The 72,089-nt window shown below is 40.8% G+C and overlaps 3 protein-coding genes and 2 non-coding genes across 6 annotated transcripts in view; 2 read left to right on the forward strand and 3 right to left on the reverse strand.

Moving 5' to 3' along the window:
* Nucleotides 1-13,464: 13,464 nt before the first annotated feature.
* Nucleotides 13,465-13,536, reverse strand: TRNAG-UCC (transfer RNA glycine (anticodon UCC)). The gene has a single exon. It is a non-coding gene; the product is annotated as a tRNA-Gly (tRNA).
* Nucleotides 13,537-21,263: 7,727 nt separating this feature from the next.
* LOC148843524 (signal recognition particle RNA) lies at nucleotides 21,264-21,571 on the forward strand. The gene has a single exon (XR_016103999.1).
* A 22,288-nt stretch (nucleotides 21,572-43,859) lies between these two features.
* On the forward strand, nucleotides 43,860-44,573 carry LOC148843525 (uncharacterized). The gene has a single exon (XM_088959426.1). It carries the CDS (start codon nucleotides 43,860-43,862, stop codon nucleotides 44,571-44,573), a length of 714 nt encoding a protein of 237 aa, XP_088815552.1.
* Nucleotides 44,574-59,906: 15,333 nt separating this feature from the next.
* On the reverse strand, nucleotides 59,907-60,328 carry LOC148843526 (major pollen allergen Ole e 10-like). Its single transcript, XM_088959427.1, has 2 exons — nucleotides 60,025-60,328; nucleotides 59,907-59,941 (listed from the first exon to the last, which is right to left on the reverse strand). The coding sequence occupies exons 1-2, from the start codon at nucleotides 60,326-60,328 to the stop codon at nucleotides 59,907-59,909; spliced, it is 339 nt and encodes a 112-aa protein (XP_088815553.1).
* A 9,004-nt stretch (nucleotides 60,329-69,332) lies between these two features.
* LOC148843527 (thiamine-repressible mitochondrial transport protein THI74-like) overlaps nucleotides 69,333-72,089 on the reverse strand; it is an 8,992-nt gene continuing 6,235 nt past the window's right edge. For both annotated transcript variants that reach the window (XM_088958518.1, XM_088958520.1), the window contains 3 exons: nucleotides 70,019-70,136; nucleotides 69,780-69,915; nucleotides 69,333-69,689 (listed from right to left, as the gene is read on the reverse strand). In XM_088958518.1, coding sequence (XP_088814644.1) covers nucleotides 69,633-69,689; nucleotides 69,780-69,915; nucleotides 70,019-70,136 — 311 coding nt within the window. In that variant the 3' untranslated portion in view covers nucleotides 69,333-69,632. The remainder of the gene's footprint in view (nucleotides 69,690-69,779; nucleotides 69,916-70,018; nucleotides 70,137-72,089) is intronic.

The following is a 72,089-nucleotide window of genomic DNA, read 5'->3' on the forward strand; positions in this document are numbered from 1 at the left end:
GATAGGATAGGGTCTTAATCTTATCAACTCAGAGAGTCCAGATCTGAATGTGATTCAGATCTAGAAACATCCTAATAGGATTAGGAGAAAGCTAATCTAATCTGCAGATAAGATAAGAGTTTATCCTTATCACTAGAAGAGAAGGCTAATCCAAATATGATTTGGATAAGCAGCTCCTAATGGGATTAGGAGCTGATCTTTTAAGTTAACAAAAGGAAGGAGGGGGCGGCAGCCTTGAACATACATACATCAGATCCTCTTTAGTGCTGAAATCAAGAAGAGAGAATTCTACACCCTGCGAATACTCTCTTGCCGCCTCCCTGTTCTTGCCGCCCTATTTGCCAGTTCGATCTCCATTTGTGGGAGAAGTCAAGATTGGATCTTGACATTAGTTCTTTGAGAAATGATTGAAAAGGAAGCTGAGCTCTCATACCATTCTACTGATTCTTGCGAAGGACAGAGTTCTTGGGGAAGAACACTGCTGATTCTACTCCATCCTGCACTGCGCCATCTTCAGTGGGAGCAGTCTTTGGATCCTTCCTTGGGCGTGAACACCTTCGTTGGGAGATATTACTTCTCCATATCAGGTATAATTCTCTCCTCTTCCTTTTGATTCAGATCTGGTTCAGTTTAAGGTTCAAGAATGATCCTTGAAAATATGATTTTCTAAATAGGGAATGTGATTCCCAGTTGAAGGGAGAGAAAAATTTTTGAAATTCGCCCCCTTATTCCGCAATCTTTGGGTGTCCATGGGATGGATCTCTCATCCCTTCAGTGGTTTCAGAGCCAGGGTTCAAATCTTGAACAATTCTGTTTCAGATCTGAACCTGCGCAATTAGGGAGAAGGCGTTCTACCCAATTTGCGCAGATATGGTTTTTGGGAAATTTGTTCCCAAAATAGATGGGAAAATAATCTGAAATTAATTTTAAATAAATCTTTTATTATTTAGAATTGTTCTTTATAATTTTCTTGATTTATGGGCTGTTCGTACAAGAGGAGATCGAATTCTTGGTTTGCGCAGGGAACCTGCGATTTTGCAGTTCTTGAATTATTTTTGGGTCTGTAAATAATTTTTTTTTATTTTCTAGGCTCAATGTATAGGTATTCGATCTAATGTAATTATTAATACAAATAAGATTTCTATTTATATTTATTTTGGATCGAAGATGGCGGCGCAGAAAAAGAGATTTTGCAGAGAAGGAGATTTCGCAGATGAGAGAAACGCTATCTGCGATTTGCAGTTTATGAAACTGCATTCTGCGATCTAACCTTTGTTTTGCAGGAAAGATTGTGCGAACAGCCCTGATTGACTGATTCTTGTTTTTTCTTTTATCAGTATTTAATTTCAGATTATTTTCTTGAACTAAGGATTTAATTAAAAATCAAGCCCTAGACCCATTCGAACCGAGATTGGTTCAAACTGTTTGGACCAATTCTAGGGTTTAATCAAGGCTGAAAGTCAGCCCTAATTTCCCACTAATGGGCATAAGGATTGATATTTAATTAAATGGTTAATTTGGCCCAGCCTGTAAAGGCCCAGTTTTAAATAGTTAAAACTACAAAAGCCCATTTTAAAGGATAAAACTATATGGGCCAAACTGGGTAACCCTAATTCAGCCCATATACCTAGATAATATTAATAGTTAATATTATGGAATTTTAATGGGCTTCCAACGGGCCTTACAGATAATTAATTGATTGGATCAATTTATCCCTGCATGAGATGTATGGATGTGTGATGTGCTGCGTACATGGGCCGAAAGTACTTGGCCCATGCTCACTTGACAGTGGCTCTTGCGGACACCATGGCTGAATGCACATCATTGCCATGGTGTCCTTTTTGGTCATTGGATGACTTCCCTCAGTGGTGGGCCCCACACCTCATCAAGATGTTATGTGCGAAACCCTAGTTGATTCAAGGCCCACCGAAATCTGGCTTTATGAAAGTCAGTGGGAGCCACTTTGGTTTGCCCTAAATCAAACTAGGGCATAATTTTGTTCCCTCCAGCTAATATGAGTGCATGTGATAGGAAGATTCATATGATGAACTCTCTAAAGGCCTTCCATCATTAGCATGAGGATGGGTCCTTCAGTAATGAGGAAACGCACCAGAAAATGGCCTATCCATTTGCTGTTGGACTTGTCTGAGTGTTTCATAAGATGATAGGGGCATCATAGACCGATGTGGGAGGGGCTTCACCAGAAAATGGGAACTCTCTCACGGTACCTTGGCGTTCACGAATATGATGGGTAAGCACTCACTGGACAGAAAGGTTTACCTGAAAACGGCTATGAACCTTGTCTGATAGCGGCAGTTCGATCAGATTGAACTTGCCAAAGACATATTGGACAGTCTCAGGAAAATGTATGAAGAGTAGAATCGTTCTACTCGACAAAAGGTCTTGAAACAGTTCATGACCGCACAAATGTCCAAGGGTCAACAAGTTCACGACTATTGTCTTCGGATGACGGGATACATCAACGAACTGGAGGCTCTTGGATCCGGGCTGGACCTTGCAACCCAGATAGATGCTATCCTTAACTCTTTGCCTCCTTCCTTTAATCCGTTCATCATGAACTAGAACATGAACAAGCTGAATGTCAACTTACAAGAGCTCAGCAATATGTTACAAAGAGTTGAAGAACTGATTAGAAAGGATGAGCCTGTAGCCATGCTTGTTGAAGCTGGCAAGACAGGCAAGAGAAAGAGGAAGGCAAAGAAGCCTCAGAAGAAAGCCACTAAGAGCAAGAAGCAGAAGAAAGACAAAGCATCGGATGCCTGTCACTTCTGCAAGAAGACCGGCCACTGGAAAAGGAACTGTCCTGCCTACCTGGAATCCAAGAAAGGTAACTTCGAAACTTGTGTTATAGAAACCAATTTGTTGGTAGCTTTTGCGTCTTGGTGTATTGACTCCGGGGCTTCAACTCATGCTTGTAACTCACTGCAGGGGTTCAAGGTAAGCAGAAGGCTGAGTGAAGGAGAAGTCACACTCTACTTGGGGACTACTGCAACTGTTGTAGCCGTGGCCATAGGAACCGTGGAGTTAATTTTTAGAGAAGGAACAATTGTACTGAAAGACTGTCTTTATGTGCAAAATTTAAGGAGAAATTTGATTTCTGTTTCAAAACTGTGTGCAGATGGTTATTCTGACTTCTTTAGTAATACGATTACTATTAAAAGAAACAACAGATTCATCACATACGGGGAACCTTGATTAAACCTCCTAATGGGATTAGGAGAAAGCTAATCTAATCTCCAGATAAGATAAGGTTTTATCCTTATCACTAGAAGAGAAGACTGATCCAGATATGATTTGGATAAGTAACTCCTAATGAGATTAGGAGCTGATCTTTTAAGTTAACAAAAAGAACGAGGGGGCGGTAGCCTTTAGGAGATATACATCAGATCCTCTTTAGTGCTGAAATCAAGAAGAGAGAATTCTGCACCCTGCGAATACTCTCTTGCCGCCTCCCTATTCTTGCCGCCCTGTTTGCCAGTTCGATCTCCAGTCATGGGAGAAGTCAAGATTGGATCTTGACATCAGTTCTTTGAGAAAGGATTGAAAAGGAATCTGTGCTCACGTACCATTCTACCGATTCTTACGAAGGACAGAGTTATTGGGGAAGAACACTACTGATTCTACTCCATCCTGCACTGCGCCATCTTCAGTGGGAGCAGTCTTTGGATCCTTCCTTGGGTGTGAACACCTTCGTTGGGAGATATTACTTCTCCGTATTAGGTATAATTCTCTCCTATTCCTTTTGGTTCAGATCTGGTTTAGTTTAAGGTTCAAGAATGATCCTTGAAAATATGATTTTCTAAATAGGGAATGTGATTCCCAGTTGAAGGGAGAGAAAAATTTTTGAAATTCACCCCCCTTATTCCGCAATCTTTGGGCGTCCACGGGATGGATCTCTCATCCCTTCAGTTCATTCCCTTACCGTTAACTTTCCGTCACACTCAGTCGCATAACATCACATGACCAATATGTTTTTTTCTAAACTTCTGAAAATACCCTTTCGAATCTCTCTCTCCTTACCTCCTTCTCCACATAGCAGACTATTCTATCAGAGATTAACTGAAAAATCTTAGATCTGGTACATAGGCTACATGATCCTTTGGCAGTCAGATCCGGTCCAAATATCATATCTGAGTATCTCTTAAACTCCATGTCATTTCCCTCAACAGTGCTTAGCTCCTCTAGGACCATTATAGACATAGGCACTACCATCACTTGCTTGCCACCATTGGCGGCTCTCCGATCAGCTCTCTGACAAGCAATGTCAGATTGTCCTTCAGTTACCAGCGTTGGTTTGTGGTGCCCAGGATTGTAGTTATAGAGAGGATAGATCTAGTATGTTTAGTTTTTGTCGGGAATGATGGCCAGGCAAAGCAGCCATAGTTGAAAAAACAATAGCAATAGAAATTAGAACCAGCGGCAACAGCACCGACCTTGCTCTCTCTCCCTTGCTCCTCACCACCACCGACCTCATTCCCACCATTTTCCCATTTGTCATGTATTGGAAACATTGGATTCCAAGACCGGCAAGCAACACTCACAGAAGTGAAGGGGAATGCCTCAAGAATTCACTCCACATAGATTTCTCTGAACTAGCCATCCCTGCTGCCTGTCGTATATCTAACAGCTTTCATTCTGCCTCATTCTCATTTTCATTTGTTTTTAGCAAGATCGCTCTTGCTTCTTCAACGGTGGTGTTTTCATTTGTTTCAATAAACCAACAAATACGAAAAATAGACAAATGGGTTCTCTTAGTGTGTCTCCCTGTGTGATGGTTTGAGTTCCAACATCAACTATTACTTCCTCGTCACTGTGAATGAGTGATGAAGGCATCATTAATATTTCTTTTGAAGGGAATTTTCATCCTGAATTGATATTTAATTTAAGAGGGGGGTGCGGCCAGGATGATGGATCTAAGTGGGAAAGGGCTTATGGAATGAGGTGACAACTTCAGGGATGGAGACAAAACGGTGGTGTGTTAAGACATTCTTTTGGTGAAAGAGGAGGAGACTGGGAAGTGGGTGGGAACTGTTAGCGATAGAGAGCGGCATTCTTTCAGTGGAAGAGGAGGAGACGGGGAACTATGAGTGGTGGAAACGATTCAGGCTTTGTCGCTAGACAGGACCCCCGTATACCATCCCATCTCTAGAAAAAAAAAAGATAAAACCCAGAAACAGGAAACTAGATCTGTTTTTGAAACACTCATCAGGCGCCCTCACAGGACGGGACCCCTGTATACAATCCAATCTCTAGAAAAGTAAAAAGACAAAACCCAGAAAAAAGAAACTAGGTCTACTCCCAAACCCTCATCTAGACTCTCATAAGCTCCCCAACAGTGACAACTTTCTTTGACTTAGGTGGATCCATCCCCTACAATGACAAAGAATGGAGATTGGGAATTGCAATAGTCATCTTGAGGAAGGGAAAATTCAAACCGTCTCCGAAACATCATCAGAATTCCTCATCAATTGGGTTTTCACGAAATGGCATTCAGAAGGTTGCTTAAAAGAGCTTGAGAGCGGTTGGAAAATTTAAAAAAAAATTTCCAAATTGAACCTAGAGATAGAAGGGTGGATCGGATTTAGCTTATTGTGCCTGATAATTAAGGTGGCATTTCATAACACTTCTTAGACCTTCGAAGTTTGAAAATGTTACTTTTCAGACGCCATATGTGTTTGTGTTTAAGTCTGAAAGTATGATCCTAAATGTATTTTCAGATCAGAAATTCTAAGACCATGGACCAACACTTCACACACTTAGACACTTTTTAGACCTAGCGCAAAGTCCAAAATGCCCATGAATAATTTTGAAATGACAAGGCATGCCCCTGTTTTAAACCCCAAATTAACTCATTTGAGTTCTTCCTCTTGAACGATATCGGGACTTGCCACACTGCACTTTGAATCCAAGGTTTCACAAAGTAGAAAATCATCTACGGTATCTGATTTTCTTGCCATTCTGCACTTTCAATTCTTCAATCCAATTTCACACTCCCTCATTTCTAACGTTTTTCGTTCCTTTAGTTCCGGTTTTCAAATATAGGGCACAAAATCAGTTGGTTCAATCTCTGCTGCCATGAATATCTTTCAACTTATAGGAGATAGACACATTTGTTTAGTATCCTAGTGCTGCTTTTCAAAATCTACTCCCCCAAATCATGTTCAAGTGGTGCAAATTTCTCCATTTGGACTAGAGAAAATTTTTCCCAAAGTGAAATCCCTTAATGTTTTCTAGTATTTTTGTTAAGTTGATTTAGGCAGTAGAGATGTATTCTTATTCTTCCTATATCTTAGTTGTTGCAATTAGGGATTTTTCTTAAGACGTAGGGCTGTACGCGCTGGTGTTCTTGGCTTGGTACATGGATCTCTTCACAACTTCATGCTCAAGAACAGAAGTGACGGATATTCTGTTATGGACACATCACCTGACAGCACATTGCGGCGCAGTCATAGGCAGCGGCACGCATAGCAGGCCGCGTAGCAGCACGCACCGCCTGGCAGAGCCGCACAGCAGCACGTACCACTTGGCAGCGCACATCACGCACAGCCCGGCAGCGCCGCACAGTAGCACGTACCGCCTGACAGCGTGCAACACGCACCACGGATTAATGAAATGGCATTGAATTCTCGATCAAGAGAAGAGCTTAGGAGAGTTAGGGTGATCTCTTGGACAAATCACCCCCTAGTTTGCCACAATAGGCTCAGCACGCAAAGGAAAGGGCAAGGGAAGGCTAGGAGTTTTCCCCGTGGACTGCCCCGTGACGAGATCCTACGTGCAGGCCCATAACATTTTGGTATCAGAGCCTAGCATCATGGGTAACCTGGAGCAATTATCATCCAAGGCCCATGAACTTGAATACCGACTCGTGGAAAATCACGTAGAAGTAAGAGAGGTCAAGGAGGATGTCAGGGAACTTCGGCGCCTGCTAGAGTTATACTTCGCCACCAGAGAAACGAGTCCTAAAGAGGTGACCACCAACCACAGCCGCCGCCTAGAACGAGCCGAAGGCTCCGACAAACGACAAGACACCACCCAGCTGCAACAGTCATACCCAAATACCGTCATCTGGAGTTTCCGTCCGAAAGTGGTAGCAGTGACCCACTGGAATGGCAGTACCGCTGTGAGCAATTCTTCCGTAATCTGCGCACGGAGGAGAAAGACAAGGTCAGCCTGGCCGCATTTCACCTAACCGAAGAAGCGGAGCTCTGGTTCTACCAAGTAGAGCAGGAAAAACCAGGTCTTAGTTGGGAGCAGTTCAAGTCGTACTGCCTCCTTCGATTTGGACCCCCATTAACAAGCAACCCTTGGGGGAACTCATTAACCTCAAGCAGACAGGGACCGTTGCAGAATATCAGCGGCAGTTTCAGACCCTTCTCGCTAGAGCCTCTTCAGTACGCCCAGACCAGCAGGTGGATATGTTCACATCTGGCCTATCCAAACCTCTACGAATTGACATAGAGATGCAGAGCCTGCCTAACCTGGTCACAATAATGAATTTTGCCCGAGCCTTCAAGTGCAAACTGCAGATTAGTAGAGGGCCGTCCAACATGGGATGCCCAGCAACGAATTGGACAAACCCAAAGCCTACTGGAGGAAGATCTTCGCTGACAGCCAACAATGAACCACAACCTTTCACCAGTAACCCTCTCCGATCTGCAACCAGCATAGGGAGCAACACGACGACACCTCCCATCAGATGCCTATCTAGAGCCGAGATGGCAGAATGCCGAGCCAAGGGCCAATGCTTCAACTATGACGAATTGTACGCTATCGGCCACCGCTGCAAGTGGTTGTTCTGCCTCCTGGTAGATGAACTGGAGGAGGAAGAAGAGGAGCAGACAACTCTAAGACCCGAGATCTCCCTTCACGCCATCACCGGAAAACAAAACTCTCAAACCATGCAGCTGCAGGCCCAAGTAGCAGGAAAATAGGTACGGGTTTTGGTGGACTCAGGGAGTACACATAATTTCATCAACAAGCAGGCGGCACTCCAACAGAAACTACCGGTGGAAGACAGACCACAGCTTCAGGTAGCCGTAGAAAATGGGGAGAGAGTTCACAGCCCAAGGATCTGCCGAAACATCCAAATACAGGTGGATTTTGAACCATTCCTCGCTGATCTGTTTGTATTGCCCCTAGATGAGTTTGATATAGTATTGGGAGTTAAGTGGCTCATCACCCTCGGCCATAACCTATGGGACTTCAATGCCTTGACCATGACGTTTAACCTACATGGAAAACAAGTCACCTGGAAAGGGACCAAGATGAGAGCTAAAAGACCACAAGTACATACTCTCCATGGCAATGCCTTGCACACTACCGAGATGGAGAAACATCTGGCCGATTTTCCAAACGTGTTCTCTGAACCCAAGGGCCTTCCCCCTATCTGATTGTGTGACCATCGAATACCAAGCTGCTCCCCATTCGGTCGTACCGCTACCCACACCTTCAGAAGGATGAGATAGAGAACCAGTGTATAGAAATGTTGAAGTAGGGTATTATCCGCCCAAGCTGCTCCCCATTCTTTCGTCAGTCTTGCTGGTGCCAAAACAAGATTGCACCTGGAGGTTTTGTGTAAACTATCGGGAGCTCAACAATAGGACTGCCAAGGACAAGTTTCCGATCCCTGTGGTGGATGAACTGCTAGATGAGCTCCATGGGTCTCAATATTTCTCTAAGCTGGACCTCAGGTCAGGCTACTTACAGGTTCGAATGGCCCCAGAAGATGTGAAGAAAACAGCCTTCCGAACGCATCACAGCCACTTTGAATTCTTGGTAATGCCTTTTGGTCTCACAAATGCTCTATCCACATTTCAGGCCTTGATGAACGAGGTATTTAGATCCCATCTCCGCAAGTTCATCCTAGTATTTTTTGACGACATCCTGATTTACAGTGCATCGTGGGTGGAGCACGTTCGTCACCTATGAACAGTTCTGGAGTTGCTTCGCCAATTTAAGCTCTTCCTAAAATGAACCAAGTGTTCCTTCAGAGAACAACAAGTCCTTTATCTAGGACATATAATCAACAGGGAAGGAGTCTCGGTAGATGACTCCAAGATTCTGGCCATTCGGGAGTGGCCCAAGCCTCAGTCCACTAGGTCTCTCCATGGGTTCTTAGGTCTCACGGGATACTACCGCAAGTTTGTAAGAGACTACGGACTCCTGGCTGCCCCATTAACCAAGTTGTTGAAGAAGAATGTGTTGCAGTGGGATGAAGCAGCGGATGCCGCCTTCACAAACTTAAGAGAGGCACTCTCCTCTACCCCCGTGCTGCAGCTACCAAACTTTAATCAGGAGTTTACGGTTGAGTGTGATGCTTCTGGCATAGGCATCGATGCAGTGCTGCAGCAGTAAGAGCACCCCATAGCCTTTTTTAGCCGTAAGTTTGCAAACCAGCACCTAAAGCTACCTGCCTATGAGCGTGAATTAATTGGGCTCGCCAAGGCTGTCCAACACTGGAGGCCATATTTGTGGGGCAGACCTTTCGTCGTGCAGACCATTACTGCTTCAAGTACCTTCTAGAGCAGCGGCTTACTACTCCACCCCAGCAGCATTGGGCAAGTAAATTGCTAGGGATTGACTTCCATGTAGACCACAAGGCAGGGGCTTCATACCGTGCTGCCGATGCACTATCTAGGTGTGATGAAGACACGGTCCACCTTTGCGCGATCTCCCAGCCCCGCGTTACCCTATTGGAGAACCTAAGGAGCGTACTGCCCCAATCACCAACTTGGAGGGATCGGGTGCAAGAATTACAAGCAGGGACAACCAGCCTGAACTGGTCCATCCATGAGGGACTTGTGCTATACAAAAGGAGGGTATATCTCTCGACAGATTGCCCATTGATTCCATCCATCATCGCCAGCATCAATAACGCCACCCACGAAGGGGTTCAAAAGACATTGCACCGCGTCCGCGCCGATTTTCATTGGTATGATATGCGCTGCTCGGTTAGGGATTTCATCTAGAACTGCTCTACATGTCAACAACAAAAATGGGAGAATTTACACCCGGCTGGCCTCCTACAGCCTCTCTCACTTCCAACACAGATTTGGGCCAATATCTCCATGGACTTCATTGAAGGCTTGCCTAAAGTCAGAGGGAAATCAGTCTTATTCGTGGTGGTGGACCGCTTCTCCAAGTATGTCCATTTCATCCCGTTTTCCCACCCATACAGTGTAGTCTCTGTGGCCCACGCCTTTTTCACACACATCTTCCGCCTACATGGGCTGCCAGAGTCCATCATCAGTGACAGAGACTCAGTCTTCACTAGCACCTTTTGGAAGGAGCTGTTCCGATTACAAGGCACGACCCTGGCTTTCTCATCCGCCTACCACCCACAAATGGACGGACAAACGGAGGTTGTCAACCAGACCATAGAGATGTACCTCTGTTGTTTCGTAGGGGACCTACCACGACGCTGGGTGGATTGTCTTCCTTGGGCTGAATATTGCTACAACACATCCTACCACTCCTCCCTTGGCATGACCCCCTTCCGGTTTGTGTATGGCCGAGACCCTCCCCATCTTTTATCTTACGAACTAGGGTCCACATGGTTGGAAGAAGTAGATCGCAATCTCCAAGACCGCGACGCCCTCCTGGCCAAAGTCTCCCCACGCTTGCAGTAGGCACAGGCGTGTATGAAGCAAACCTACGATCAGTTCATTTGGCTGAAGCTCCAACCGTACTGCCAGCTCTCCCTCAGGCAGCATGGCCCCCCCAAGCTGGTCCCCAGATTTTATGGGCCCTTCATGGTTTTCCGGCAGGTCGGGAAGGTTGCCTATCAACTTGAGCTACCAGAGCACAGTAGAATCCATGACGTCTTCCATGGGTCCCTACTGAAGCCTTTTATAGGGACTCTCCCTAAGCACGTGCCTTCTCTATCCCCTCTAAAGGATGGCAGACCCATCCTCCACCCTCGAGCTCTCATCCGGTCACGCATCAATCAGGGTACCTTCGAGGTTCTCGTAGAATGGGAAGGACTACCCTTAGCAGAGGCCACCTGGATTCCCTGGACCGACCTTCACAATGCCTACCCAGCTCTCGAGCTTGAGGACAAGCTCGTTGTCCAGGAGGGGTGTGATGTTATGGACACCTCGCCTGACAGCACATTGCGGCACAGTCACAAGCAGTGGCACGCATAACAGCACCTACTGCCGGCAATGCGCAGTACACACCGCTCGGCAGCAGCAGGTGCCACACAGCAGCAACACTGTGAGATGTGCACGCCACCCAACAGTAGTAGTAGAGCAGGACCCACATGATAGCTCATCAGGGTGGGTCCACACTTATCTCTTCTTACCAACTTGCCGCCAGCTACTCTATCTTATCTTATCTTAAATAGGCGTTGTGTTACCATTAGGAGTAGGTAATTAGGAGTTTGAGTTCAAGTTGGAGTTTGAGTTTAACTAGGAATTCCCTTCTATAATCTCCTATTTAAGGAGCCAAGAATTAATGAAAAGGCATTGAATTTTCAATTAAGAGAAGAGCTTAGGAGAGTTACGGTGATCTCTTGGACAAATCGCCCCCTAGTTCACCACAATAGGGTCAGCACGCAAAGGGAAGGGCAAGGGAAGGCTAGGAGTTTTCCTCGTGGACCGCCCCGTGATGAGATCCTACGCGTGGGCCCATAACAAATTCAGAATCGACTTGATTTTACTATTTGGTTTTTTCGATTTAGATTTCACATGCTATATTTTCTGTGTTGTCTCTCTTTGGGAAAAAAGATTGATGAACAATGGTGATGGGAAAATCTGGGAAGTAGAAAATCTAGATTGGCAGATTGTGGAACATACTACTAAGTAAGAAGGAAGGCAGTGAAGTAAATTTCTGTAGTCAGCAACTAATAGATGAAGCCTCTACGGTGGGATCAAATTTTCCACCAACAAAAGTCAAAGAATTGATTAATTATAACGTCATAACCTTCTACAACACTTAAGAGCAATGTTTTAAAAACAAATTCGGATCCACCATTCTGGTCACCAGTTTTTGAATCGACAGTTCGACTATCCGATCTGATTGAATGGCCCGTTCTGATAAAAATAATTAAAAAATAAAAAATGGCCTAAAACTGTTGAATGAATTGAATGGTCCTAAGCCGGGTTTGAGGTAAAATGGAACCGATTGCCTAAATGATTTCCAAGCCAAACGGTCCGACCATCTAAGGAAACAGTGGCTATGACAACAACATCAATATTTATCTTAATTATATCCGTTGGAGGAGGTTTATACCACGAATGATGCCCTGTAGGAATAGAGGATTGAGGAACACTATAGGAAAATGGGGCTATAACTATGGTACTTTAGCTGCGGTAAAAAAAGTGTAGCTAAAACATGCGATATAACCACAGACAATTTGATGTCCGTAGCCAAAAGTTAAGCTTTAGCTACGAACAAATTGTTCAAGGTTGAAGTTATTCTGTACGTGGCTAAAAGATATTTATAGCCACGGTTATAATGTATCTGTGGTTATAAGTTACAAAAATAGAAGTTGAGCTTCAGCTATGGACAATTTGTCCGTGGCAAAAAGTTGAGCTTTAGTTACGTGTAATTTGTCCGTGGTTAAAAGTTATTATGTCCGTGGATAAAAGATATTAATAGCCACCGTTATAATGTATCCATAGCTATAAGTTGCAAAAGCAAAAGTTGAGCTTTAACTACGGACACTTTGTCCGTGGTTAAAAGTTATTCTGTCCGTGGCTAAAATATATTTAAAGCCACGGTTATAATGTGTTCGTGGCTATAAGTTACGAAAGCAGAAGTTGAGCTATAGCTACGGACAATTTGTCCATGGTTAAAAGTTATTCTGTCCGTGGTTAAAGAGCAATTTATCACTATAGCCACGAAGAACTTTAATTTCATGGCTATAGTTATGAAATTAATCATCTTTAGCTACAATCATTTTATTCCTAGCTCATTAATAATAATCATATAATATTAATTTTAAATATTTACAATTTATTAATTAATTTTTTACAGTAAATTAACAATTAAGAATTTATTAAACTAAATCAAAATAATTAAAATTATTAGCTCATTACTATTGCATAACAATAATAATTAATGATTTCCCTTTAATAATAATTAAACTAGAAAATAAATTAATAATAATTTCATAAGTATATTAATAAAAAGAAAATAATTTCTAAAACACAAATAAATAAGTAACAATTCTTATTTGATTAATTAAAACTAATCATCAGAAATTAATTTAGTTATTTAAGTAAATTAATAATTATCATAAAATAAGAAACTAAAAATGAAAACCACTAATAGTAAATTAATTAATTACCCATGAATGAAAAAAATATTGATAATTAAACTACAAACGTTTGCCGAGAGTCGAACCCGGGTCTACAAATTAATGAAAAAAAATATTGCTAATTAAATTACCCATGAATGAGAAAGCATTAATTATCTACAAACTAAAGAATAACATCAGAAAGCGTTTTCCGGGAGTCGAACCCGGGTCTATTGCTTGGAAGGCAATTATCCTAACCGTTGGACTACAAACGCTTTGTTGATTTGATGAACTAGTCACACATAATCCTGAATTTTGGAATTCTAACCAATTCTTATAAACTAGGTTATAGGTTCTGCCTTAGAACCAAATAAAACCCATGGAATTCTGACCAATTCTTATAAGGTAGGTTATAGGTTCTACCTTTAAACCGAATCCATGCGTACCCTTAATCTCAAGTCTCTACTACAAATATGGATGTCTTTATGGTATTTACTTCTATTTTTTTAATTAGTAGTCATTAAATAAAAAATTTGATAACTATAAAAATAAAAATTATTTTAATATATAATACTAGGAGTCTAGAACAAGTGTACCACCATGGCCACCGATGGAATATTATTTCAGGTGGTTGGGTCTTAGTGGTAGAATCTTGGGTGACTGGTGGGATTACCCAGAAAAATAGTTTGGGTTATAGGATACCACTTCAATGGTGCGGGTTATAAAAGTCATCTTGCCTATAACAAATTTTTATTATTTTCACAAAGTCTGGGATTTAGGAGTGGTCATCAGTTAAGTTCTTTACGAGCAAATCGAATTCGATTCAGTTTCAACTGAGCTTCGAACCAAACTCAAATAGCTACATACATACATATATACATATAATAATAATAATAATAATAATAATAATAATAATAATAATAATAACAATAATAATAATAATTGATGAAGGGTGATTTGGCCTAACCTAGTAAACAGAGGACACGTGGACGCGACCTGTCAATTAGACTGTGAGTCAGCACTTACCGCTATCTTAGCACCACTTTCCACCTCGATGGGCCAAGCCACCTCGGGCGTCTCAGGCACCTCGGCAATGACCAAGGTATGGGTAGCTCGGGATTGCCTAACTCACTGAGGTTACACATCAGACTTTTAGAATCATGCTAGCTATCTCTGAGCTCATCAGGATCATGCCGCACAACCATAGGAATTATCCACATCATGCCTGGATTAGATGGACACGATAGGCCTTATTGGCTAGCACACTATCCATTAGCTTGGGTCATTTGGCACTTAGAGTGGAGGGCACTGCGTCAAGCTGGCTTCACAGAGCAACGTAAACCTCCCGCTCCTAAAAGTGGAAGGACAACGAGCCAGTGCTTCCTTGTCCCAATAACTTCCCTAAGAGTCAAGCCCAATCGGACAAACACCTTTTGCTTTCTTTTTTTTACTGTAAGTCTGTAACAACTACTGGATTCATTCAAGGGAAGATATTATGTTCTTTGCTTCTTGGGTTTCATTCTCTCTCTAGATCTTTGATTGGTTTTTATGGAATCTTGTGGATCAATTTTAATTTCCCTTTTCCTTCTCAATTTTCTTAGCTACTTCTATAGTTCTATGCGTCCATGAACCACTAAGGAAGGCGTACGACTGAATAGTTTTTTAATTGTCCATGGTGTCCTTCCATTCTTTGGAATTTGTCTAAAACATAATACAATAACTCTTAAAAGACCAAAAGGAAAAGAAAACAAATGGAAAAACTTGTTCATTAAAATTGGGTAGGAGAGAAATACAAGCAGATTGAACTTTCCTTGCAGAATGTTGCTCTACTATTTTTACTACGGATTTTCAAGTTTTCTTCAGCTTTCCAGGCAAGAATCACTGGGTTTGGTTGTTTCATCATATGATATATGATATTATGGAAACCTACAAATGGAAACATTTTGCCTTTCAGTGTTTGAATTTAAAAGTGATCAAAATGGAGGAAATCTTAATTTGCTGAAGGTATGTGATGATATCATTATCTAGCCATGACCACCCAATTGGACACCATTTCAGGTGATTGCATCTTAGTTGTAGAACCTTGGTTCATTAGTGGGGAGGCCTGGAAGAATAACATTCGGTTATGCTCGCACCCATTGTATCAGATTGACCCAGATGATAAAGTTATATCTTGCCACATTGGACATTGAGATCAATGTCTAATATTCTGCATATATTCCCACTTAAATTGCTTTGGATTGACAGTTTAAAATAAAGTTCATTCCCTTACCGTCATCATGCTCAGTCACATAGCATCATGTGACCAATATTTTTTTTTTCAAAACTTCTGAAAATACCCTTTCGATCTCTCTCTCTCCTCACCTCTTTCCCCACATGGTGGACTGCTCTAACAGAGATTAACTGAAAAATCTTAGATCTGGTACATAGGCTCCATGCTCCTTCGGTGGTCAGATCCAGTCCAAATCTCAATCTGAGAATCTCTTAAACTCCACGTCATCTCCCTAAACTGTGCTTTGCTCCTCTAGGACCATTATAGACACTGGCACTATCATCACTTGCTTGCCACCATTAGCGGCTCTTCGATCAACTCTCTGACAAGCAATGTCAGATAATCCTTCAGTTACCAATGTTGGCTTGGGGGTGCCCAGGATTGTTGTTGCAAAGAGCATAGCTCTAGTATGTTTATCTTTTGTTGGGAACGACGACCCAAGGAAAGAAGCCATAGTAAAAAAAAAAAAACAACAATAGAAATTAGAACCAATGGCACCGACCTTGCTCTCTCTCCCTCCCTCTCCCTCTCTCTCCCTTGCTCCTCATTCCAACTATTTGCCCATTTGTAATCTATTGGAAACATTGGGTTCCAAGACCGGCAAGCAACACTCACTAAAGTGAAGGAGATGGCCTCAAGAATTCACTCCACATAGATTTCTCTGAATTAGCCATCCCTACTGCCTGTATTATATCTAACAGCCTTCATTCTGCCTCATTCTCATTTTCATTTGTTTTTAGCAAGATCACTCTTGCTTCTTCAATGGAAGTGCTCTCTTTTGTTTTTGTAAACCAACAAATACAAAAAACCAACAAGTGGCTCCTCATAGTGTGTCTTCCTGTGTGATGGTTCGATTCCAACATGAACTGTTACTTCCTCATCAGTGTGAATGAGTGATGAAGAATTCATTATTAATTTGTTTTGAAGGGAATTTTCATCCTCAATTGAAATTTGATTTAAGGGGGTGGTGCGGCTAGGAGGATGGATCTAAGTGGGAAAGTGTTGATGGAATGAGGTGACAACTTCAGGGATGGAGATACAACGGTGGTGTGTTAAGACATTCTTTTGGTGAAAGAGGTGGAGGAGACTGGGAATTGTGAGCGATGGAGAGAGGCGTTCTTTTAGTGGAAGAGGAGATAGGGAACTATGAGCAGTGGAGAGAGGGTACCATTTCTCTTATACAGGTGTCGGTCTCCAAAGAAGACCCTGAGAAGATGGTCCAAGTCAGATCCCTCCTAGAAGATCATCTTTGGGATGACCTCGTACAACAAGTGAAGGACAAGGTCATCACCCACCGCTTGAAAACTGACCCGCACTACCGACCCATTAGGAAGAAGAAGAGAAGCTTCACCTCAGAACGGTGGCAGGCAATCAACGAAGAAGTCTAGAAGCTATTCGATGCCGGCATCATTTGAGAAGTCAAATACCTGGACTGGCTGGCGAGCATGGTAATGGTGAAGAAGGCCAACAGAAAGTGGAGGATATGTATTGATTTCGCTGACTTGAACAAAGTCTATCCCAAAGATTGCTTCCACTACCGAGGATCGACCAACTCATCGACGTAATGGCGGGGCATGAACTCTTGAGCTTCATGGTTGCATTCTCAAACTACAACCAAATCCCGATGCATCCAGATGACCAGGAGAAGACAACCTTCATCACTGACCGAGGACTTTACTACTATAAAGTGATGCCCTTCAGTCTCAAGAACATTGATGCTACTTATCAGTGGCTCATGAACCACGTTTTTAAAGATCAGCTCGGCTACAACGTGGAGGTGTACGTGAACGACAAGCTGGTAAAGACCAAAAAGGCTGAAAACCACCTTGCCAATCTCAAAGAAGTCTTTGGCACCCTCAAGAAGTATCGAATGAAGCTGAACCTAACAAAGTATGCCTTCAGGGTCGACTTTGACAAATTCTTGGGGTTCGTGGTCATGCAACGAGGAATCGAAGACAACCCTGAGAAGATCAAGGCCATCCTCGATATGCAATCACCTCGGACATAGAAAGAAGTGCAATGCCTCACCGGATGAGTGGTCGCCCTCAACAAGTTCATGTCAAAATCCGCAGACCAATGCCTACCCATCTTCAAGTCCCTAAAAAAGATTATGGATTTCAAGTGGACTGGGAAATGAAAATGGTCCATCTAGGAACTAAAGAGGTATCTGAGTTTGCCACCTCTACTCACAAAGTTGAGCCCCAGAGATTTGCTACTACTCTATCTCTCGGCTGGAGAGGTGGTCAAGTTGGTACTAGTAAAGGAGAAAGGCTGGACATAAAGGCCGATCTACTACACCAGCAAGTTCCTCAATGGCACAAAATCCTAGTACAAGAATCTAGAGAAGGTCGCCCTAGCCCTAGTCACCTCAGCAAGAAAGCTTAGGCCCAACTTCCAAGCCCACAACGTCTGAGTGCTTACCGACCAGTCTCTCAAACAAGTTCTACAAAGGTTGGAAGCATCTGACCACATAGTCAAATGGAGCATAAAACTAAGCGAGTTTGACATCAAAGCCCAAGCCTTGGCCGATTTCCTGGCTGAGTGCACCTTCTTAGAACAAGGTCCAGTTGCACCACCATCGGTTTGGAATCAAAATGTGGACAGCTCATCCAACCAACAAGGTAGCAGAGCTAGACTTATCATCCTCAGCCTAGACAACACCATATTAGAGCATGCCCTCAAGTTTGAATTCATGGCATCCAACAATGAAACTGAGTACAAAGCTCTAATTACTGGACTTTGGCTCTCCCTAGACCTTGGTGCCGGACGAGTCAAAGCCTTTAGTGATTCCCAATTGGTTGTCAACCAGATCTATAACCAATTTGAGGAAAAGACACCAACCATGATGAGCTACCTACAAAGGGTGCAAGAACTCATCCAGTGGCTTGAACATTTCATCGTCCAACAGGTCCCTCGAGTTGAGAATGTACAATTTGACGCACTCTCAAAGCTCACTAGCTCACCATAGGCAAACCTCAACCTAACGGTCCAGATAGATACAGTAGCTCAGCCAAGCATCTCAGCAACAACCTTCCTCATTCTCCCTGTTTAGCAAGGCCAATCCTAAATGGAGCCCATAACACAATACATTTGGGATGGCATGCTACCGAAAGACTGAATTGAGGCCAAGAGGCTCGTACACAGGTCGGCCGGTACTGCCTCATCCAGGAACAACTCTACCACCAGTAACACACTCTCCCCTACCTAAGGTGTCTCCTCCCTTCTAAGGCCGACTATGTCCATAGGAAGATACACGAAGGTATCTATGAAGACCACCTCAGTGCTCGAACCCTGTCTCATAAGGCACTTCAACAAGGCTACTTCTGGTCGATCATGAAGCAAAACCAGTCCGACTCGTCAGAAAATGCAACTTTTGTCAAAGGCGCTCCAACCTTCATTAGCCAGTAGTTCCTCTGAAGACGATCATGAGTCTGTGGCCCTTCGCTTAGTGGGGAATGGACATCCTTGGACCTTTCCCTACCAAAGTCGGGAAAAAGAAATTCCTTCCTGTCATAATGGACTACTTCACCAAGTGGGTGGATGCCAAAGCCCTGGCACACATCACTGCACAGAATGCCTGAAACATCTTTTGGCAGAGCATTGTTTGTAGGTTCGGCATTCCTCGAATCCTCATCACTAACAATGACACTCAATTCACTGATCGTAAGTTCAAAGCCTTCTACACCGACCTAAAGATGGAACCTTCCAGTCGAGTAATCTGTGTTTCCTGCAGAAGTGTTTTTTAATTCCTGTGAGATCACCGAGAGACCTTGAAGGGTGGTGATGAACGCATGAAGGCTCGGGGCACACATAGACTCTCTTTTTGATCTCTTTGCTGGTTCTCTGCCTCAGCTTCCATGGAAGATTATGGCCTCTCCTGTGAAACTGAAGGTTCTGATCTCTCTGAAAACCCTTGTTGCAGATCTCGCGCACAAATCTGTTGGTTGCCAATAGAGTTTTAGGGGATAAAGCAATCACTTCAGCATCTAGGTCTGAAACAATAAAATAAAAGACACATATAGGGAGATTAATTAGAATCAGCTGCAAGAAATCCAACACAATAAAAACGAAAATGAAGAACAAGGAGGGACATTTACCTGGGTTTCTAGGGAGATTTCTCTTCCTCTTGATCTTCTGTTGTTGCGGCTGCTGAGAAATGACAGAGAACATAGGTTTCAAGCTACTTAAGTCCTGAACTCTAGTACCAGAAGAGACACTAGCTTCCTCGGACAAGGAGGTTGAATTGGACATGGTTGCAGGCAACATGCCTGTGAATAAAACTCCAAGCAAAGTGAGATCTCTTTCTCTATACTGGATTTCTTTCAACACTTTGCCCTTATTGCTTGACGGTTGATCGACTACTTTACAAATGAATGAAACAACAGGAAAAAAAAAGAAAAAATAACAATGAAATAGAAACCCCCAGCTTGGAATACAGCCTAAATGAAGCACAGGTGGCTGTGATATCTAGACACAGAAACGCATTAGTGGCAAAAGAAAATCTCTTGATTCAGATTTTTTTTTTTTTAATTTAGTCTTAATTTTATATTTCCTGCATCTCCAAGTCTGACGTAAAGCTTGAGTGTCAAGCATGGGCCATGGTGGCGGTTACGGTGGCGAACTGAGAACATCACCCCACCGGTAGGCTATGGTGGTGGCTAGCGGCGAGCCCTTTCGGTTCTGTTTCATTTTGTTGAGAAAGAAGGTGATGAACAGTGTATTTTATTTCAAAAGTTGGAATTTAAAATTCGGGTACTAAATTGGCAATCTTCCTAAAGTATAAGGTATCTATTAGGAATTTTCCCTTTTTTCAATTATTATCCATTAAATAAAAATTTTGATAACTATAAAAATAAAAATTGTTTCAATATATAATACTGTGAGTCTAGAACTAGTGTACCACCATGGCCACCAACGGAATACCATTTCAAGTGGTTGGATCTTAGTGGTAGAATCTTGGCTCACGAGTGGGATGACTCGAAAAAATAGTTTGGGTTATGGGACACCACTTCAATGCTCCGGGTTATAAAAGGAATCTTGCCTATAACAATTTTTTATTATTTTTACTATGTCTTGGAGTTAGGGGTGGCCACGAATCGAGCTCTTTACGAGCAATTCAAGCTCGACTCAGTTTCAACTGAGCTTCGAACCGAATTCGAATAGCTACACAATAATAATAATAATAATAGTAATAACATTAAAGAAAATAATATATATGATAAAAATATGATATATAATATTTTTATTTTTATATATAATAATAACTAATTATTATAGATTTAATTTTTAAATATCAAATAAAAATATTTTTTATATATAACTTTTTTTATTTCGATAGAACATTTTTCTCAAATCAAGCTTGAGCCGAAGCAATCTTAATCTTAGGAACTTTTGACATGAGACGACCTCGAGCTCAAGGTTCTAGCTATTCAAGCTCGGCTCAGCTCGAATCCACCCCTGCTTGGAGTTAATAATTAGTTTACTGCCAAATGGACATTAAGATCAACAAGAATTTGAAATTATTAGTATTTCCCATCCCACCTCAATTGCTTTGTAACTTGGATAAATAGCTTTAAAGTTGAATAACCCCTCCAAACAAGAACCTTTAACTTCCACAATATTCATAGATTGAGAACTTGAGATGAACACCACGTGTATGGCAAAAGTCCCATATTGGTAAAGCATAAGAAGTTCTTGTTCCTTATTAGATCCATCAGTCCATTAGATGTTGCCGAGCTTGGTAGCACAAGCTTGTAACTCAATCGAGGGCACCAAGGTGATTGAACGTTGGTCCGATTCTTACAAGCAGGTGCAGTCGGAGCTAATTTGCTGGCACGCCCATTCCAAGTAGGGTGTTGAACCATGTGACTTGAACAAAAGCTTGGGTCATATGGCTCTTAGAGTGGAGGGCACCGCATCAGGCTGGCTTCACAGAGCAGCGAAAACCTCCCGCTCCTATCAGTGGAAGGACAACGAGCTAGTGCATCCCTGTCCCAACAATTGCCCTAAGAGTTGAGCCTAATCGGACAATCACCTTTTGCTTTCTTTTTTTTACTGTAAGTCTGTAACAACTACTGGATTCATTCAAGGGAAGAGATTTGGGTTTTTATGGAATCTTGTAGATCAATTTTAATTTCCCTTTTCTTTCTCAATGGTGCGGGTTATAAAAGTCATCTTGCCTATAACAAATTTTTATTATTTTCACAAAGTCTGGGATTTAGGAGTGGCCATGAGTCGAGCTCTTTACGAGCAATTCAAATTTGATTCAATTTCAACCGAGCTTCGAACCAAACTCAAATAGCTACATACATACATACATATATACAAATAATAATAATAATAATAATAAAATAATAATAATAATAACAATAATAATAATAATTGATGATGGGTGATTTGGCCTAACCTAGTAAACAGAGGACACGTGGACGCGACCTGTCAATTAGACTATGAGTCAGCACTTACCGCTATCTTAGCACCACTTTCCACCTCGGTGGGCCAAGCCACCTCAGGCGTCTCAGGCACCTCGGCAATGACCAAGGTATGGGTAGCTCGGGATTGCCTAACTCACCGAGGTAACACATCAGACTTCTAGAATCATGCCAGCTATCTCCGAGCTCATCAGGATCATGCCGCACAACCATAGGAGTTATCCACATCACGCCCAGATTAGATGGACATGATAAGCCTTACTGGCTAGCACACTATCCAATAGCTTGGGTCGTATGGCACTTAGAGTGGAGGGCACCGCATCAGGCTGGCTTCACAGAGCGACGAAAACCTCCCGCTCCTACAATTGGAAGGACAACGAGCCAGTGCTTCCCTATCCCAATAACTGCCCTAAGAGTCAAGCCCAATCGGACAAACACCTTTGGCTTTCTTTTTTTTACTGTAAGTCTATAACAACTACTGGATTCATTCAAGGGAAGAGATTATGTTCTTTGCTTCTTGGGTTTCATTCTCTCTCTAGATCTTTGATGGGTTTTTATGGAATCTTGTGGATCAATTTTAATTTCCCTTTTCCTTCTGAATTTTCTTTGCTACTTCTATAGTTCTATGCGTCCATGAACCACTAAGGAAGGCACATGGCTGAATAGTTTTTTTAATATCCATGGTGTCCTTCCATTCTTTGGAATTTGTCTAAAACATAATACAATAACTCATAAAAGACCAAAAGGAAGAGAAAACAAATGGAAAAATTTGTTCATTAAAATTGGGTAGGAGAGAAATACAAGCAGATCGAACTTTCCTTGCAGAATGTTGCTCTACTATTTTCACTACTACTTTTCAAGTTTTCTTCAGCTTTCCTGGCAAGAATCACTAGTTTTGGTTGTTTCATCATATGATATATGATATTATGGAAACCTACAAATGGAAACATTTTGCCTTTCAGTGTTTGAATTTAAAAGTGATCAAAATGAAGGAAATCTTAATTTGCTAAAGGTATGTGATGATATCATTATTGTTAGACAGTTTTGTATGCCCTTAGCTTCAATCAAAATTGATGTACTTTATGAGTTTATTGTAAATGAATAAAAGTGCATATTTGATTCATGTTCCCTTGGTATGTTTCTGTGTAATACCCTTAAACTGGACACTTATTGAGACTCATGTTAGTTTAGAATGTTTACAGCCAGTGGGTCGGTCTGGGGAGACCTATCCTGACAAGTCTGATACTGTGGTGCCACAAAGTCGGTTCGGGTGGCTTGTCTCAGCTACCGGGGTGAGACCCTAGGCACATACAGTGTGGGATTAATTGAATCTTTGAACTGGACCAGATTTCTAGTATTGCCCTGGACCTTGGAGATTGATGGGCAAAACTGGAAAGTTACACCCGACCCCTAGACTCGATTATGATACTGCACTAGGTGTCGGATCGGGATGTCTTTGAATTACCAATCAGTGAGATCCTTAGCGGGGGTCAAAACCTGGGTATGTTGAGACAATCTGAGAATTCATCTGAGTGGGTGATCATAGTGACAGGATCAGCCCCTTTGTCGGACAAAGGTAATGATCGGGGATGCACTCTCACTGTTGGAAACCAAGACTGCCGGCAGTCGATTTCAACCGTTGAGATTTGTTTTGCAAAGTATATTTTATATGAGATATAAAAGTATATATATTATGGTTTCTAAAATGTTTGCAAAAAGGTTTTAATTCCCGGGATCCATATAAGTGGAGAGTGCAACACTGTTCCTTGCAACCGAGGGAGAGGTCCTCTCTTGTCGGGCAGTGTATGATCATTAAGGGCTGAGAGGTTAAGTGTAAGACCATTGAGGATAATACCTGATGGCAAATCTTGCATCTGCCCACAGTCCCTGGGTGTTACAAGGTGGCTTGGCCCAGGGACCACTTAGGGTAAGTGTTGGGCCCATAGAGCCCATTCGATGGGTTTCAAGGGGTGCATTGTCTTTAACAGTGTATTCGACTAGTCCTGGTAAAAAAGGCTGGGCCGAACCCATGTGGCTGATGTGTAGATCAATGCTTGGGTCCCATGCCATACAAGGAAGCCCAACTGGGCAGTAGTTAGGAAGGTTAAGTGAGCACATAAGCTTAATGGGCCTAAAGCCCATTTCGAACTGGGCTATTTTTTTAGTTAATGAAAGGGGCGAATTCTGAGATGGATTAGTAGATAGGATAGGGTCTTAATCCTATCATCTCAGAGAGTACAGATCTGAATGTGATTCAGATCTAGAAACATCCTAATAGGATTAGGAGAAAGCTAATCTAATCTGCAGATAAGATAAGAGTTTATCCTTATCACTAAAGAGAAGGCTAATCCAAATATGATTTGGATAAGCAGCTCCTAATGGGATTAGGAGCTGATCTTTTAAGTTAACAAAAGGAAGGAGGGGGCGGCAGCCTTGAACATACATACATCAGATCCTCTTTAGTGCTGAAATCAAGAAGAGAGAATTCTACACCCTGCGAATACTATCTTGCCGCCTCCCTGTTCTTGCCGCCCTATTTGCCAGTTCGATCACCATTTGTGGGAGAAGTCAAGATTGGATCTTGACATTAGTTCTTTGGGAAATGATTGAAAAGGAAGCTAAGCTCTCGTACCATTCTACTGATTCTTGCGATGGACAGAGTTCTTGGGGAAGAACATTGCTGATTCTACTCCATCCTGCACTGCGCCATCTTCAGTGGGAGCAGTCTTTGGATCCTTCCTTGGGCGTGAACACCTTCGTTGGGAGGTATTACTTCTCCCTATCAGGTATAATTCTCTCCTATTCCTTTTGGTTAAGATCTGGTTCAGTTTAAGGTTCAAGAATGATCATTGAAAATATGATTTTCTAAATAGGGAATGTGATTCCCAGTTGAAGGGAGAGAAAAATTTTTGAAATTCGCCCCCTTATTCCGCAATCTTTGGGCATCCATGGGATGGATCTCTCATCCCTTCAGTGGTTTCAGAGCCATGGTTCAAATCTTGAACCATTCTGTTTCAGATCTAAACTTGCGCAATTAGGGAGAAAGCGTTCTACCTAGTTTGCACAGATGTGGTTTTTGGGAAATTTGTTCCCAAAATAGATGGGAAAATAATCTGAAATTAATTTTAAATAAATCTGATTATTATTTAGAATTGTTCTTTATAATTTTCTTGATTTATGGGTTGTTCGTACAAGAGGAGATCGAATTTTTGGTTTGCGCAGGGAACCTGCGATTTTGCAGTTCTTGAATTATTTTTGGGTCTGTAAATAATTTTTTTTATTTTCAAGACTCAATGTATAGGTATTCGATCTAATGTAATTATTAATACAAATAAGATTTCTATTTATTTTTATTTTGGATCGAAGATGACGGCGCAGAAAAAGAGATTTCGCAGAGAAGGAGATTTCGCAGATGAGAGAAACGCTATCTGCGATTTGCAGTTTATGAAACTGCATTCTGCGATCTAACCTTTGTTTTGCAGGAAAGATTGTGCGAACAGCCCTGATTGACTGATTCTTGTTTTTTCTTTTATCAGTATTTAATTTCAGATTATTTTCTTGAATTAAGGATTTAGTTAAAAATCAAGCCCTAGACCCATTCAAACCGAGATTGGTTCAAACTGTTTGGATCAATTCTAGGGTTTAATCAAGGCTGAAAGTCAGCCCTAATTTCCCACTAATGGGCATAAGGATTGATATTTAATTAAATGGTTAATTTGGCCCAGCCTGTAAAGGCCCAGTTTTAAATAGTTAAAACTACAAAAGCCCATTTTAAAGGATAAAACTATATGGGCCAAACTGGGTAATCCTAATTCAGCCCATATACCTAGATAATATTAATAGTTAATATTATGGAATTTTAACGGGCTTCCAACAGGCCTTAGAGATAATTAATTGATAGGATCAATTTATCCCTGCATGAGATGTATGGATGTGTGATGTGCTGCGTACATGGGCCATAAGTACTTGGCCCTTGCTCATTTGAATGTGGCTCTTGCGCACACCATGGCTGAATGCACATCATTGTCATGGTGTCCCTTTTGGTCATTGGATGACTTCCCTCAGTGGTGGGCCCCACACCTCATCAAGAGGTTACGTGCGGAACCCTAGTTGATTCAAGGCCCACCGAAAAATCTGGCTTTATGAAAGTCAATGGGAGCCACTTTGGTTGGCCCTAAATCAAACTAGGGCATAATTTTGTTCCCTCCAGCTAATATGAGTGCATGTGATAGGGAGATTCATATGATGAACTCTCTAAAGGCCTTCCATCATTAGCATGAGGATGGGTCCATCAGTAATGAGGAAACGCACCAAAAAATGGCCTATCCATTTGCTGTTGGACTTGTCTGAGTGTTTCATAAGATGATAGGGGCATCATAGACCGATGTGGGAGGGGCTTCACCAGAAAATGGGAACTCTCTCACGGTACCTTGGCATTCACGAATATGATGGGTAAGCACTCACTGGACAGAAAGGTTTACCTGAAAACGACTATGAACCTTGTCTGATAAAGGCCAAAGGGAAAACTCATATGATGAGTGGATATGATCCTTCACAGAAAGGTGGTGGGGTTATGCAGCTGAAACAGTTGGCTCCATGCACCCTATGTGATTTCCCACATTTCCAGAGACAACCCGTAGTCTCCGTCACTGAGAAAGGAGGGAAATCTCAGAGACAAATAAATGGAAATGGATCGTAGATTAAAATCCATATCTATGAAATGAACATGAACCAAATTAGGTTGTGGACTGATGTTTGCTCTTTTATCAGAAAATGGCAAACGATCTTTTGCAAAACTGCTTGATGACAACAAGTTGAAGGGCCCAAACTATGCTGACTGGTACAGAAACCTTATGCTGGTCCTAGCTTCTGAAAAGCTGGACAAAGTGGCAAAGAATCCTGCCCCGGAGCGTTCAGGTGATAGGGCTTCTGAGGCCCGAAGGAGAGACTATCAAGAATGGGAGGAGAAAAACTCCCTTGCCCGGTGTTACATCATTGCCTCCTTGGACAACCCGATACAGAGGCAGTTCGATTAGATTGAACTTGCCAAAGACATATTGGACAGTCTCAGGACAATGTATGAAGAGTAGAATCGTTCTACTCGACAAAAGGTCTTGTAACAGTTCATGACCGCACAAATGTCCAAGGGTCAACAAGTTCACGACTATTGTCTTCGGATGATGGGATACATCAACGAACTGGAGGCTCTTGGATCCGGGCTGGACCTTGCAACCCAGATAGATGCTATCCTTAACTCTTTGCCTCCTTCCTTTAATCCGTTCATCATGAACTATAACAAGAACAAGCTGAATGTCAACTTACAAGAGCTCAGCAATATGTTACAAAGAGTTGAAGAACTGATTAGAAAGGATGAGCCTGTAGCCATGCTTGTTGAAGCTGGCAAGACAGGCAAGAGAAAGAGGAAGGCAAAGAAGCCTCAGAAGAAAGCCACTAAGAGCAAGAAGCAGAAGAAAGACAAAGCATCGGATGCCTGTCAATTCTGTAAGAAAACCGGCCACTGAAAAGGAACTGTCCTGCCTACCTGGAATCCAAGAAAGGTAACTTCGAAACTTGTGTTATAGAAACCAATTTGTTGGTAGCTTCTGCATCTTGGTGTATTGACTTCGGGGCTTCAACTCATGCTTGTAACTCACTGCAGGGGTTCAAGGTAAGCAGAAGGCTGAGTGAAGGAGAAGTCACACTCTACTTGGGGACTACTGCAACTGTTGTAGCCACGGCCATAGGAACCGTGGAGTTAATTTTTAGAGAAGGAACAATTGTACTGAAAGACTATCTTTATGTGCAAAATTTAAGGAGAAATTTGATTTCTGTCTCAAAACTGTGTGTAGATGGTTATTCTGTCTTCTTTAGTAATACGATTACTATTAAAAGAAACAACAGATTCATCTTATACGCGGAACTGGAGAACGGTCTCTATGTTCTACATCCTTCTCTAGAAACTAACATAACCGAAACAACGTCGGCTGAAATCCCCAAGAAGAAAGCCGGTGATACAGTTAATCCCACGTGTCTGTGGCATTATCGACTTGGCCACATCGGTGTTGAGCGAATCACAAGATTGGTAAAGGATGGTCTTTTGGATTTTCTAACTGTAGAAGATCTTCCCACTTGTGAGCCTTGCCTACAAGGCAAGATGACGAAACGGTCATTTAACGATAAGCCTGAAAGATGTACAAGCCCACTTGACCTAATACATACTGATGTATGTGGTCCCCTGAGTGTTAGGACACGAAATCAACACGTGTATTTCATCACCTTCACAAATGATTTTTCATGATACAGTTACGTGTACCTAATGAGACACAAGTCTCAATCCTTTGAAAAGTTCAAAGAGTTTAGACAAGAGGTCGAGAAATAGTTAGGGAGAGAAATTAAGGCCCTTCGATCAGATCGAGGTGGTGAGTATCTCTCTGACGAATTCAGGGACTATTTAAAGGACAATGGGATAATATCACAATTATCTCCTCCTGCTACACCACAACTTAACGATGTTTCGGAGAGGAGGAATTGGACCTTATTAGATATGGTCCGGTCGCTTTTCATACACTCAGAGTTACCCACATCCTTTTGGGGTTACGCATTAGAGACTGCGATTTATGTGTTGAATCGGGTTCCAATCAAATCGGTTCCGAATACTCCATATGAACTTTGGACCGGAAAGAAACCAAGTGTCAGACACTTGAAGATTTGGGGTTGTCCAGCACACGTTAAAAGAATGAGTGTAGACAAGGTGGCTTGGCCCAGGGACCACTTAGGGTAAGTGTTGGGCCCATAGAGCCCATTCGATGGGTTTCAGGGGGTGCACTGTCTTTAACAGTGTATTCGACCAGGCCTTGTAACAAAGGCTGGGCCAAACCCATGTGGCTGATGTGTAGATCAATGCTTGGGTCCCACACCATACAAGGAAGCCCAACTGGGCAGCAGTTAGGAAGGTTAAGTGACCATATAAGCTTAATGGGCCTAAAGCCCATTTCGAACTAGGCTATTTTTTTAGTTAATTAAAGGGGTGAATTCTGAGATGGATTAGCAGATAGGATAGGTCTTAATCCTATCAACTCAAAGAGTCCAGATCTGAATGTGATTCAGATCTAGAAACCTCCTAATGGGATTAGGAGAAAGCTAATCTAATCTGCAGATAAGATACGTGTTTATCCTTATCACTAGAAGAGAAGGTTGATCCAGATATGATTTGGATAAGCAGCTCCTAATGAGATTAGGAGCTGATCTTTTAAGTTAACAAAAAGAACGAGGGGGCGGTAGCCTTTAGGAGATATATATAAGATCCTCTTTAGTGCTGAAATCAAGAAGAGAGAATTCAGCACCCTGCGAATACTCTCTTTCTGCCTCCCTATTCTTGCCGCCCTGTTTGCCAGCTCGATCTCCAGTCGTGGGAGAAGTCAAGATTGGATCTTGACATCAGTTCTTTGAGAAAGGATTGAAAAAGAAGTTGTGTTCACATACCATTCTACCGATTCTTACGAAGGACAGATTTCTTGGGGAAGAACACTGCTGATTCTACTCCATCCTGCACTGCGCCATCTTCAGTGGGAGCAGTCTTTGGATCCTTCCTTAGGTGTGAACACCTTCGTTGGGAGATATTACTTCTCCGTATCAGGTATAATTCTCTCCTATTCCTTTTGGTTCAGATCTGGTTTAGTTTAAGGTTCAAGAATGATCCTTGAAAATATGATTTTCTAAATCGGGGTGTCTAAGGAAGGCAACGGGGTGTCTAATATTGACCCAGATGATAAAGTTATATCTTGCCACATTGGACATTGAGATCAATGTCTAATATTCTGCATATATTCCCACTTAAATTGCTTTGGATTGACAGTTTAAAATAAAGTTCATTCCCTTACCATCATCAGTCTCAGTTACATAGCATCATGTATCCAATATTTTTTTTTCAAAACTTCTGAAAATACCCTTTCGATCTCTCTCTCTCCTCACCTCTTTCCCCACATGGTGGATTGCTCTAACAGAGATTTACTGAAAAATCTTAGATTTGGTACATAGGCTCCATGCTCCTTTGGTGGTCAGATCCAGTCCAAATCTCATATATGAGAATCTCTTAAACACCATGTCATCTCCCTAGACAGTGCTTTGCTCCTCTAGGACCATTATAGACACTGGCACTATCATAACTTGCTTGCCACCATTAGCGGCTCTCTGATAAGCTCTCTGACAAGCAATGTCAGATAATCCTTCGGTTTCCAATGTTGGCTTGGGGGTGCCCAGGATTGTTGTTGTAGAGAGCATAGCTCTAGTATGTTTATCTTTTGTCAAGAATGATGACCCAAGGAAAGAAGCCATAGTAAAAAAAAACAACAACAATAGAAATTAGAACCAACGGCACTGACCTTGCTCTCTCCCTCCCTCTCCCTCTCTCGCCCTTGCACCTCACCACCACCGACCTCATTCCAACCATTTGCCCATTTGTCATCTATTGGAAACATTGGGTTCCAAAACCAGCAAGCAACACTCGCTGAAGTGAATGAGAAGGCCTCAAGAATTCACTACACATAGATTTCTCTGAATTAGCCATCCCTGCTGCCTGTCCTATATCTAATAGCCTTCGTTCTGCTTCATTCTCATTTTCATTTGTTTTTAGCAAGATCACTCTTGCTTCTTCAATGGAAGTGTTCTCATTTGTGTTTATAAACCAACAAATACAAAAAACCAACAAGTGGCTCCTCATAGTGTGTCTTCCTGTGTGATGGTTCGATTCCAACATGAACTGTTACTTCCTCATCAATGTGAATGAGTGATGAAGAATGCATTATTAATTTGTTTTGAAGGGAATTTTCATCCTCAATTGAAATTTGATTAAGGGGGGTGGTGCGGCCAGGAGAATGGATCTAAGTGGGAAAGGGTTGATGGAATGAGGTGACAACTTCAGGGATGGAGATACAACGGTGGTGTGTTAAGACATTCTTATGGTGAAAGAGGAAGAGGAAACTAGGAATTCTGAGCGATGGAGAGAGGCGTTCTTTTAGTGGAAGAGGAGATAGGGAACTATGAGCAGTGGAGAGAGGGTACCATTTCTCTTATACAGGTGTCGCTCTCCAAAGAAGACCTTGAAAAGATGGTCCAACTCAGATCTCTCCTAGAAGATCGTCTTCGGGATGACCTCGTACAACAAGTGAAGGACAAGGTCATCACCCACCACTTGAAAACTGACCCGCACTACCGACCCATTAGGAAAAAGAAGTGAAGCTTCACCTCAGAATGGTGGCAGGTGATCAACAAAGAAATCTAGAAGTTATTCAACGCCGACATCATTTGAGAAGTCAAATACCTAGACTGGCTGGCGAGCGTGGTAATGGTGAAGAAGGCCAATAGAAAGTGGAGGATATGTATTGACTTCGCCAACTTGAACAAAGTCTATCCCAAAGATAGCTTCCTCTACCGAGGATCGACCAACTCGTCGACGTAATGGCGGGGCATGGACTCCTGAGCTCCATGGTTGCGTTCTCAAGCTACAACCAAATCCAGATGTATCCAGACAATCAGGAGAAGACAACCTTCATCACTAACCGAGGACTTTACTACTATAAAGTGATGCCCTTCGGTCTCAAGAATGCTGATGCTACTTATCAGTGGCACGTGAACCACGTTTTTAAAGATCAACTCGACTGCAACGTGGAGGCGTACGTGAATGACATGTTGGTAAAGACCAAAAATGCCAAGAACCACCTTGCCAATCTCAAAGAAGTCTTCAGCACCCTCAAGAAGTATCGAATGAAGTTGAACCTAACAAAGTATGCCTTCAGGGTTGACTCTGACAAATTCCTAGGGTTTGTGGTCATGCAATGAGGAATCGAAGACAACCCTGAGAAGATCAAGACCATCCTCGATATGCAATCACCTCAGACATAGAAAGAAGTGCAACGCCTCACCGATGAGTGGTCGCCCTCAACAAGTTCATGTCAAAATCCGCGGACCGATGCCTACCCATCTTCAAGTCCCTAAAAAAGATTATGGATTTCTAGTGGACCAAGAAATGCAAACGGTCCATCTAGGAACTGAAGAGGTATCTGAGTTTGCCACCTCTACTCACAAAGTCGAGCCCCGGAGATTTGCTACTACTCTATCTCTCAGCTGGAGAGAGGTGGTCAACTTGGTACTAGTAAAGGAGAAAGACTGGACACAAAGCCCGATCTACTACACCAGCAAGTTCCTCAATGGCACAAAAATCCAATACAAGAATGTAGAGAAAGTCGCCCTAGCCCTAGTCACCTCGGCAAGAAAGCTTAGGCCCTACTTTCAAGCCCACAACGTCTAAGTGCTTACCGACCAGTCTCTCAAACAAGTTCTACAAAGGTTGGAAGCATCTGACCACATAGTGAAATGGAGCACAAAACTAAGCGAGTTTGACATCATAGCCCAGGCCTTGGCCAATTTCCTAGCTGAGTGCTCCTTCTTAGAACAAGATCCAGTTGCACCACCGTCGGTTTGGAATCAAAATGTGGATAGCTCATCCAACCAACAAGATAGCAGAGATAGACTTATCCTCCTCAGCCTAGACAACACCATATTAGAGCAAGCCCTCAAGTTTGAATTCAAGGCATCCAACAACGAAACTGAGTACAAAGCTCTGATTACTAGACTTGGGCTCTCCCTAGACCGTGGTGCCCGACAAGTCAAAGCCTTTAGTGCTTCCCAATTGGTTGTCAACCAGATCTATAACCAATTTGAGGCAAAGACACCAACCATGATGAGCTACCTACAAAGGGTGCAAGAACTCATCCAGTGGCTCGAACATTTCACCGTCCAACAGGTCCCTCGAGTTGAGAATGTACAATTTGATGCACTCTCAAAGCTCACTAGCTCACCGTAGGCAAACCTCGACCTAACGGTCCAGATGGATACACTAGCTCAGCCAAGCATCTCAACAACAGCCTTCCTCGTCCTCCCCATTTAGGAAGGCCCTTCCAAAATGGAGCCCATAACACAATACCTTTGGGATGGCACACAACAAAAAGACTGAATTGTGGCCACCAATAACACACTCTCCCCTACCTGAGGTGTCTCCTCCCTTCTAAGGCCGACTATGTCCATTGGAAGATACACGAAGGTATCTACGAAGACCACCTCAGTGCTTGAACCCTGGCTCATAAGGCACTTCAACAAAGCTACTTCTGGCCGACCATGAAGCAAAACGCAGCCCGACTCGTCAAAAAATGCAACTTTTGTTAGAGGCACTCCAACCTTCGTTAGCCAGTAGTCTGTGGCCCTTTGCTCAGTGGGGAATGGACATCCTCGGACCTTTCCCTACCAAAGTTGGGAAAAAAGAAATTCCTCCTTGTTGTAGTGGACTACTTCACCAAGTGGGTGGATGCCAAAGCCCTGGCACACATCACTGCACAGACTATATAGTGTGACTGAAGTCCTTGGACCTGGTACCTACAAGCTAGAAGTCATCGACAGAATGACCGTGGCACCCACGCACAGCTTTCACTCGTTACTACACACACAATCACACTTTGGCAATGTGTGACCGACCAAGTTGACTAGCTGACTCAGCCAACAACGACCAGAGCCCGAAGTGGGAACGACGTTCCCACCTCCTAAGGCTAGAGGGCGGCCATCGAACTCCGCACACCCAACTCATAACATGTCAAAACAGAGTAGACTGAGGAACACAGCTTGCCCAAAAAGCTCCTTGAGACCAAGTGCCTCTAAGCATCCCCCAACCAGCTTGCAAAGGCTTGGGTCATATCCCTAAAACGGGATCAACTTCCCACATAGCACACCCCATAGGGGCCCCACCGCCCATCCCCTCTATGCATTGGGAATATCTCCCCATCACAAGCACAGGAGATATTCCCAATGCACGGAGGCGATGAGTTGTGGGGTGCATTCTTTGGGCAGCCAATCTGATCACCATGTCCCTCATAGAATGAAGGGCACTACATCAGTTGTTAGACTGGTTTCTTAAAGTAGTGAAAACCTCCTACTCCTAAGGAAGGCAACGGGGTGTTCTCAGGGAGGGTTTTGTAAATTCTAGACCTTATCCGTCACTTTAAACCTCCCACCCTGTATCAGCCCCAAAATCCGTAATGGGTTAGATTTTAAGAATCCAAATCCTTCCTGCACATGAAAATGAAAAACCCTCTCTAACCCTACTCTCCCTACATTCAGAGATATAGAAACTAGCTAGGTTTAAAACTCACATATAATTCCATATTCTCTCGTGTTATGTATAAGCAATAAATTAGTAAAATAACATAAACAACAAAATTTCTAATTATTTAGTTAAGCCATATAAAAAGTATATAAATTATCAATTATCCTTTACATTAAATTCAAAAGGTTATTAAATCCAATACCTATTAATAAAGTTTATATGCTGTGTAATAATTTATAGATCGGGAATGATCAAATATCCAAAATATATGTCTCTCTCCCAGCCGTTCTTTCGCTCTCAATACATGAATGTATCCGAGTAGTTTAACTATTGATTGAAGAGATGCCAATGCTGTACCCGTTGTAGTTCAACATTCTGTCAAGGTGATTTCTCACCACCGCCGCAATAGAGCATCTACCATCACTCAATCGAGACGCATCAAAGTTGATTTTGACCGTGTTATGTTTCAGCAGGCGCTAATAAACATCCACCCATTTCTTCTCCGGTCTGGAGGTGCTTGAACCCTAGAAAATAGAGCATAAACGCATGTCTATTCTCTACTCGAAATCCAAGCTGTCACTCTATAACAATATTTCTAATCGACCAGGGGGCTTAACATTTCCCTTGAGGCAAGCAATGACAAGACTCAAATCACCTTCAATGATAATTTGATAATCTATTATGGGCCTCCCATGCAGCCCAAATAGGGTGAGCAAAAAAAAGAAAAAAATCAAACCTAAAAAATCGATTAACTGAACCGATCAGTTTGGTTTTTGTTCAGTGTTTTTAAAAATCCGAAGGTATTGATTATGTTTCAATTAACCAATATAAAACACCGGTAGTTTGATTTTACTTTTTGGTCTTTTTGATTTGGGTTTGACGTGTTGTATTTTGTTATGTTGTCTTTCTTTGGGAAAAAAATGATTGATGAACAATGGTGATGGGAAAATCCAGGAAGTATAAAATCTTGATTGGCAGACCGTGGAACATACTTCACTAAGTAAGAAGGAAAGCAGTCAAATAAACTTCTGTAGTCAGCAACTAATAGATGAAGCCTCTACGGTGGAATCAAATTTCCCACCAACAAAAGTCGAAGGATTGATTAAGCATAACTTTCTAACAACACTTGGGAGTAATGCTTTAAGGAAGGGTAATTGTCCAAAACCCACCATCACTTTTTCTTAAACCCACCAAAACTTTTGAAAACGTCTAAAACTCACCATGTCAATGAGATTTTATTTTCCAAAACTCACCATTCGTTGCGACACCATTAAATTTGAATGATCCATGTTGTCCATGTCAACCTAAATGCATATTTCATGACTAAACTACCCCTGAATGGTGTGGGACGACAACCAGGATGACGACGCTCCTTCGAGCTCGGGGGGAGCTTGGGAGACCTCCAGTGATGTGGCCACTACTTCTCGGGGGAGGGAGCCTGACACCTTCGGTCCTTCCTCTATGACGGCGGAGAGACTCAGGTCTCTAATCCATTATTTTCACCTTCTTGGGGACCTCACCTATAGTCTCCCCATTGGTAACTTCCCTTGGGAGCATGGTCCCGATGATATAGTTATTTTCCAGGAACAGCTCGAGGCTGGCCTACGTCTTCCCCTACACCCCCTAATAGTGGAGGTGCTAAACCACTTTAATGTTACCATCGATCAGCTTCATACCAACGCTATCCAAAACATGGTTGGGAAAATTTCTTTGTGTTATGAGTATTGCCTCCCATTAAACCTTGACATTTTTGCTTCTATTCTCTGTATCAAAAAAGTCGCTCCTGGAATTCCTCCAAAAAGGCGTTTTTACTACCTCTCTCCCTGTCGCGGCTATAAGCTCTCGTACGAGCTACCAAACAAGATTCCCGCCTGGAAGCAGGATTATTTTGTGGTCCATAACCCCGAGGAGTGGCCCTTCCCAACATCTTGGAGGGGCGCCATCCAGGACCCTGAGGCAGAGATGGACCCTGAAATTCAAAAAATGATGCTATCATGGGCATCGGTAGGCTTCCTCTGTTTGGACTACTTGACCGAGGTGAAGCTCGCGCAGGCCGGCTTGAGCCCGGGTAGGTTGCCTTTTAGGTCGCGTAGTGCCTTGTAACAATATTGTGTATATATACATTTTGTTTCTTTCCGAACTAATATATTGTGGTTTTTTGGCAGCCATCAAGTCTAGTGTTGACGCGCACCGCCTCCTCTCAAGCAACAAGAAGCGCAAAGTGAAGAGATCACATCCTGACCGGACTCCCACCTCTAGGGGTACTGAGTTCGGGTCTGCGGAGCCAGACTTCACTTCTCCACCTCCTGAAGTTCTGTTGCCTCCATCTGAAAAAGGTGCTGGTGGAGTTGGCCTCGAGGAGGGCGAGCTCCCGTAGCAAGGGGTGATTCCTCCTAGTCCTTCTCATCCATTTCCCTACCCGCAGCTCCCAGTGGGGAATTGGGAGGGTGTTAATGATTATTTAGTGGCCAGGCGGAAGAGCTAAAGGGCGATCTGCAACGAGGAGATCACTAAGTAGGGGGAGATGGAGCCTGGGGATCTCGCTGCACTCACCGCCTCTCACTGTATGGTGGTAAGTGGTCCTTCCCCTCTCCTTGTTTTTTGCTTCCTTTTGCTGCCTTCTGACCTTAGTCTCCTGTTGGTAGGTGAACTCTGTCATCCACGCCAGGGCCCTCCAAACAAACATCCACTCCGGCGACGCTCACAATCAGAGGGTCATCGTTCAGAAGCTCTAGGGTGAGCTCAACGGACCCGGGGTGAGCTCCTTCACAATCGCAAGGGGAGCGAGTCCCAGGAGCAGCTCGTTTGGGACCAGGAGGCAGAAATCGCCAGGCTTTCCGAGGAGAGCACACGCTAGAGGGAGGAGTCATCGAGGGTGGCCACGGAGAGGGAGCTCCTTTGCCAACATGTTCGGGACTTGGAGTCCACACTTCTGGACCGAACTCAGAACTTCGACACCATGGTGGAGGCCGAGCGAGAGAGGGTAGTCTGGGACTTCAAGGACTCCCAGGAGTATCACGACCTCCAAGTGGAGTATGGCTCGAGCTCGTACCACTCCGGATTCAAGCTCTGCCACTAGTTGGTCTGAAAGAAATTCTATAGGGTCAACCTTGACGACATCGCAATGAAGGGCCTGACTCTTGAGACGGCGGACCAGGTGGAGGAGGAAGAGCCTAACTCCCCGAAGGATGAGGATGAGGTGGAGGAGGTGGACCCCTGAGGCTGGCAGCTCTGCTTTTCTGTTCTTTTGATTTCTGGTGCCTCCCGGGTGCCAAAACCCAGTCTTGAAAGATCTTCTTGGGCGGTTGTTTCCTTTTATATCTCTTATTAAACTTTCTCAAGCTGTTTATCTCGGGGTTTTTTTTATATCATGGTAATGAAATTTCTTTTTCTTCAAAGTATGGCGTGCTCCCTTTATTTTTTGCCAAAACGATCTCATCACCCAAGCTATTAGAATTGCATACCCGAATTTGGAATTTTTGATAATCGTAATCCCGGGCTACCCTTAACATTTAAGGCATCTCTATGGTATACTGCGAAGTGATTACCATGTATGCCCAAACTCTACATTTGTTGGCGAGCTCAATGGCATCTGCTTTCATTGTTGGCCAGTAGTATCCCTATTGTAGTGCTTTTTGGGCGAGGGCCCTGCCCCCCAAGTGTCCGCCACACAGGCCCTCATGAGTGTCGCGGAGCACGAGCTCGGCTTCAGAAGGTCGCAAGCAGCGCAGGTAGGGGAGCGTGTAGGATCTTCAGTACAACCGTTCGTCTATCATGACGTATTTGGTTGCCTGGCGCTCTACCCTTCTGGTGACATTGCGATCTGCAGGGAGGGTCCCATGTAGCAGGAAGCTCGCGAACGGGTCAAACCAGCTCGGCTTTACTTGAACGATAGGAGTGACCTCCTCTGCCCCCCCGAGAATGCTAGGCCGAGGCAGGTTTTCTTTGTACACGATTCTCATGGAGTTATCACTGGTGCTAGCTAACCAAGACAGGGCATTGGCCTCAGCATTTTCAGACCTTGGGACTTGCCTGATGAAGTGTGACTGGAAGTTGGGCAGAGCCCCTCTCACTTTGACCAAGTAAACAACCATAGTCAATTTGCAAGCTTCATATTCTCCTTTGACCTGATTGACCACGAGCTAGGATTCGTTGCAGATGATAATGTGCTTGGCTTTCATTTCTTTGGCTAGAGCTAGCCCGGCTATCAATGCTTCGTACTTTGCTTTTTTGTTGGATGCCACGAACTCAAAGCGGTGTGTACTCCAGTTTCGTGCCACTTGGGCCGTGCTGAACTATTCTGGATCCGCTGCCCTGCTGGTTCAAGGAGCCTTCTGCGCGAAGGATCCAAGGCTCCTCATCCCAGTTCGCTCTTGGCCTAACTAGAAGAGATGCCACACTAGCTGCTACCTCACGGTGCTCGAACTCAACCGGCCTGGGAGCTCCGAGCTCGCCCGAGCTGGGGGCCTCGTGCTTAACCGGCTTGGGGACTTCGGAGCTAAAAGTGCACTCCGCAACGAAATTCACTAAGGCTTGGGCCTTAATATCAGTTTGTGGTTTATATTGGAGGTCGTACTCGCTGAGCTGAAAGTACGACGAAAGTGCACTCCGTACTCGCTGAGCTGAAAGTACGGACAAAACTTTCGGGCTGCAACGACTAGTGCGTACGCCAATTTTTTTATCTCTGGGTATCTCGTTTCTGCTCCCTACAACACTTTACTAACATAGTAGATAGGTCGTTGGACCCGATCTACTTCCTTTATTAGTACCGAGCTGACCACTTCATCACTTGCCGAGAGGTACAACTCTAAAACATCGCCCTCATCGGGCCGGGTTAAGATCGGCATGCCAGCGAGGTGCTTTTTGAGCTCGTCGAATACGAGCTGACAATCTTGGGTCCATTCAAACCCTTTGCTTTTAATTGCTTTAAAGAAAGGTAGGCAGCAATCTGCCGACTTGGACATGAAGCAGCTCAGGGTGGCTATTCGACCATTCAGCCTCTGAACCTCCTTCATTTTTCGGGGTGGTCTCATATCTAGGATGACCTTTATTTTGTCCGAGTTGGCCTCAATGCCGCGCTGGTTCACAAAATAACCCAGGAATTCACCTGAGGTGACTTCAAAGACACACTTATTTGGGTTCAACTTCATATTGAATCTACGCAGGATTTCAAAAACTAAATTCAAGTCTTGTACTAAATCACATGAGAATTGGGTTTTGACGACCACATCGTCTACATAACATTCTACTTTTTGGCCAATCAATAGCTCAAACAGTTTGTTTATAAGTCTTTGAAAGGTCGCCCCAGCATTCTTTAGCCCGAAGGGCATGGCCTTGTAACAGTACAGGCCGAGCTCGGTTATGAATGTAGTTTTCTCTTCATCAGTAGGGTCCATCCTGATCTGATTATAGCCCAAGTAGGCATCTAGAAAGATCAACAACTCATGCCCCAAGGTTGTGTCCACCAGACGGTCGATCCTGGGAAGTGGGAAGCAGTCCTTTGGGCAAACTCAATTCAGGTCGGTGTAGTCGATGCACATGCGCCATTTACCGTTAGCCTTTTTCACTAGAACGGGATTGGCCACCTAGCTCGGGTAATGGACTTCCCTGATAAATTTGGCTGCAAGGAGCTTCCCGACCTCCTCATCGACTGCCCTCTAACGGGCCACCAATCTGAAGAGTTCGGGCTGGGTCTTCCGCCGAGGTCGGGATGGAGTCGGTCTCTTCTGTAGGCGCATATCACTCCTCGCTTTGCTCCGTAGGTCACTCCAACTCGAGGTCATTGGCCACCTTGGTTTTTCCCTTAAGGGCGGCGACGTAGCATTTGCAAGACTCAAGTTGGTCACCTCGTGCTACCCCGATGCCGAAGTCCATGGGGAACTTCATGGCCAAGTGGTGGACACCACAGCCCATAAGGCAAGGGTAATCAGCCGACCTACTATGGCATTATACAGGGAGGGGGTTGCGACCATCAAGAAGTTGCAGTTGAGCCTCACTATGCTAGGCCAGGTGCTGACTTCCACAGGTATTGTTACCCTTCCCAGGGGCCGAACTTCCTCTCCGCTGAAGCCTACCAAGGGAGTGTTTGTGGGCTTTAGGTCGCACTCTTGAAGCTGGAGTTAATCAAAGGCCACTTTGAAGAGGATGTCTGCAGAGCTGCCCGAATCAACAAGGATGCGCCTAACTTCAAAGTCATTGTTCTTCATCTTTATGACGAGCGTGTCATCGTGGGGATAGTGGATCCCACGCACGTCATCCTCTATGAAGAAGATTGCGTCTTCTGTCCTTGGTCACTTCGGAGGGTTCCGCTCTTCCATGCCGGTCTCGCGAGCTGATGCGCGAGCTACTACTGAGGTGCAGCCTGCCACAATTGAACCTCCGACTATGACATGGATGGTCCCCCGAACTGGTCTCTCTTTGGGGGGTTGCTTCTGTGGCTGTTCCGCTTAACTGCTGGACTCAAGAGCGTCTCTATTTTGATCCCCTTGTCGACCTGCTTTATTACTATTATTATTACTTTGTACAAAATTTCTCAAATATCCGCGACGGATGAGTTCGTCTATCTCATCGCAGAGGTTTTTACAACTTTCGGTACTATGACCGTGATCTTTATGAAAGCTACAATACAAATTTTTATTCCTGGCGCTAGGGTCGGCCTTCAGCGGAGGTGGCCACTTCACGTATAGAGCGTCCTTGATCGCAATGAGGATCTCGGCCCACTTTGTGTTGAGGGGTGTTTAGTCCCTTTCTGCTATGGGAGCTCAGAAGGGCTAGACTGGCCTTGCTCCCTGAGCTGTGTCCTTCTTCTTCCTGATGTCGCCTTGAGACGGGGGTTATGGCTCCCTCTTTCTTTTTTCTGGGTCCTGCTCGCCCTTCTGGTTGATTTCCTCCTCTATCCCTATGAACCGATACGCGAGCTTAAGGAACTCAATCACGGTCTTGGGTTGGTTGACAACTATGTGCCACTTGAACTCTTTGTGGGTGATACCTCGCTTGGCTGCTGTGAGCCGAACTACAGGATCCATGTTGGGTATTTGCAAACAAGCGTCATTGAACTGCTTGATGTAGCTCCGGATGGACTCCCCTTCCTTTTGCACTATGCCGAGGAGGCTCTCCTGAGTTTGCAGACACCTTTTGCTGGTGACGAAGTGAGAGGTGAAAACTTGCATGAACTGCGCCCAACTTCTTATCGAGCCAGGCGCGAGGTTTCGGTACCAGGTGCGGGCTACTCCTCTGAAGGTGGTGGAAAAGCCACGCACATGCAGGACTCGCTGGCTCTTGCTAGGTGCATCTGGGACTGGAAGGTGTTCACATGGTCATTTGGATCAAAAGACCCATCGTACTTATCCAGAGGAGGGAGCTTAAAGTCCCTTGGCATGGGGACAGCAAGGAGTTCTAGAGATAACGGGGAGGAAACTGAGAGGAGAGGGGTAGCTTTCACTTCACCTGAGCATACCTCCTCTTTTCGGAGTATTCCCACAGACGGCGCCAAATGATGCGACATGATCCGGGCACTCCTAGCTGGCTGCTGATTGGCTCCTTGCTGGCAACGGACGACACTTGAGAAGAGGAAAAATAAGAATTCCTGGGGATTTTTCTAGCGAGAATACTCCAAAGCTTAAGTTAGAACGCTGGAGGGGAGGAAAAGAGTGTAAAAGGCTAAGAGTGTGGGCTGCGCTAGATCACTGTGCTCGCGAGACTAGCTATGAGCAAGTAAGATAATACAAGTTCAGATGAAATTTTCAGAGTGAGTGAATGTGTGTCTCCCCTTCGCCTAAAAGGATTTTATAGGGCGTTCTTGTCAAATCGGGCGTAACTGCCACTGGGCTCCTGTCGCAACCGTTACCTGCCTGGTCTATGCAGGTGATCGTTATAGTGTACTATCCGCTCGACTGAGTGACATGTCCCAAAGGGGCAGGCACACCTCCATTTTTCGTGAGACGTGGGTGCAGACTATCGATAGGACAAGGACTGCGCTGCCATTTAGGAGGCGTTAGTACAGTCTGACCGGTATGGTCTTGTCAAATGGAAGCTTCCTGAGAGCATCACATCACTCAGTCACAAGTTACTTCGTAGCGAGGTATCCTTGCCGTGAGCTACTTTGTAGCAAGCTCTTAGGGGTATTTCGAGGTGACCCTCATCAAGGTTGGTCTTTGGGGCAGTTCTTCTACCCATGTGCTGGAGCGAGCTATTTTCCCTAGCTCGTGAGCTGAAGTAGTCTTGGAGTATTCCCTTCTCAGTAGCTCGGGGGACCTGGAAGCGAGCTCTGACATAGTGAGCTGCTCCACAGGCTTGTTACTTAGTTGTGGTCAGGCCATGATGCTAAGTTGTTGCTTTTGCTGAGTCAGGTACACGTGTCATCGTCTCAGCAAGTTGGGTCAAATCATCCTCCACCACTTGGGTTTTGGGTTATAGATTAACGGGGAAATTTTGGTATATTGCAAAATGGATCGAATATAATGAAGGAAAAAGTGCTAAATTTACACTGCCTATTAGTCAAGCTACCGTTATCTCACTGACATGGTGAGTTTTGGACGTTTTGAAAGTTGTGGTGAGTTTAAGAGAATTTAGAAAAAGTGATTGTGGGTTTTGGACAATTTCCCTTTAAAAATGATTCAAAACCACCATTCTACTCACTGGTTTCCAAATTAACCGTTCTAGCCACTGGATGAAATACACATTATTTAGGACATGTATCAGACAGCTATTACGTACTCACTCATTTTACTTACCTAACATAACTACTACACCCGGACCCATTTCATTCATTAATCATATTTAGTACATGCCTGAGAAATTCCATATAATAGAAATTGGATAATGCACACCAAATTACAAAGTAGGGATGACAACTTTCCTTATCCCCCCACCAGGTACTTGGCCTTGGCCTCCAAGGAACTTGCAACGGCCGGCCAATGATACGATACCAAGTCATGTTTGATCAGTTAAACATATTCTCCCAACTTGGGCTCCCCAAATATTTCTGCTCATACTTTCTAAGCCAAGGGTCAATTCCGCACCATGGGCTAATGTTGATCAAAGCCTAGTTGCATACTATATGCCACAGCCTAATCCAACTCTACCAACCTTGAGACTTCATTTGTTGGGTTTAGGGCCTTAACAGCAGGAACCCCACCCACGTAAGTTTGTAGGTGGAGTCTTAACTAATGCAGCAATTTAGAATCCTAATAATGCAAATCAAAATTATTTTCTGTCCGTGCGTTGCAAAAATCCTGTATATATTACCTAAACAAGAAAGTTTTCAGACCAGTCCTATTCAACTACTACAACTTACCGTTGATTTAGGATAGGAAACGGTCACCGAGTTTCAAATTTAACAAAATACAATGGCAGTATTTTGTGACCCAAGTAATTAAAGAAAAAAAAAAAAGTGAACTCTTTCCACGTACCGTCCGTCCGATTGGAATTTTGAGCTTGGGTCTCATGACCACTTTTAACGCTGTCGTGTTGAAAGTAAACTCTTTACTCTTTCCTTATTAGTAATTCAAGAACAAGTAGGAAATCCAGTTTGGGAATTAGAAATAGAAACTTCTAATTCAAGAACTAGCTATCGTCTTCCAGTTTTACACTCTTATTGCATTATAAAAACAAACCCAGTAGCTTTCGTCTCCCATGTTGTCATTCACATCATCAATACTCGCACACCAATTTCTGCTTAATTTTCCACTCTTCTTCCAGTTCGAGTTTTTGATTCAGTACTCAATCTTCATTCCAGCCTTCAAGATGCCATTCATGAATTTGTCTGCTTATATGCTCTCTTGGAAGCCATGGGACCAAGATGGTTTCGATAGGTTCACCATCGAAATCCAGTTTTTAAAGACTACCACCTGGCTTCTGCAATCGGGGGATGACGAAGGAGACGATGCTCATGCATTAGCGAGGACGATTGAGGTGGTGGGTCCCACAATCACCAAGAGCTTCAGGTTCAATACTCGCTCCTTGCTATCCGACCTCCATCGTCCAAGGTTGGTTTCTTACATTCTTTCCGAGATGGGCTTGTCTGAGCAGGCGAATGAGATCCTGGAACCAACCATTTCTCCATTTGCCCGAGAGGTGGCCCTTAATGTTTCTAATGGAGACCCCATTGCGCTTGCTTCCGTCCATATATTCCAGACGCTCTCTCAACGGTACGACGAAAATGCTGCCATAGCCGCAGCTTCCGTGGAATCAATGGATGCCGGCAATGGTGGGTTCGGAGCTGTCCCTGCGTCTGCGTCCGCCATTGAAGCGTTGGAAGTGGCGACACTCGACGTCGATGGTGGTGGTGTGGGTTCCACTTCCACCATGAATTGTGCCATCTGTTTGGAAGAGCTTCCAATCGGGTCGCAGATCACTCGCATGCCTTGCTCGCATGTCTATCATGGAGGTTGCATTTCTAAATGGTTGCAGACGAGCAACTTGTGTCCTTTGTGTCGTTATGAGATGCCTAAAGTTTGATTAATTGACACAGTTTGATTGTATATTGGTTTCTGAATTTATGCTTATTTGTTTCATCTGATGAACACAGTTTTACACTAAGGCTATTATTATACAAAATTGCTAATGATGTATTTGTTCAAACAATAAGACTATCTTTGGTTTGAAGGAAAAAATAGGAAAGGAAGAGAAAGGTAAGGAAACGTATACAAAATTGCTGATTTGTATAGATTTCCTTATCTTTCCCTTTCTTTCCTTACTTTTTCCTCCAAAGCAAACCAAACATAGCATAAGTAGAACCCATCGGCAACAACAATCGTCTAGGGGGATACCATCCTCGGTGCTTCCATTTTGCATTCCAATTTTCAGTATGAGTTTTGATGTATACAATTGCTTATATATATAAGAATTAAATAAATTAGTATAATAGAATTGAAGACAGTTGTTTATTTTATTAATATATTATATACTACATTATTATATAATTATAATTTAAATAATATATTATGTATAAATATATAAAATATATAAATAATATATATGGGAAGTGTTAGCATACGGCACAACTCGCTCGTTTGTGCCATGATGACCTAGCCCATAGACCTAAAACCCCGGGCCTAACACGACCTATACAATTATATTGGGCCTAGAACAGTCCGTAGGCATTTGTACCTGACTGTGCCGGGCTGGTCCAAAGTCAAACCAGGCCATAAGAGGCACAACATAATTTACACCTCTAGTATATATCCCTAATCGCATTTTAATTGCTACCCTCTTCACAAAACTGAAAAATAATTTAAAGTCCCGCGTGCGCCTTCATGCCGTCTTTCCCAATACGAAAATAATGGAGTGGAGACTCATATTCTCTCTATTTCTCTCGCCATCTCGGGTCTCCTTCCTTTTTTTTCTATTCTCCATTTCCCATTGTTACAATTATTTTTATCTAAAATTAATTGTCATGCACATGAACATTTACTAATCTTCATAAAAAAATATAAGCTTCATATTAAAACTTAAATAATCAGAATATTCATGAGAATGAGAAGAAAACTCAAATAGGAAAAGAAAGTTCATATAATATAGGGGGCAATTTGGGCAAGTTGAACCTGAGCTAGGAGTGATCTGGCTGCAATGGACTCGGCCTATGCCCAAAAGTTGGTCTTAGGCCTAACCTTTACATAGCTTGAACCAGCCCTAGCCTAACCCATCCTTATCTCACCCAAAGCCCAACCCGATTATATCCATGCATAAATCATATATGGATACATGCAAGTTTGCATGCATACTTGCATATATGCATAATTTTATTTAATAAACTATACAATTATACATATATGCATAAATACGTACATTTGCACATACATATATATCAATTTTTAGTGTTGGCTGATTGAACAACCTAGTCCCAGCCCAAACTATATGCACCAAATTCTAGTATGGATTGGGCCCAGGTTAGATAGCTTTGGCTTAGGGCTTGGACAGCCTTAGGCCTAATTCTTAAGGTTGGACCTAGGTTGAGCTAAAACCAAGCCAGTCTACTCACTTGCACCACTAATCAACTATGATGAACTAGAAATTAAAATGAATGTTGCCATAGCTTTTTCTTTTTGAAGAGGTTTGGCAATTTCATTTCGGGTCTGGATGTAGTAGGCACGTCAGGTAAGCATAATGAGTGAGCACGTAATAGCTGTGTAACACATGTCCCAGTTAACGCGCCTTTCATCCAAACGTTTTTGCTCCATTAGACAAAAATTATCCATTATTTTATTATTTTTGTCAGAATAATTAAAAATAAAAAACAATGAAAAAGGAAAACGTAAATGAATCCCAAATCTCAACATGTTTAGGTTTTCCTTTTCCATTATTTTTATTTTTAATTATTTTGACAAAAATAATAAAATAATGGATAATTTCTATCTAACGGAATAAAAAAATTTGGATGAAAGGCACATTAACTGGGACATATGTCACATAACTATTACGTGCTCACTCATTGTACTTACCTAACGTGCCTAGTACATCCAGACCCATTTCATTCATCAATCATATTTAGTACATCCCTAAAAAATTCCATATGGTAGGAAATTGGATAATACACACCAATTACAAAGTAGGGATGACAACTTTCCTTATCCCCACAAGTACTTGGCCTTGGCCTCCAAGGAACTTGCAACGGCCGGCAATTGATACTATACCAATCCAATTATCCAACTCTACCATGCAACCTTGAACTTCATTTGTTGGGCTTAGGGCATTAACAGCAGGAACCCCACCAACGTAAGTTTGTCGGTGGAGTCTTAATTAATGCAGCAATCTAGAATCCTAATAATGCAAAATTAAAATTCTTTCGGTTCAATTTGGAAGGAGTATAAATACATATGTACACTGTAAATACATACAAAATAATATAAAATACAAGGTTTGTAATCCTTTCAAACTGAGCCTTCCTATGTTCTTTCATTACGAAAATCTGGCAACCAGTCAGGTGACCGGGTCCTTTTTCCTCAAAATTATTGATTTTAGTCAATAAACTGCTGACTCAGGTGGTTAACCATTTGAATAATTTTGACCTTTTTTTTATTTTTTTTTTTTTTGTTAGAACGGTCCGACAATTCGATTCGAAACAGTCAGACCATTCGACCTGACCCGTTCGTTCTGCAGGTCGGTTTTGAAAACCATGACAAAATTCCCGATTATATTACCAAAACATTAAGAAGGTTTTCAGACCAGTCCTATTCAACTACCACAACTTACCGTTGATTTAGGAAAGGAAACGGTCAGAGTTTCAAATTTAACAAAATACAATGGCAGTATTTTGTGATCCAAGTAATTAAAGAAAAAAAAAGTGATGAGTGATGACCTAAGCAAAGGATTGGAAAGTTCTCTCGATCTCTCTTAATTCAATTCATAGGTAGAAACTTCTTTCCACCGTCCTATTAGAATTATGGGCTTGGGTCCCAGTCTCATGACCACTTCACACCTTGTGGCGTTCTTTGTTTCAAGAACAAAGTGAACTCTTTAGTGTTTTCCTATTTGTAATTCAAGAACAAGTAGGAAATCCCGTTTGGGAATTAGAAACTTCTAATTCAAGAACTGGCTATCGTCTTCCAGTTTTACACTACTCTTGCTGCATTAATTATAAAAACTCAGTTGTAACTCTCATTTTCTCATTCTCATCAATGCTCGCACACCAAGCTAGCTTTATTAATTTCTGCTTTTCCACTCTTCTTCTAGTTCGAGTTTTTGATTCACTACTCAATCTTCATTCGAGCCTTCAAGATGCCATTCATGAACTTGTCTGCTTATATGGCCACTTGGAAGCCATGGGTCCATGATGGTTTGGATAGGTTCACCATCGAATTCCAGTTTTTAAAGACTACCACATGGATTCTGCAATCGGGGGAGGAGGAAGGAGACGACGATGCATTATCGACGATTGAGGTGGAGGGTCGCAGAATCACCAAGAACTTCCGGTTGAATACCTGCTGCTTACTATCCGACCTCCATCGTCCAATGTTGGTATCTTACATTCTTTCCGAGATGGGCTTCTCTGAGAAGGCGATTGGGGTCCTGGAACCAAGAATTTCTTCATTTGCCCGAGAGGTGGCCCTTACTGTTTCTAATGGAGCCCCCATTCCGGTTGCTTCCGTTCATATATTGCAGACGCTCACTGAACGCTACGACGAAAATGCTTCCATAGCCGCAGCTTCCATGGAATCAATGGATGCCGGCAATGGTGGGTTTGGAGCTGTCCCTGCGTCTGCGTCCGCCATTGAAGCATTGGAAGTGGCGAGACTCGACGTCGATGGTGGTGGTGTGGGTTCCACTTCCACCATGAATTGTGCCATCTGTTTGGAAGAGCTTCCGATCGGGTCGCAGATCACTCGCATGTCTATCATGGAGGTTGCATTTCTAAATGGTTGCAGACGAGCAACTTGTGCCCGTTGTGTCGTTATGAGATGCCTAAAGTTTGATTAATTTACACAATTTGATTGTACATTGACTTCTGAATTAATGCTTATTTGTTTGATTTGATGAACGTACACAGTTTTATACTTTTATTATCCTAGCAGTCAGGTATTTAATTTATTTATTTGATCTTCAGTTTAGTGACAATCAATAGTTATTATACAATAAGGCTATGTTTGGTTTGAAGGAAAATATAGGAAAGGAAGAAAAAAGTAATAAAATCTATACAAAATTGCTGATTTGTATAGATTTCCTTATCTTTTCCTTCCTTTTCTTATTTTTTCCTGCAAACCAAGCATAGCGTAAGTAGAACCCGTCGGTAACAACAATCGTGTAGGGGGATACGATCCTCGGTGCTTCCATTTTGCATTCCAATTTCCAGTGTCCTCTAATAAATATTTTCTTTCGCTCAGCACGTAAATATATTCATGACAAAAGGAGATCGACCTCGAGTCTCTTTTGTTATGGATCGATGTTATTTTTGTTTAATAGGAAGCGGGGAATAATGAATCAGAAGTAGTGTTACTTAGTCTTGATTTTAGGTCAGCTCTATTGAAATTCGTTGTTCGGTTAAAAACCATTAACTGATTAAAAACTATCTGATCCGGTCTCTGTCTAGTTGTAGCAGATATGTTACAATCGAATCTGGCCTCAGCCAGGGTATAACTCTAGCGATAATGTTTTTACTCAATGGTGATCATTCGATCATATCAATAAAATGAACCATCTAATTGTCATGGCCTGATTTGGACGAGGTCGGCTTCAATCAGTGTAAGCCGATGCTCACACTGTTCGAACATCCTCTAGCAACCTCGCATTTAATTGGAAATATGTTTCCATGAAATAAATCTCATAAGTATAGAAATATTCTTGCTGTAAAGACTGTTGGAATGGGCTTTGAACACAATATGTTCCCATGAAATAAATCTCATAAAAATATTGTGTTCCAAAATTCAAAAACTGCCCATTTTGCTGATTTTGAAAGCAGAAAAGCTACAACAAAAACTTATCAAAAACATTTCACTTGCAGAGCGCTCTAGAACCTAATGAAACGTAGGTATAATCAATTAATCATCAACCTAACATGCATGGCTTGAGTTTTCACGAAATGGCATTTAGAATGTTGCTTATAAGAGCTTGAGAGCGGTTGGAAAATTAAAAAAAAAAAATTCCAAATTGAACATGGAGATAGAAGGGTGGGTCGGATTTAGCTTATTTTGCCTGATAATTAAGGTGGCGTTTCATAACACTTTTTAGACATCCAAAGTTTGAAATGTTATTTTTCAGACGCCATATGTGTTTGTGTTTAAGTCTGAAAGTATGATCCGAAATTAGCACAAAGTCCAAAATGCCCATGAATAATTTTGAAAAGACAAGGCATGCCCCTGTTTTAAACCCAAAATTATCTCATTTGAGTTCTTCCTCTTATACGATATCGGGACTTGCCACACTGCACTTTCAGTCCAAGGTTTCACAAAGTAGAAAATCATCTGCGGTATCTGATTTTCTTGCCATTCTGCACTTTCAGTTCTTCAATCCAATTTCGCAATCTCCCTCATTCCTAACGATTTTCATTCCTTTAGTTCCGATTTTCAAATATAGGTCACAAAATCAGTTGGTTCAATCTCTGCTGCCATGGATATCTTTCAACTTGCAGGAGATATACACATTTGTTTAGTATCCTAGTGCTGCTTTTCAAAATCTACGCTACCAAATCATGTTCAAGTGGTGCAAATTTCTCCATTTGGACTAGAGAATTTTTTTCCCAAAGTGAAATCCCTTAATGTTTTCTAGGATTTTTGTTATGTTGATTTAGGTAGTAGAGCTGTATTCTTATTCTTCCTGTATCTTAGTTGTTGCAATTAGGGATTTTTCTTAAGACGTAGGAGCTGTACGCGCCGGTGTTATTGGCTTGGTACATGGATCTCTTCACAACTTCATGCTCAAGAACAGAAGTGTTGGAAATTCAGAATAGACTTGATTTTACTATTTGGTTTTTTCGATTTGGGTTTAACATGCCATATTTTTTGTGCTGTCTCTCTTTGGGAAAAAAGATTGATGAACAACAGTGATGGAAAAATCTGGGAAGTAGAAAATCTAGATTGGCAGATTGTGGAACATACTACTGAGTAAGAAGGAAGGCAGTGAAGTAAATTTTTGTAGTCAGCAACTAATAGATGAAGCCTCTACGGTGGGATCAAATTTTCCACCAACAAAAGTCGAAGAATTGATTAATTATAATGCCGTAACCTTCTAACAACACTTAAGAGCAATGTTTTAAAAACTGATTCGGATCCGCCATTCTGGCCACTAGTTTCCAAGTCAACAGGTTGACTATCCGATCCGAATGAATGGCCCGTTCTAATAAAAATAATTAAAAAATAAAAAAAAAATGGTCTAAAACTGTTGAATGAATTGAATGGTTCCAAGCCGGGTTTGAGGTAACATGGAACCGGTTGCCTAAATGATTTCCAAGCCAAACGGTCCGACCATCTGAGGAAATAGTGGCTATGACAACAACATAAATATTTATCTTAATTATATCCGTTGGAGGAGGCTTACACCACAAATGATGCCCTGTAGGAATAGAGGCTTGAGGAACACTACAGGAAAATGGGGCTATAACTATGGTACTTTAGCTATGTCAAAAAACTGTGGGTAAAACATGCGATATAACCACGGACAATTTGATGTCCGTGGCAAAAAGTTAAGCTTTAGCTATAGATAATTTGTTCGTGGTTAAAGTTATTCTATCCGTGGCTAAAAGATATTTATAGCCATGGTTATAATGTATCTTGGCTATAAGTTACAAAAATAAAAGTTGAGCTTTAGCTATGGACAATTTGTTCGTGGTAAAAAGTTGAGCTTTAGCTAGGTGTGATTTGTCCGTGGTTAAAAGTTATTATGTTCGTGGCTAAAAGATATTTATAGCCACCGTTATAATGTATCCCTAGCTATAAGTTACAAAAGCAAAAGTTGAGCTTTAGCTACGGACACTTTGTTCGTGGTTAAAAGTTATTTTGTCCATGGCTAAAATATATTTAAAACCATGGTTATAATGTATTCGTGGTTATAAGTTACAAAAGCAGAAGTTGAGCTATAGCTACGAACAATTAATTTTACCATTTACTCATCTACATCAATCTCTGTTACATTCATTTTTTGGAGATCTTGTTTCTTAAATATACAACACTCTACTACATTCATGTTTGAAATTATCATATATATTAATTCAAAAATCTAATTTTCATTGTATTTTGTTTTCAGGTTGAATGCATTTATAAGGAATAACAACATACATGGAAGAAGACATTTGAGATCAATATTTTTTATTTTTGTTGTGGGTTATTATATGTAAACTGGCAAATTGCCACATTTGAAACATTTTTTACTTGTTAATGTATCGAGGTTATATTACCATGTATTTTTAGTTTTTAATTAACATGCTAACTTTTTGAAGAAATTTATCTATGTATTTGATGTGATGTGAAAATATAATAGGTGATTTCTCATGTTGCAAGTTTGAGAAGTAGAAAACTTGTAGTGGTAGAAAAGTCGTAATTATAAATAACTAAAATTGAATATAGTGACAAAATAAAATTGTCACTATAACCTTTTTTTTTCTTGTAGCCTATTTTATTTGGAATATAGCCACAATTTTTCTATAAATTGAAACAATTAGCTATGGTTTTCCATGAAATTGTGGGCATATATTGCATGTTTTAGTCATCGTTTGTCAAAAAACCGTAGCTATAGGTTGGAGTATTTAACTTTGGTTTTAGCAAAAAATATTTTTATTTTACATACAAAAAAATAGGAATGATAAAAATTATTTACTATAATATATAAAAAATAAAAATATTATATATAAAGAAATTATTTAATATATATATATATATGTATGTATGTATATATGTAATAAAAATTATTTATTTAATACTAGGCTTGTGAGCCTTATGAGCCAAACTTCACTAGACTCGAACTCAACTTGAAGCAAATGAGCCTATATATCAGGCCCGAATCCGGTTTAAAACTCAATTTAAACCAAACCAAACTCGAATAGCTCGTGAAAGACTTGGCTCATGGCCACCCCTAATTCTATCTACAATCCACCCTAACAAACCTAGAGGATTGTTCAACCAGCCCATCGTAAGTCTATGTAGGATTTGCAAAGTACTACCTACGACGGCCGCAATTTTCTCATAAATTCACAATTGCATCTGGTCGAATACAAATGGCAGCACTGGCAGTAAGACGATAACATAAACGAGGAAAGTGGTCCACCTAACTATGGTGTAGGGCATAAAAATCAAAAGGAGAGAACCCACCAATAAAGCTGCAGACAAATAATGCATACGATGCAGGATGAGCTGCAGGACCTGTTTATCAGTGCCATTGGAACGAGAAAAGCAGTAAACTAGAGAGGCAAGGATGGCAATGTTCACGTTGGCAGAGTATGTTTCTTCAAACCAAGAGCCACTGCTACCACTAGCTCTACTTGTAAAGTGATTCGTAAAAGTACTTCAGCAGTTTTTGTACACAGGAAGAAGAGGCTCAGGCATCTCTCAATTCTCGTGTACTTACGAGTAACAGAGACACAGATACATATGCTAGAAACCAGAAGTCCCAGAACTAGCATGTGGCTTCAGGCGTTGGAGTCAAATGGTCAAGTTCACTAAAACAATGACTATAAAGTCTATAATTAATCCTAACACACCCGATCATCAAGCATTACATCGATCCATAACAAAAGAGACGCGAGGTCGATCTCCTTTTGTCCCTTTAAAGACATGAATATATTTATGTGCTGAGAGCGAAAGAAAATATTTAGTAGAGGACAAGTCTCCATTCCCTACTGGAAATTGGAGTGTAAAATGGAAGCACCGTGGATCGTATCCCCCCAGACAATTGTTGTTGCCGACGGATTCTACTTACGCTACGTTTGGTTTGAAGGAAAAAGTAAGGAAAGAAAGGGAAATATAAGGAAATTTATACAATTATCCTTTCCTTCCTTTCTCTACTTTTTCCTTCAAACCAAACATAGCCTTATTGTTTGAACAAATACCATCATTATCAATTTTATATAATAACTATTGATTGTCACTAAACCATCCATAAAAAAATAAATTAAATTCCTGACTAGAATAAAAGTGTAAAATTGTGTACGTTCATCAGATGAAACAAATAAGCATTAATTCAGAAACCACTATACAACCAAATTGTGTCAATTAATCAAACTTTAGGCATCTCATAACGACACAACGGACACAAGTTGCTCGTCTGCAACCATTTAGAAATGCAACCTCCATGATAAACATGCGAGCAAGGCATGCGAGTGATCTGCGACCCGATCGGAAGCTCTTCCAAACAGATGGCACAGTTCATGGTGGAAGTGGAACCCACATCATCACCATCGACGTCGAGTTTCGCCATTTCCAACGCCTCAATGGCGGACGCAGACGCAGGGACAGCTCCGAACCCACCATTGCCGGCATCCATTGATTCCACGGAAGCTGCGGCTATGGCAGCATTTTCGTCGTAGAGTTCAGTGAGCGTCTGCAATATATGGACGGAAGCAACCGGAATGGGGGCACCATTAGAAACAGTAAGGGCCACCTCTCGGGCAAATGAAGAAATTCTTGGTTCCAGGATCTCAATCGCCTGCTCAGAGAAGCCCATCTCGGAAAGAATGTAAGATACCAACCTTGGACGATGGAGGTCGGATAGTAAGCAGCAAGCATTCAACCAGAAGTTCTTGGTGATTCTGGGACCCTCCACCTCAATCGTCGCTAATGCATCGTCGTCTCCTTCCTCATCCCCCGATTGCAGAATCCATGTGGTAGTCTTTAAGAACTGGAATTCGATGGTGAACCTATCCAAACCATCATGGACCCATGGCTTCCAAGTGGCCATATAAGCAGACAAGTTAATGGTGAACCTATCCAAACCATCATGGACCCATGGCTACTCAATCTTCATTAACTTGTCTGCTTATATGGCCACTTGGAAGCCATGGGACCAAGATGATTTGGATAGGTTCACCATCGAATTCCAGTTTTTAAAGACTACCACCTGGCTTCTGCAATCGGGGGATGAGGAAGGAGACGATGCTCATGCATTAGCGACGACGATTGAGGTGGTGGGTCCCACAATCACCAAGAGCTTCTGGTTGAATACTTGCTGCTTACTATCAGATCTCCATCGTCCAAGGTTGGTTTCTTAGGGCTTCTCTGAGCAGGCGAATGAGATCCTGGAACTAACCATTTCTCCATTTGCCCGAGAGGTCGCCTTTGCTGTTTCTAATGGATCCCCCATTGCGCTTGCTTCCGTCCATATATTCCACACGCTTGCTCAACGGTACGACGAAAATGCTGTCATAGCCGCAGTTTTCATGGAATCAATGGATGCCGGCTGTCTTTAAAACGTTATTTGTCCCCATTCAGTTTTACTGAGTTTGTTGTTGGGTTACAGGCAAATTCGTTCCCAGGATATAATAGAGCCTTGGGCGAGAATCTACAACCAACAAAGTTGAAGAGTCTCCAAAGAAACCTTCTGTGAAATTGTAGCAGATCGGAGAGAGATAGTGAATTTCAAAATTGTATGTTTTGGAGTCTAATTCATGCTCCTTCATGCTCCTTAAATAATTTGTGAAGATGTATGAGGAAAATGTAGGTGTTGGTTTAAAGAAGGCACCTTGAATAGTCACAATTTTAAACATTGTGACATTGTGACTATTTAATAAGTTGTTAACGGTTGGTGACTGTTAACTTTGAATTGTGCCTCTTGATCACATCCGATCGAATCATGACCATTGATCTCATCAACGGTAATCAACAGTTATCAACGCACCAAAACCAGAGCCGCCCATCGCAAGCCACGCAGGTGCGAGCAAAATGCGCCTCATTGCCCCACACACGCGTGTGCCACGTGCGCGCGTATTGCGTGGTATCGAATCCCCATACTCTCATCTACTAATTCTAAAGAGTGTAAATCAGCTTCTATTGAAATATTGAAAACAAACATTGTATTTATCCAATGTGGGACAAGTTCAAAACTGGGTTTTTTTTTTTTTTGTAAGAGAAAAACTGATTTTTCAACCAAGTGTATAGGTGCAATTTCTCATGTAATTGATCAATCAAACCCATTAAATTTAATCTCTTATGATATTAAAATCCAACACCGGCAATGGTGAATTCAGAGTTGTCCCTGCATCTGCATCCGCCATTGAAGCGTTGGAAGTGGCAAAACTCGACGTCGATGGTGGTGGTGTGGGTTCCACTTCCACCATAAATTGTGCCATCTGTTTGGAAAAGCTTCCGATCGGGTCACAGATCAATCGCATGTCTATCATGGAGGTTGCATTTCTAAATGGTTGCAGACGAGCAACTTGTGTGATGTGTCCGATTGTATCGTTATGTGATGCCTAAAGTTTGATTAATTGACACAATTTGATTGTATATTTATTTGATCGAGGGTTTTATTATTATACATGATTGCTAATTTGGATGGTATTTGTTCAAACAAGTAGAACCCGTCGGCGACTACAATTGTCAGGGTCTTATATGTTGTATTATTTTATATGTATTTGTATTATATTTATTTGTATTTTTAATCTTTCTGAACTGAGCCTAAAAAGGACAAAAGGAGATTGACCTCGCGTCCTTTCTTGTTATGGATCGATGTTATTTTTGTTTATTAGGAAGAGGGGAATAGTGAATCCGAAGCAGTGTTTTTTTTATAACTCGCAGTTGATCCGATTGATTGGACCATTTGAACCGTTGTACCCGTTGATCCGAAGTAGTGTTGTCAGTTGTACAATCAATGTATGTATAAATTTTTGGAGGCCACAATTTTATATTTAGATGTTGGATTAGGATGATCTTTTTTATTTTTTTTTGGTAATTTTTTGGAATCTATATGTCCCAAGGGCCCCACTATTTTTGTAATAAAAACCCCCTTTTGATCTAAAATCACAATTTGTAATATTTTTATAAATAAAAATTAAAAAATGAATTTAAAATTATAAATTCAATTTAAAATAATATATATATTATATATAAAATATAATTGTACACTATTTATTGATAATATATAAATACCTGAAATGATCTGACCCATTCGACCCATAGGCAAAAGTGGTCGGCCTTTGATTGGTTTTTAAAACATTAATCAAAAGGAGACCGTGGCTCTCTCTCCCTCTTAATTCCTCACCCGATTACAATTCCTCTTTCTTCAAGCAAATTTAATTAAGTAAGATTTCTAAAAGCATAAACGAACCTAACCTGTTTAGGGAAGGGAAGGGAAGGGATTTTCATCCCAGCAAAGTACATTATACGCCCACAATGTCACTACTTGAGTGTCCCAGTGAGTCATGTTTACTTTGGTAGGTGAAACCTGCAAAGTAGATATTTGGTGAGAATTTAGTCCTCTATTTTTTTAACTTTACATGTTTTTCTCATAAAATAATTATTATTAATTTCTATAAAATACTCATCAAGATATTTGTAACAATATACCAATCATAATTTTTAAGACATGGTCAAAATTATTGGCCTCTATAGTCAAAATTTCAACTCAATTCGTCCAATTCTTCGGTCAAAGATGAATTATGGTGAATATGGTTTTCAAAACTGGATCGGACCGGACATTCGGACTGGAAAAATCAGGAACCTGTTACCTAACTGGTTCCATTTTTTCCCAAAACCGCTTTTTCCCTTAAAACCGTTGATTTTGGTCAGTAAATCGCTGAACCAGTCGGTTAACCATTTGAACTGTTCGAACGGTTTTGACCGTTTCTCAATTTTTTTAATTTTTTAATTTTTTTTACTTTTTGGTCAAAACGGGTCGGCCATTCGGGTCGAATGGTCAGACCGTTTGAACCAGTAATCAGACCCCTGACTGGTTCGATCACCGGTTCGGTTTTAAAAACCATGGTTTTCAAAACCGGATCGGACCAAATGGTTGGATCGAAAAACCAGGAACTGGTTAGGTGACCGGTTCCATTTTTTCCTCAAAACCGGATTTTCTCCAAAAACCATTGATTTTGCTCGACAAACCACTGACCCAAGCAGTTAACCATTCAAACGGTTCTGATCGTTTTTATATTTTTTTTATTTTTTATTTTTTGTTAGAACGGAACGACTATTTGGTTCGAATAGTAAAAATAGGGTATTTCAGATGCTAAGAGTTTGGTCGAACACAAACAAGCCAAAGTATTCAAAGCCTCTGAAAAGTAGAAAAGCATTAATGCCTCTTTTCAGATTTCAGATAGTTTTAATATCTTTTTAACTTTTCTGACTTCAGACTTCAGATTTATCAAACGCCACCCCGCGTTTCAAACCTAGTGCAAAGTCCAAAATGCTTATGAATAATTTCGAAAAGAAAAGATATGCCCCTCTTTTAAACTCAAAATTATATCATTCGAGTTCTTCTTCTTGAACAACAAAGGGACTTGCCACACAGCACTTTCAGTCCAAGGTTTCACAAAGTATAAAAGCATATGTCGCATCTAATTTTCTTGCTATTCTGCACTTTCAGTTCTTCAATCCAATTTCACAATCTTCCTCATTTATAATGTTTTTTGTTCCTTCAGTTCTAATTTCGAAATCTAGGGCACAAAATCAGTTGGTTCAATCTCTGCAGACATGAATATCTTTCGACTTGTAGAGGAAACAGACACATTTGTTAAGTATCTTAATGCTGCTTTTCAAAATCTACGCTACCAAATTGTGTTCAAGTGATGCAAATTTCTCCATTTGGACTAGAGAAAATTTTTTTCCCAAAGCAAAACCCCTCAATGTTTTATAGGGTTTTTGTTAAGTTGATTTAGGTGGTAGAGCTGAATTCTTCTTCTTCCTGTATCTTGTTGTTGCAATTAGGGATTTTGCTTAAGACATAAGAGCCTTATGCGCTGGTGTTCCTGGCTTGATACTTGGATCTCTTCACAACTTCATGCTCAATCCAATGTAAGAAGAATGAAAGTGATGGGAATTGATAATCGACTTGATTTTACTATTTGGTCTTTTGGATTTGGGTTTAATGTAGGTATTTTGTTGTGTTGTCTTTTCTTTGGGAAAAAATGATGGATGAACGATGGTGATGAGAAAATCTGAGAAGTAGAAAATCTTGATTGGCAGACCGTGGAACATACTTAACTGAGTAAGAAGGCAGTGAAGTAAATTTCTCTAGTCAGCAGCTAATAGATGAAGCCACTATAGTGGAATCAAATTTTCCACCAACAAAAGTCGAAGAATTGATTAAGCATAACCTTCTAACAACACTTAAGAGCAATGTTTTAAAAAATGATTTGGAATCACCGTTCTAGCCATCAGTTTCCAAGTCGACAGTTTGATTATCTGGTCCCAATGAGTAGTCCATCCTAACAAAAGTAATTAAAAAATAAATAAAATAAATGATCAAAAACCATTGAATGAATCAAATGATGCCAAACTAGGTTTGAGATAAAATGGAACCGAATGATTGAATGATTTCCAAACCGAACGGTCCGACCGTCTGAGAAAACAGTGGCTATGACAGCAGCATCAATATTTATCTTATGCCCTGTAGGAATTGAGGCCTGGCCTGAGGAACAAAAGTATGGTAGTGTCGGGTACCACACGCTTCTTAGAAGCAATTGAATCTGGGAAAGGGATTTTGTGATGACTCGTTTGGGATCAAAAGGGACAATTTAAAAAACATAAGAGTTTCGAGCATGGCAGATCTGGCACATATATAATATTAACATGTAATCACTGATTACATCAAAATTTGGCAGAGCATCTAGACGAAAATGCAATTCAGAGCCAAATTAAACCACATGGGGATTACGGTAGGGCATTGAAAAAGAAGATGAAGTAATGTTTCTTCAGAAGAGGGCAAGAGGTATCCAATGACATATAATGCTTCATCGGTGCTCTAGTAGGAAAGATATTTAATACACTCTTCCAACATCATCAGCCTCATCATCTGGTCGTTGCAATTTAATGCTTCTCCTTTACATTAACAAAGAACTATTCAGAACTCCAGTTGATTTTGATTTCTGTTGGGGGGCTTACCATGAAAACCATATTAATGGTTGAACATAGATCTACTCAATCAGTTGTTCTCTTACATTCACCGTAACAAAAAAAGACATTAGATTGGACAGTTATCACGAAATTTTAGGATTCTTAGTAAAGGTACTTGAAATTGAATTGCAAATACAAAATGCTGTAGCCACAACACAATCACAGAGAATGTAAAACTTTTTTTTTTGGTGCTTCATGAATGTAAAACATGTTATTTCACTTTATTTTTTGTAGATTTTTCTGTAGTTTCTCCATGTAGGCAAGGCTGAAGAAAACCCATAAAGTAGACCAATTTATTCTAAAATCAACGTATGCGGCTTCATGTAGCCCGGTCATAAATGCAACTCCCATAACCTGAAAAATAAGAGAATATATATCAATGTTATAGAGCAAGAGAGAGAGAGAGAGAGAGAGAGAGAGAGAGAGAGAGAGCTCACTGGGGTCAGTAATGGTAATAATTCCATTGTGATTGAAATCACAGTTCCACTCATGTCGCCCTCTCGATTGATAGTATCTGTTCATGACAAAGGAAGCATGGTTTAGCAGCGTTGTGGGAAGATAGCAGATGCCACCTTCCTTGATGGGACTGCAGTCTATCCTCATATTCCCGCATACATAATCAATAGCATCAAGTAGTGCTGCATCGTCTGCGCTATTCTTTGCCACACACCATCTTTTTTCCTCCTCGTTGAGTGAAGGATTACTGAGATCCTTGGACCTTACACCTCTCAGAAGGACCATTACTACTATCAAGGAATACAAAATCCCCTTCATCGTCATATGTATGTCTATCTCCCTTTCTCTCTTGTTTTAAATCTCTTTCTCTCATGTCAGACTATTTGCTTTGGTTGGGTTATATAGACATCAAAGAAGGAGCTCAATACATGGGTTTTCAATTTAAATCTCAAAGACTTAATGAATGGGGTGATAATAATGTTTACCCAAGCTAGAAAGGATCATGCATGTTAATTTTGAATCAATTAATTGATCTGGGCTGTGGCCACTCAAGTGGAATTTGGTTTAAGAAAAGCAAACCCACCTTGTCTGGCTATGGTTTTAGTGATTGCTATCACAGACTTCCTTTTATATATGTTTCTTGGTTTCTGTTTTGACTTTGGGATTCCTCAGTTATTTTTTTCACATAAAGCCTTTTCCTCTTTGGGATATATACTTTGTGTGGTCTCTGTTTATTGGATGGTTTGTTTTTTCAGACAAGCTTTTCTACTACTACTTCCATGGTTTGTTTAATGTGGAAGAGAATATTCCTTACCAAATTGCTTCTCTATTGATCAGTTGGTAAAGTATTGAAAAACTCAATGTATTTGCACTGCTACAAGTGATGCCAATATTGAATTGCTAAAAATGTGTGTAAGAGAGGTTGCATGAAGGACGAAAAAATTTGTTAAAGGAGGCATACAGATCAGAGAAGCTATTTAAAGGAGAGAGAATGCAATCTCTAAGAGCCTTTGCAACAATGCTTCCAAATTTAGGTTTCAGTGTGGACTGTGGAGTCTGGACTGTGGGACTGTTCAGCCAGCAATTTGTTGGGTGGGGATCGGGTCTAATTAAGATATATTGAGATGTAATACATACTTGTAAATGGAAATGTATCATGTATCGATACATGATAAATTTTAAAATAAAATAATAATATATTAATAATTGAAAATTGTAGTTTTTAGAAAGACAACATCTAATTTATTACTAACCAATTGAGAAAATATAATCCAACTTAGATGCTATTAAAACTGAAATCAATTTCTTTTCTCTTGTGGTGGCTTTACATTAATATGCTTGTAACATGAGAGAACGGATGGGAACCCTAGAGAAGCTGCCGGTTCCTCCTCCTTCGCTTGGATTCTTCCATCAATTACATTTTTTATTTATTTCTTTTGAAGGGCTACACAATAGCGATAGACCATCCCCCAACCCTGGTTCTGACAGGATTCGATCCCAAGTATCCACTACGATCAGCAGGAGAAATTACCAACCCACTAGTAGTCTTTGGCCGTTGAAGTTTGCGTTGATTGGTAAATGTGTTCATGTCCATCCTCCAATGTAGGTGATAAAAGAGTTCTTGATTCGAGCTTTTCATTTGAAGAAAAATCTGATTATTACCACTATGGACTCTGGCAATGTTCTCATTCGTTTTGCTTATGAAGAGAGTATTTGAGAGTTTGGTTGCGAGAAATGGTACATATAAGGGATTTACTTTTTTGGTTGCTTAAATGGACTCCTTCATTTGACCTAGGACTTGAACCATCTATTCTTTTGTTGCGGTATGGATTTTGTTCTCCAAATTCTTTGTTAATTTATAAAATGACTCATATATGGGGATGTTTGGAAGTATGGCCGTTTTTCTGAAAAATGGTGTCATGTCAGATCCATGTAGGCAATTCAACAAATGCCCACATACATGATTGTTTGGTTCAAGCGTTTTTTGAAAAAACATTGAAAAATGGGCATGCCTCGTAAATCAGGACCCAACCATTGCATGAAACATCAAATTTGGCGTTTCATGCTTTGGTGAACCGTTGCCCCCAACGGCTGACTGATATGGCGAATACGTAGAAGAAAAACGGTGATGAAAATCACCTTACCAAACAACATAAAAACTGCATCTTCTCCTCACACCTGGTGCCTCACACGCACATCCTACCATGCATTGGGAGCATCTCCCGTGCTTATTAATTATTATTCACGAGAGATGTTCCCAATGCACGATGGATATGCATGTGAGGCACCCATTTGTGAGGAGCAGATCCCATCTCAACTGTATAGTGTTGCTCACTGCCTACGTGGTAGAAACACTCCCAAACATATCAAGGCGTTTTTTTTTTTTTTTTTTTGTGAAAAAGGGGTTTAGCAAACATGAACATTTTTTTTTTTTGAAAATTGGTCCCAAAAAACACCCACGCCTCCAAACACCATCTATATTAGGTCTATCACCCAATTTGCAGGTAAAGTTTTGAAAGTGAATGCTACTACTATGAATTTAACTCGTATTATGGAAGCTTGTTTTTATGAAGTGGATTTGTTGAAGGACAACCTCCAACGTTTGTGGATAAGAACTAGCTGGGGTGGATTTTGGTAGGAAATTATTTATGAAAATCTTTCGGATTATTACACTTTATGTAGTAAAATAGGGTTAGGCATAATGCCCCCTCTTTTTAATTATTATTAATAATAAAATCTTTTATAAAAAAAACATTAATATGTTTGTACTATTTATATAATTTAATTCTAAACAAAATTAATGTTTGTAGTTTTGGTACTGGACTGACACGTTTTAAAATTTGGGGATTAGAGTGAGACTAGGCCCAAAGTACATTATCGACAACACTCCCTCATAATAATACACAATAAGGGTGTGTTTGGTTGGCGGATAGGACCAGAATTGAAATTGGAATCAAAATCGGAATTCCCAAGAATTGGAATCGGAATCATCTATTCCTAACACCTGTTTGGTTCGATTGCTACTGTTTGGTTCAACTAGAAGCTGGAATCGGAATCTATCAAAATTTCCAATTCTGATCAAGAACCTCAAAAACATAAACATTAGTAAACAAATCTCTCACCACAATCTTTAGGCAATTCAAACTAAGGCTGTGAGACTGTAGCAGCAGTCTTCAAGTGATTGAAGAAATCAGGCCGTCCTTCAGTCAATGCATTTGCCTTCGTGATGACCTCATTTAATGGCTTGAGAAATTCTGCCAGACCCGCAATGTCAGGTTTCTGTAACACACAAAAGCAAATCAAAATTGAACAATGGCTGCAATGGGAATCCGATTCCGAGGGGGTGGGTCGGGAATGACCATTCCCTCAAATGAGGGAATATTATTCCACCCCAATGAGAATCAAATTCCGATTCCATCCAATCAAACGGCTAGAATTGGAATGAACCATTCCAATTAATCCCATTCCGAACCTCTATTCCTGCGAACCAAACCTACCCTAAATACAGGACCAGACTAGACACTTATCATTTTGCCCTCAAAATAGGGGTATTTTGGTTATATGGCTGTCCAGGAATTTAAAGGCACATTTCTTTACCTAAAATAACTTCATATAAGGTGCATTTTTATAGGGTGTAACTTGAATAGATTAGGGTTGGGATTTTATAAAAATTTCAATGGATCTTATTCAAGCCCGAGCGCATAATGTTAACTCGGACCAATCCAATTTGCATCCATACTAAAATAATTGGGGCCTTATAAGACATTTTGAACAGAGAGAGCAAGAGGTATGACAGGTCTTTTGTCAAATCAATGACCAAGAAGGCTTATCGACCATACTCCAAATTTTGTCAGATCAGACTTGATAAACCCCACTAACAATAAGGTGGTCTAATACTCAAAACCCTGTAGGTGGATTAAGTCTGTATTTTCTTGTGGAGATCAGATGTATTGTACCCTGACCTGATCCAAACCCAACCCATGATAGTCGTACGTAGCAGTTAGCCAGAAATAACCTACACTGAGGCACAAATTTTTCTAACTTTGAGACAAGGTCTGGGAGAGAGAGTGTATTATGTGCAAAAGGATTTTTCCTACAAGCAGCATTCTCTTGATCGAGGTGAGTGCTCTGTGCTGAAGATTGCACCTTTTCTGGAATGAAGGTAAATTGAAAGGAAAGTAAGAGCTAGAAAGCATAATAAATGTTCAATTGTTCTCTACTTCTCTTTTAGCTTTTTCTCTCTTTTCCTTTACAAAGATTCAGCCCAATGAATTTCAAACAGATGGATTGATAGTCTGGTTTTCAACCGTGAGCTTCTGAACGACTAACTTACCTACTCTTTTCTTAAAGATCAGGACCCGCCATGTAATGGGTCCCATTTAGGAGAACAACCAGGGTGGGAAACGGGAAGGTGTTGAAACTTGCAAATAGGGCCCACTATATGGTCAATGTCTTATGGCTTGCCAAAGGCCATTCGGCCACATTGTTTATCAACATTCAAATCTATTATATATATATATATATATATACATGCAACCACCCTTCAAATATGTGGCATTATAAAATTTCAATAGATAGAATTTTAGAAGAGGTTAAACTCTCATTTTTAAAAAAGTCTATCCACTCACAAAAATGTGATAACTCCACTCTCTTAAAATTCACACATGTAGCATCCAAATCCCTAAAAAGTGGCAACTTCAAATGTTATGGTAGTAACTGAATTTTATTCAAATACAACAATTTCAAAAGTAATGATTAAACAAATAAGTTAACTTAAAAAATTCAAAATATTAAATAGATAAAAATAAAAATAAATAAGATTTATAAAAATGACTAAACAATTAATACAAATGGTGTGAGTTTCATTCTTTTAGATATGAAATAGTTTATTAATTGCAAACTAGATTTAACTATTTTTGGAAGTGTAACCTAATTTAGATTTTAAAAATAAATTTATCAAATAAATAGTAAATACCAATCAAGGTGGGTCACTACTTACAAATAAGACCTCATTTAATCTCTTGAATCATATTAAAAACAACATAAATTAATAGTGATTTTCAAATAAAGTAGGTCAGAATAGATTGTCAATTACAAAGATGTAAGACCCATGTTAATTTTTTCTAATTTAATCTTTTATAGTTAAACAGTAAATTTCAAATTAAATGATACTGTAGTTGCCCCTTAGTATGGGGTCATTCTCTAGATAAAACATGGTAAGTCTCTTAAATCAAATAAAAATCCTAACCTAAATGTCTAATATAAATAATTTAAAAAATGAAATAATTCAGATTAATGGTCCCATACTTACTTCAGGGGTCATTCCTTGTGTTTTTAAAACCAATGTGGAAGCTGAACCGTTTTTAATTTTCCTCCATTTGCCTTCAGGTAGTGGGTCAGCAATTCAACCCAAACCCATCTCATTCTCATCCCAGCTCTGTTACACTATCATGCTGGTGTGTGCTTTCTCTTGTTTCCTTTCCTATAGGAAGACTACACATCATTAATACTATTTCACACTGCTTGTGGAAGCATAATTTGTGAAACTCTGACCCAGAAACTGCAGAAGGGTAATGTGTTTACTGTAATCTTAATTTTGAATTCTTTCTTTTGCTTCCTTTAACACTGGACTTGGATGACTTTCCTGTCCCACCACGGTGTATTCATCATTACAGAGGGAAGATCATACTTCGACAAGAGGGAGTAAAAGACTCAGAGCCATAGGCAGTGCTGAGTAGCCCAAGGATGGGATATTCTCCATATATTAAGCTTTTCATTCTCTACAATATTTCTCTGTTAAAAGTGAAAACCAGAATATATCTACCAGTGACAAGGAGTCTAAGCAGACGGGTTAACCCCTGTTGGAGAGCATTTTCTGTTTAATTATCTATTTCAAAGACGTATTGATTGAATGTTTTAGCTACAAGTTAAAATGGGGCAGCTCATTCAGTTGCAACTTCCTAATAGTAATGATGCCTAAAGAAACAATTTTATTTCTATGGACCACTCTCACTGGTCTGGTGTTTTTAGAGCGAAAATGTCTAATTTTAAAGTAAAAGTTAGGAAAACGGGGAAGCTGAATTTGATGGCTTTAGAAAATGTCCAAAAGGAGTTCCATTCTTGAATGTTGAAGTTTGATCAAAAAGTCAAAAAGAATACAACAACAGACAAACATACAAAGTGGAAGAAAGCAGTGAAATGCTTGCATTCTTGAATGTTAATGCTGATCAAAAACAACTGAGGCCTCAACTGAAAGTTTAATTACATCAAAGCATGGAATTAAAGAGAAAAAAAAAAGAAAAAGAACAAGGAAAAGAAAGAGAGAAAGAAAGATATTGGAGGATTGTTCCACTAAGCTTTCTATATGAAAGAACAATCAGCTCATTTTGCTTGTTGATTCACTTTTAGATATGGAAAGGCACCAATCACATTATCATAATCTCTCCGGCTAATTGGGTTCTGTAGATGATATGGTGAGACACGTTTACGAGAAATAGGTATTAACTCTAGACAAAGTATAAGAATTTCAAATAATTTCAGTGAAATCTAATGCTTAACATATATTGTTGACTGTTGCAGCTAAAACATGTGGAAAAAGACCCCTGATTTGTAGAGTGAAACACTTAACCATGCACTATTGTTTAAAGAGAAAGACTGAACTATGCATTAAAAATAGCAATGCAAAGCATTGAACTATATGAAAGTTGAATTCAAATGCTAAGCCCAGATAGCAGTGTGGTCCCATTAATACCATTACTGACTAGTAACTCTGAAAACATTGGCTAATCTTGGGACAAAAGGCAGTTCAGATGGGATGACCACAGTAGGGCCTCTTTACCAGAGAAGAAAAATCTGTCTAATATAATGGTGTAGAATTTGAAACACTTGAGACAAAATAATAGATAAGGAATAGTATCACTTAAAACCTTGTTTATATACTCAACTGGAAGACAGGGGTTAATTAGTCCTGAGTCAGGCTTTTGATTTGCTCCTTCCAATCCCAATGTAGATCTAGGTGTCGGACTTGCTCAATTCAAAATTCAGTAACAGCAGACTGAATTTCTGCTTGGTCCATATTGAATCAACCATTTTGAAACATCAATTTCATATATACTCATCAAACCTCTCTCTTCTTCTTTCATGGGTTCTCTAGAAAAAAAAGGATAATTAGCTCAGCCTTTCTAGAAAATCAAATCAAACACCAAATATAAAACCAGATTAAGCTCAAGATTTCTAAGAACTAAACTTGGTTTCAAGTAACTTGTAAAAACTTCAATTTAAGCACTAGAGATATTTCAAGAAAGAAATATTTCATATAATAGTACAAATAGATTAGAAATCTCTCATATATAGACGTATCTTCAAAATTGAAGAAATCAACCAGTTGAGCTTAGTGAGACAAAACCCTCTCTAATTAATTCTAGGTTTGAAATACAATTACAAGTCCAAGGCATAAGACCAAAAATAATTTTGAATTTCATTCTTGATATCTTCTATTCATCTTCTTCCGAAAAGAATTTTGTGAAAACCTCTCTTTTCTTCCAAAGATTCTAACTTTCAACTCTGTTTCTTCACTTATTCTTGTTGGAAGTCTGGGTCTATTTTTCTCTTTGTTCTCTAATTCAAGTTTCACTTTTTCCCTCTTATTTATTTCCTTTTCATTTCAAAATGTTTTCTAGCCCTTTTCCTTTTTAGGTTGTGTTAAAGAGTCTATTTTACACTCTTGTTATTATGCTATGTTTCTACAAAAATTAGGCTAGATTTTTGATTGTCAGCTTCAGAACTTCTAATTGTTAGAACTTGTGTCTTCATTGTCTTGAATGTTGGACTAAATAGATGATTGGATATATGATTTGGATTTATTCAGCTTAAGTTCACAAAACACAGGAAAACTTTGTCTGTCCACATTCCACAATTGAGTCTATACCAGTTTGAACTAAGAAACTATTAAGAAAAATAGAGGAACACGTATGAGGGGAATCGACTTCAATGTCATTGATCACTGAAGTTAATGGTATTTATAGATTTCATTGGAGAGTTTCGGTTACATAAGTGAAACATACAAGATAGCAGCAGAAGACTAGATAGAGTACACTGGTTCTCCTTCTAATCTAACTCTTTAGAAAGTGAAACCCAATCCACGCAAGAAGATGAAAATGATGATTTTCAGGCTAATAAGAGGATTGCCACTGCTACAGTTCTTCAACAAAAAAGTGCTGACAATAACAAAGTGATCTCAAATTGGCAACCTACGATTGTGGTGAGTGCAGAGCAGCCAATAGAGCGGTCATAATGTTCTAATTTGGGATTCTATCCTGAAGTTAAGCCTGCCATTCTTGGGGACATAACAGGTGCTCAGGAATGGCTCTATGAACAATGGTGCAGATCAAGACACACCTATGCAAGTCCGAGAACAATGCGAGATGGAATTAGCCAAAAGTATTCAACAAAATGCCAATAGGGACACAAAGAAGGAACAAGAAGATCAAGCAAAGGAAGGTAAATAGATGCTTTCTAACAGAAAATCACAAGAGACGATAGAAATAAAACAAGCAAACGATGAAAAGTGTGATGATGGCAGGTTATATTTTCTTTGGCAAAGGGGTAAATCAATGGAGTCATGACGATTAGGAGATTGGGATCCATGACAATGTCAACTTTCTTTTTCATAGATCTCGTCGTTATAGAGCTATGGATGACATATGCATGAGGACCCACTCCTATAAAGAAAATTGATCCTACAAGTGAGAACCCAGCTGGAATTGCCATACCCAAGGAGATAAATAACTCAAATCAGGACTAAGTGATAGTAGTGATGGTAGAAACAAAAAGGAAGAAAAAGAATTATAAATCTCAGAAGATGGAGGAGATGTCTCATATATCACCCCATTATTCTTAAATTAATATTTTTCTGAATATAATTAAACTGATTAAAGGTAGTTCTTTCATGGAACCCAATTTGGAGCATGGATTATCCAAGTCAATCCGGATATAGCCAATAGGGTCTGACAGATGACATCGTCCTCTAGCAAGTGTAAGGCTTAAAATATGCAGATCTGATTGAATTGAATTCATTTTCTGAGTCGGGGGCTCATTCATCCTACCCAAGTTCATAGATTGAAATTTTGGTTCGATCTGTTGCAAGTCGCCTTTGCTGAATGCGAATGTAAATAAATAATCTTTTCATGATCAATGACTGAAGATTTGAATGCTATAAAAATTAAAATACAAGCAAGATCTTTCGTGATTTGAATGCTATAAAGATTAAAAATTTAAAATACAACAAAGATTTGGCTTTCAAGAAATACATCCATCCATTTATATAATTTTTATAATCAACTCTTAGAGAACCAAACTCCCAGCAGTTATTTTTCATGATTGGGAAACTACAAAAGGACAAGACTGTAAGATATTGATATTAGTAAGTAAACCCCCTAAGCTATTCGTGTATTAGCTTGGTTATGCATTGATTAGCCTTCATACATCATAACTAAATCACTAATACAGTATCGTATCCACTTGGAATAGCATGGTTACTCTTGAAAGTTCTGAGCTTTCCGACTTGATTTCAACCGGAGAATCTACAAGCCTACAGTGTGCATGAGTACTTGTCTGAGAGGTTAGCCATAACAAAACCTGCAAAAACCTGAATCAGGTGAACTTTTATGAGTCTTCTTTGTGGATAGACTTTCTAGAATCATGAACAAGAATTGAGATAAAAATAACAACGGGGCACCTGAATTGATCCAAATATGTACAAGGCAGAGTACTGGCGCTCATGGATGACCATGTCTGCAACCATTGCCAGAGGTATGGTAAGGGACATGCTCAAGCTTGCAACAAATGGAGTCGTCCAGACCACAGACAGGGCCCTGCTTTGATTTCCATTAGAGAAAAAACACTCCGTGAGAATAGAAAATTCAGGGTAGGAAGCGTGAAATAATGAATTATTGATAAGGTGTCTGCCTTGCATACCAAAAATAATCTGAAAGAACGCTCCCTACTAAGCTATTTAGCAATACAATTTCTTCAATGGATGCCGAGTGTGGAAATCTGAACTTGGGTTCAATTCCCACAGCCATCAATGGCCAAACTGCATCGTAAAATGTTCACAAGAAGAATCTCTCAGAAAATGAGGAAAGGTTAGGTGTATGTCTTAGAATTGCAAACTTATCGTCTTTTTTTCCTTTTCCTTCAAATCTTTCCCCTGTTTCTAGCAAGTAGTAGAGTTCAAATAGAGGCATATTGAACTTACAAACAGAATAATTTATTACAATACAATTTTCGTACAACTTAAGCATATTTGTTTTCACTCCTTTGCTTCTTCTGACATACATTACTTTTTAACTCATGAATCAAGCCTAATCCATGAAAGTTCATAGGAACTATATACGGACTATGTCTTACATGATGCTGATCAACTCAATATATGAATTATTCAACAGAAGACTATCTACTGGAAATGGCTAACCAAAAAATCCATAAGAGTCAACAATCATAGCGTCAAACCTATTTTTATGAGAATATTGACTTTAAACCTTAGACAAGATGGTAACCAACTAGTTAACCCATCCTGCGTGATAAGCTGAATCTTCATATACATAAGTTAGATCCTTGAGGCTGCCCAACCATCAATTTTCTCATAATTAGGATGCAAAAGTTACTTGAATACTACCTTGAATTGAAGTCTCCTTGCCATTCATGCACCAAGCCAGCCACTAATCTTTGATATCCTCGTTATATATACTTCATGTATATTTCAACCAGCCATAAGGTGCAAATAAAAATAGTGGTTAAGCACACATGCTTTTCTATTTTATGAACCATATGTATATTTCAACCATAAGATTGATAACCAGGAGATACCCCAAACAATCCACTTCTATTACCTTGAATGAATTATCCATAATGAAATATACATATGGATAAGTATTAATGTTTTGTCTTAAAAGTGGTTAATGTTTCTTTTTATATTCAGTTTGATAAGTTCATAGGTAAAGAGATTAGGATAAGTATTAATGTTTAAACCTGTTAACAAGCTGTAACTCCCAGTATTTAGTGATTTGGTGAGCCTGAAAACAGAAACAGATCCTATGATACGGTACTATATGAATGGCTACTTGGAACCATGACTAGCACTTAAACAGATCATAGCACTCCTAGTGGCACTTAAAGCAAAAGTAACAATTTTTTATTAAAACAAATAACTGGGTTCATAAAACAGTTGTAAGGCTAGCTAGTAATGTTGTATGGAGCAGAGTGTTGGGCAGTCAAGAAACAACATATTCAGAAAATGAGTGTGGCAGAAATGTGAATGTTAAGATGGATGAGTGGAAAAACTAGAAAGGATAGGATCAGAAATGAAACCATCAATAGAAACCCAGGAGCAGCTCCAATAGGTGATAAAATGAGAGGGAGTAGACTAAGATGGTTTGGTCACGTGCACAGAAGACCACCAACAGCTCCAGTTAGAAGAATTGATTTGTTACAAGTGGAAGGTGCTAGAAGAGCTAGGACATAGGTAGAAGTACTATAAATGATTTAGCACTAATGATTTAATAGTGGGTATGGATTTAAATAGAATAGATTGGCAAAACAGGATTCATGTAGCCAACCCATACGGTTGGGGTAAGGCATGGATGATGATGATGATGAGACAATTTGAAGGTTCCATAATTTTGTGCACTTTCATATTCAATTTCATAGATGAATAACTCTAAAATAATAAATGAACGAAAACATCATATTTGTCCATGTGATCCACCAATGGAGCCATCTTTAAAGGGCTCTCTTGGAATCAGCAACTAGAAATCATCATCATCATCATCTAAGCTTATCCCAATTATATGGGTTGGTGATACGAGTCTTGTTTCACCATTCTGTTCTGTTTAGTGTAACTTTTTTTTGAGGACAAGGTAATGTATAGAAACCAAAAAGCAGGATAAAGTTCAACTACACAAGAAAAAATATACTTGTTCTCCAAGGCCACAGTCTTACAACCCAAAAAATATACTTGTTCAGTAAAAAAGCTCAACTTAGATCCATA

Source organism: Nelumbo lutea, chromosome 8 (assembly GCF_056320005.1).
Source record: "Nelumbo lutea isolate HS-2025 chromosome 8, American lotus-T2T, whole genome shotgun sequence".
In the NCBI taxonomy this organism is placed as follows: domain Eukaryota; kingdom Viridiplantae; phylum Streptophyta; class Magnoliopsida; order Proteales; family Nelumbonaceae; genus Nelumbo; species Nelumbo lutea.

Excerpts from the sequence above, each read along its gene's own strand:
- LOC148843525 (XM_088959426.1), top strand. The coding sequence starts at position 43,860 with ATGCCATTCATGAATTTGTCTGCTTATATGCTCTCTTGGAAGCCATGG.
- LOC148843526 (XM_088959427.1), bottom strand. The coding sequence starts at position 60,328 with ATGGTCCTTCTGAGAGGTGTAAGGTCCAAGGATCTCAGTAATCCTTCA. Across the intron at positions 59,942-60,024 it reads TATTACCATTACTGACCCCA|GTTATGGGAGTTGCATTTAT; the intron begins GTGAGCTCTCTC and ends CTTATTTTTCAG.